Here is a 58,963-nt window from a genome sequence, read left to right on the forward strand (position 1 = left end):
TACGTCATGCGAAACCTGCCAGATGTTTGTGTTGACGGTCGTCCTATATGGACGTCGAGCACAACCCTTATTTGCTGGAACCTGGTTGGGCCACACTTGCCACAGCGAGTGTTGCGATAATTTGAGATTGTCCAACCGTATATCCCGCTTGTCAACCGGTTTCACGGAACTGATTTTGTGAAACAGGATCGTCGTGGCAAATCTGGGCGGAATTGAGTTGAGTACCACACCAATCATATACAGGATTGGGACAATAGGCACAACATGGTTTGGACTGATGTGGAGTACTCAACTGAGCCTATTGCTGTCGATGAGTATATGGATTGGTTTCGCCGGATAACCGTGGTGTACTTAACAAAACCTGGCATGCATGCTCAGGAGGGTTTCCATGAAACAGCATCCTCTCATAGTTACGCGGTAAATTGAAACAACTATTAATTATTTAAATTCATATGATGAAATGTAATTAACTTTGAAAATTGTAGGTGGAGACGCTTCACAAAATACGTCACTTTCTAAGTGGGCAAGACATGACAGGACGACCAGATTTGTTCACAATTTCGAGGATGGTTGAAGATGGCCTACAGATATCTGGGGAAGCTGAGATGATGGACTACTACATAAATCCACAGAAGTAACATATTGAATACTACATAAGTCCACACAATAATCAATACATAAGTCCGCACAGTAATCAATACATAAGTCCAAGTAGTAATTGATACATGAGTCTAAACAATCAAGAAGTCGGGCAGTTGCACCTGTCGTGACCAGCTTGACGGCATTGTGTACAACGTCGTAGAGCTCGTGGCTGGTTAGCTTCACGGACATCAATCTGATTAGGAATCCTAGTTGTACGGTACCGCCCGCGACTTCGAGGCATTAACTGAGTTCGTGAACACTGCAAAGTCCATTCAGGCACGTCCTAATAATCTGGGTGTCTGAGTGGATTGAACACCCCAGAATATTGGTGTATCCAAACACTTGTGTGGTATACAGGATTCACAAGCGATATCATGTTGTCGTTTCTAAACTGCGCAACTGCCGCTGCATGTGAACACAGAAGTCTCCACATCTGCCACTTTTGACATTTGCAGTTCGACTCCAAGTACAACACCTTCCATTTGTTACCCCACTTTCCCTCAATTCGACGCCTTGTTCGAACCACATAAATCCCTCGAATTGAGCTTGGTGCTCTAACATTATGTAACTGACATTTTGCATCATTTTTGCACACCTTTTCATGCGCCCACAGGGTAAGTTGTGTCGCACACTGTCTTGATGCAATTGCTCGCTCATCGAACCATTCTATTGTCCTCCAAAATGTCATATCAATGCAAGCTTTGATTGTGAGTTCTCTTGCGCCTCTCAACACATTGTTGTAAGATTCCACCATATTAGTAGTCATCTCACTCCATCTCTTGTGTTTGTCGTACTCCAAATTCCATTTTTCTTTATCCACGGTATCAAGGTATTATAAAGCCTCGTTGTTGACGTCTCGAAGTAAACGACGTCTTTTCTTAAACTTGCGCTTTTTGGTAGCAATACCAATTTTCCAAACCAATCTTTTAACCATGATACCTTTGTGATTCTGCAGAACATTCTTTCTAACATGTACCAAGCAAAACCTGTGATGACCTTTAGGTTCTTCTTTCCATATGAGAGAATTCATTGCATCTATGATTCCCACGTGCCTATCAGATATTACACATATTTCATGCTTTGCTACATGAAGTCTAATGCGTTCCATAAATCAATTCCAACTTTCTATGGTTTCCTCATCAACAATGGCATATGCAACATGCAAACATTTCTTATTAGCATCAAATCCAACGGCAATAAGAATTTTACCTCGACATCGTCCACGTAGATGAGTTCCATCAACTGTTAAAACTGGTTTGCATAGTTGAAAAGCCTCCACAGCTGGTCCAAAAGCCCAAAATACGTACTTGAATACATTGTTCATACCGTGGCTTAATCTGTCATCATGGAGCCATTCGATAATTGTACCAGGATTTTGTCTTTGCATTTCATTCAAATAAGCGGGTAAAACTTTGAATGACCACCCTCATCCACCATATACAAGTTCAATACATGTCCTCCGAGCATACCATGCTTTCTTGTAACTAATTTTCACATGAAATCTATTTTCAATATCCGCCACAATAGATTTTACCTTGTACGTAGGATCGTTTTCTATCTGATGTCGAACACTCAATGATATCATGGACAACGAAAGATTAGCGTGCCCATTATAATTACGATCCCCCATATAAGTATGAGCAGTGCTAAACACTCTAATTTGCCAGTGTTCATCATGCTTTCTCAATGTTGCTCGACACTCCCACAAATATTTCGGTAATGATTTATCTTTCCGATTTCCTTGTGGCCACTTACAAACTGCATGCCATCTCTTTCCTTTACTTTCTGCAACTGTATAATGTCGGATCTTTTCCAAATGCCAAAAAGTTAGATGTCTTCAATTCCAACTTCGTTCTAAATTTAGTATGCAAACCGACATTGCTAGGATCTTTTTCACTCCAATAATGCACACTCGGATCAGCAGGCTCAAAGTTCTTTGGATCGAAACTATCATACGTACCTGGTAAGGTGCGAAAATAGTTCATTCCACGTTGTGGGAACAGTGGAACTACTCTTCCTCCAACTGCTGTTTCTCCAACTACTGTTTCTTTAGCTGCTGTTTCTCCAACTGGAATGGATGGTCTTGAATCAACAAATTGTTCATCATCAAACGGATCACCATCTGAGCCTGTACTAACACTGTTTACATCGTCAGAATCATATGGTGATTGTGGCTCAAGAAAGTCGGCTTTATCAGGACCTGTAATGTCATCAACCACATGCCAATTGTCACTGTCTCCTAAACGCACGCCTCCAACATCAAAATCTTATGTTGCAGCGAAACTTGGTTCTTGGGCTCTCGTAGACGTACCAACATCATAACATATGACATGATGACTTATTTGTTGAGTAATTGCCGAATACTCAACAAATAATTGAATTTGACATCATGTAGTTTTGCCAAATATTCTTGTCTAATATTCTTGCCAAATATTCAATTTGACCTCCTGTAGTAATTGCCAAATACTCAACATCATAATTCAATTGCCGAATGCTCAACATGACTTATACCAAGTACGTATGATAGTTTTGATCCAAAGAACTTTAAATCAAAACTGTCATACGTACCTGGTAAGGTGCGAAAACAGTTCATTCTACGCTGTGGGAACAGTGGAACTACTCTTCCTCCAACTGCTCTTTCTCAAACTGCTGTTTCTTCAGCTGCTGTTTCTCCAACTGGAATGGACGGTCTTGAATCAACAAATTGTTCATCATCAGACGGATCACCATCTGAGTCTGTACTAACACTGTTTACATCTTCAGAATCATATGGTGATTGTGGCTCAAGAAAGTCGGCTTTAATAGGACCTGTAATGTCATCAACCACATGACAATTGTCACTGTCCCCTAAACGCACGCCTCCAACATCAAAATTTTATGTTGTAGCGAAAATTGGTTCTTGGGCTCTCGTAGACGTACCAACATCATAACTTATGACATGATGACTTATTTGTTGAGTAATTGCCGAATACTCAACAAATAATTCAATTTGACCTCCTGTAGTTTTGCCGAATATTCTTGTCGAATATTCTTGCCGAATATTCAATTTGACCTCCTGTAGTAATTGCCAAATACTCAACATCATAATTCAATTGCCGAATACTCAACATGACTTATACCAAGTACGTATGATAGTTTTGATCCAAAGAACTTTAAATCAAAACTGTCATACGTACCTGGTAAGGTGCGAAAATAGTTCATTCCACGCTGTGGGAACAGTGGAACTACTCTTTCTCCAACTGCTCTTTCTTCAACTACTGTTTCTTCAGCTGTTGTTTCTCCAACTGGAATGGATGGTCTTGAATCAACAAATTGTTCATCATCAGACGGATCACCATCTGAGTCTGTATTAACACTGTTTACATCTTCAGAATCATATGGCGATTGTGGCTCAAGAAAGTCGGCTTTATTAGGACCTATAATGTCATCAACCACATGACAATTGTCACTGTCCCCTAAACGTACGCCTCCAACATCAAAATCTTATGTTGCAGCGAAACTTGGTTCTTGGGCTCTCGTAGACGTACCAACATCATAACTTATGACATGGTGACTTATTTGTTGAGTAATTGTCGAATACTCAACAAATAATTCAATTTGACCTCCTGTAGCCATACCATCACTGAACATTAGTGGCATGCAAACTTCTTCTAGTAGAGTACCTATAAACGTGACTCCAGATCCAACGCATATAGTACGTTTCCATATTGTTTGAACTTTGTTTTCAAATATGCTTATCCACATCCTTTCACAAATTGTTTCCACAAGCTTATCATAGGAAACACTCTCATCCAACATAATGAATCCTTTTGAAAAATGGGGATCATATGAAATAACTGCTCCGGGAATTATCTTCCCCCCAATATAAATTGACACAACACGTCATACTATCTGCAATAATGTAAAACACAAATAAATATGTATTATTTTTACATTTATCATTATGTAGAGTAAGCCAAAATTGGTCAAAAATTAGATATCAATTACATCAAATATATACTATCATAACAATCCATCAAATATTGATAAAAAATTAGATATACTAGAATGTATAATATCATAACAATCTAGCAAATATTTATATTAATTACACTACAATATATATTATCATAAAAATCAATCAAATATTGGTCAAGATTTAGATATATTAACCGAATAGGAAGACTAATGTTTGGAAGAATGAACCAAAATCGAAATCTTCACCCTCAAATGGCCGATTGTGTCGACTCGAGCAAGAGTTTCCTTAAGGTTTTTCACATTTGGGGAGAGTTTTCGCAATTGGGGAGGGAAAGTGATTAGGGTTCACGTTTTTGGGAGAAATCTGGCTGATATCTGGTTCAACGCTAACACACCAACCTGGATGGCGTTTTTAACATAAAAACGCCAACGCTGATGGCGTTTTTAAACAAAACACGCCCACGTGAATGGCGTTTTAAACAACAACAAAACGGCATCAACATTAGCGTTTTTATACAAAACACGCCAACCTAGTTGACGAGTTTAAATAAGTACCGTATTTTTTTAAATTTACAAATTCACTGTAAAACGCCATCACGATTGGCTTCACTTAATAAAATGCCAACGAAGTTGGCGTTTTTCCCATGTATGGAACAATTATCAAAGTGGGTACAATTTTGTTATTCTAGTGGTAGAGTGCCCCCAAACCCGATTTTCTCCCACCCTTCGAGTATGCCCTTCTCTCTCCGCTCTTAACTAAGTTAATTGGTTTTTTATATACATTAGCTGTAGTATATTTCTTTTTTATCCCTGACACTTCTCAAATCTTTTTTTTTTATCGATGAACCTCTAAATCAGTTTTGAGGATTTTTCTTCAACTCATAAGCAAAATCCAAGGTAAAATTTGGAATCACTTTGTTTGGTGTGTTTCGTTTAATGTAATGCGCTGATACGGCGCTATATGCTCCGAGGATTAATGAGTTTAGTGCGATGCGATAAAAATACAGGCGGATTAACTGTTTGATAAAATGTCCATATGACAATACCCATTAGAATGGAATGGTATGGAAGCTGAACGCAACTTATTAATTTATTTTTTGAGTTAGGCTACGAAGTGCTAGATAGTTTATTGCATTTTTCTTATACAGTATTTGAGTAGAAGGGAAGTCCGAGAGCTAGAGGGATTTCTTGCTAGAATGTCAATCATCTAGTTACTAGATCTATTTATGTGGAAGCAGTAGTACCTCGCAGTTGAGTCACTGCAGTTAGGAAATAATAACATGAACATGCTTATGCTTAATAAAATAAATTAGAATCTATTTAACCTTGCCAATGCTTAGTAATTAGTATTGCTGCAGAGTCTTTCCTTTGGTAAGTATTCGGGTCTTGGTCGTAAGTTTTATTGTATTCTCAAGGCACATTAGGTACTGTAGAAAGCATAAATCTGGTCAGTGCAATATCACAATTTTAAAAATAGGAAACAGTCTGAAATGATATCAAATGGATGAAGGACATAATTGTACAGAAGTAATCTATCCTCCTTTGGCATTAAACTACCAATATAGAGTTTTTAATCAACATAAAGAATACTTATCTGAAAGTTTCTCTAAGAAACTTCATTTCATTGCAGCTGTCTTTGAGCACTTGAGGCATTTTTTGCAACCAAGACCATGTCTTTACAACTTGTAAGAAAAAGAAAATCTGCAACTTCATCTCTTCATGACTAGTAAGCCTATATGCTTGTAAACCATCTCACCATGTTATAGAAGATAATTCTCTACAGTAACAATGAGCACTTTGACCCCCCTACATAGTTCAGACTTGTAAATCTTTTTACTGGCCTGAGAATACAAACTTCTCCGATGTCTTGAATTTATTTGTGATTCTAGTTTGATTGTTGTTAATGCTGAATTACGCGACATATCTTTGCATTATGTTTTTTCAGCAGTTGGTGACTTTGTTGACTTTCTCAGACTCGACTAACCTTTTGAAGGGGTCATGGAATTTCTAGTTCCAATGATGTTTGTTCTGTTTGTTGTTTATTTGGCATCAAAGACACTCGGAATTTTATCTTTGATGAGAGACACCATTTCACTTTATGAAACACTATTTTAAAGTTTTTTATAGATTTGATTTCTTATTGGTTGGGTTGTTGGCTAAAGGAACTAATACCATGTTTGTGTACTAATACCATGTTTGTGTAGGTAATATATGTATTAGGCTTTACAAATCATCTCTTTAATGTTTAATCTAATCGACATCCCCAGAGTAATAGTTTGAGTTTTCTTTCATTTTCTTAGGGATCGATCGAGTGAGCTAAAATTGTTCTTCTATGACAGTCACATGTAATTTTCATTGTGGAAAACTTATTCCCATTTCATACTGATGGACTGTGTGATCTGTATCTGTCTCTGCATGTTAGGATTGAGAGGAATCTAGATGAATATTAGGACCAAATCTTAGAAAATAATTTCTTGACGTACCTTAGATCAGGGGAGATTTTCATGAAGAGGCATATCACTTGTGCTTCGTTTCAGCTTTCTCCCAAACAGACATCAGCAGTAACAACATGTGAAATTTTATCTATTATATACATTGTTGTTCATGTTTATTCTTGACTTGCTAGGTGAAATTTTTCCCGATGGAGGCTAAGTTCTTCCGTTTTCTTAAGTTCTTCCGTTTTCAAAGCTTTCTTGGAGTTGATTCTTGAGGTCATAACAAGCCGTCTTGTTTTGCGTCTTCAGGCGGATCCTGACTTTGTATACTTTGCTTCTTATTATTTGGTTTAGCAGTTCTTGCGACTTCTTTTTATATATTACTTCACCTAAGGACGAAAACATCCTTAATATCTTGGTTCGATGGAAAGTATTCTCACCAGACCCGGATTAATATTTATGACCCGTTAAATTTCAGGTTTGTAACGTGGATAACCATAACCCACAACTCTTGCGCGATTCTGGACTATCCTGAAGGCAATGAACCTGTCATGCAGTCTTACAAGCGCGTGCACGTACACTATATAGGTATAAATTGAATAGATATATGTTGGCCTAACTTTCTACTCATGCGAAAAACACCTATATCAACTTCTTTACCAAGTCAAGATAACAACCCACTTTCTTACAGAGCAAGTCGATCTATCATCTTGTATTCTACTAATATCTCACCAATCTATCATATCTCTCTCACAACTCACCTATTCCTTTCCTGCAAGTAAACAATAACCTAAATACTCCACCTGTTATGGTATTTATTAGTTTCTTGTTTTCACTTACTTTCTGATCTTGTTTAAATCTATAGGAAATATATACAAATACGCAATGGCAACTGATATGAGCCGGAACGACGCTGCTTCCTTGAAGAAGCCATGTGAGGAAGGTGGAAGCTCTTGGGACAACTTCAAGAATCAAATGAAAGACCACACGCGCTCCTTCAAACTAGCCTTTCACTCGGTATTATATTCGTTGTACCTTAATTACCGTTATCTTCATTATAAGTATGTTTTTCGTATATATGTTACATTAATTGTTGTAATATATATGCAGGTGAAGAATAAAATCAGTATTCCTGCAAAATGGAGTGTAGATCAAAATCCATCTCATGAATCAATGGAATTGCCATGGGAACGTGACTTCACCTCAGTTTGTTGAGATGTCATCTCTATATTTATTACTATTTCTGTTATTTTTCTTTTCCCAATAAATTAGCTCGATTTCATATTTCATGTTTGCTACCTAGCATATTATTCTATCTATATATATAGGGGGTGTTCGGTTGACATTACTAATATCAAGAGACTATTCATCTAGGATTAAGTTGTGGGATTATGTTAGTTGGAGAGGGAGGCTATGACAAATTATCAAGAGACTATTCATCTAGGATTAAGTTGTGGAGTTCAATCTTATAAACCAAACATGATAATATAGTATTAGTAAGTATTTCAAAAGATTAATCAAGAATTGGACAAATAGATTTCCAATTTTCACTTACAATTTTCGATTCTATTATTTGTGGATAGATTTCTCCTACCAGAAATTGGATTTTTCATCAGTCGATTTTCATCATTGGTGGTGTGATTTGGAAATTTTATAGCACTAAATGATTAAAATTTCGTCAATATATTGGTTGATGATCGAGATCCGAAGTAAAAGCAAAAAGAACGGAATCAGCCTGAAAGAAATTTAAATATTGACAGTCACAACTTTTTTTTTCAAAATCGAAAATAAGATTACAATTATGTCTTATAATGACAAACCTAAACTGATAAACATTAGGTTGGCGGTGCATATTTAGAAACCTACAAATAAATTTTCTTTTTTTGCAATTCTCTTCGAATTGTATAGAATTTTGGGGGCTATTCTAATTTGTTGCAAAGGTAGATTTGTAGGGTTATGATACTATTTAATTTGGATTTCTATGGACAGAATTATGCTTAGAATCTTACTCCCCCGTCCCCGATTAATTGTCACTCTTTGACCGGGCACGAGTTTTGAGAAATGTAAAGAAAAGTTGATTGAAAAAGTTAGTAGAATGTGAGATCCACTTTTCTATATTGGTTTTTATAATAAAATGTGAGTGAAGTGCGTTATTGAAATATGAGACCTACTTACCATTTATGGTAAAAATGAAGTGTGACAATTATTGAGGGACGGACTGAAATGGAAAAAGAGTGACAATTAATCGGGGACGGAGGGAGTATTATTTAATAATTTGAGAGATATAGTGAGTAAAAAGGAAATTAACATCAGTACAAAAGAAAATATGTGTGTGTCTGTATGAATCATTCCGTGCTCATATATAGCTCATGTTTGCGTGGAAAGTTTCCTTATTATGATTTTGATGCAAATATGAGTTATTTATACAAGGGAGACTTTCTTTATGTAACTAAAGAATGCTTTATTGATTGTGTAAGTTTTGAATTTTAAAGAAATTTCGTGTTTTTGAGATTAGAGATATTTCGTGTTTTTGAGATTAGAGATAGATGTAGAATTGAGAAAATGGAGAATCTCTATTATTATCGAGTCAACTATTTTGTTCCATGGTTGACATGCAATCTAACGAATTCGAATCAATATTTTGTTGAAGTCACTAACTTATTTTTATGCATGACCTGTTTCGATCTTAAAGATATATTTCCTGTGTTTTGATTTCAATTTGAATATAAAAGAATTTCACAAACTAGAGATTGAAGGTCTTGCTTAGATGATGATTCTACAAGCTAAGGAAAAATGAAATTTTCTGTTTTAATTTATTTGTTAATTAAGTTGTCTGTTGCGCAGAAAGAGTTCTTTCAGAAGTTTATAAAAAATTCTCCATGAAACAATAGTATTGCAAATCAACTATTATGATGTGACTGTATTTAATGGAGTATACTCCTATTAAAAAATTATAATGCAATGATTTCGGAAGATGAAAAATAGAAAAAATATTATGATGTGACTGTATTTAATGGAGTATATATATAATATTTGGTAATGCAAAAATTGATGCAGTAGTTATCTCATACAAAAATTGCTATCACTGCAAATCAAATGGTTTTGCATTTTTGCTACTCCCCTATTTCAGTTTTATATGGAGGGAGATTCAGTTAATTCGTTGAGATACAGATTCGGCAAAATGAAAAACGATAAACCCCAAATTGCAGTTTCCAAAATCAACCTGCATTTTTTCTTCTCTCCTGATTCGATACAACTCTCCAAGATTCTCGCAATCGCAGTATGGATCCATTTAATGCTGCGCTAACCCAAATTGAAGGTCCCGACACTGATGGCTCGCCCTCCGTGCTCACTGATGCGCCGCCCAAGAAGGGGTAGAACCATTCCCCAAGCCCTCTCCCCGACGGCTGGTGGCATCCCTCTTCCTCAATCTCCTGAAATTATCGGTTTGTACTCTTATTCTTCATTCCTTTCGCGCTACTTTTTTGAATTTTTAGTAATGTTTCACTTTTGGTGGCCAGCAATTCAAGGAACCAACTTAACACCCTATGTCCTTAAGGTTGAAATCAGAGAGGTACATTTCTTGTTCATGACCTTCTTTTTCTTTATTGTTTTGGACTTGTTATGCAACTGGATTTTGAAGTACTCATGCTTCTATGGTTAATGACTTTTGTTGCTAAGCATTTGTCGAAAGAGACTAGCATGTGCCTTCTCGTAGAGAATGTGAGCAGTTTATGTTATTAAACTTGGCGAATTAAGTGCGTTCTTGGTGAATAATTGGTTTTCATTTAAGAAGTTTGGCTTCACGCTTTTATGGTTAATGGCTGTTGTCGCTAAACAATCATGCAAAGAAAATAGCATGTGCCTTCTCGTAGACAATGTTAGTATTGAACTTAGCGAATGAAGTCCATTCTTGGTGAATTATTGCTTTTGATTTAAGAAGTCCACCATTTAGTTTGAATTATGTATGCTTGAATGCAATCCGTGTAATGTACATATCACGAACAGCAGTTTTTTTCACTAGGAAAAGTTTTTTAAAGTGCTATAATTGATTGCCTTGCTTCATAGAATCTGTATTACCTTACCGCATGGCAGTGTAATAGCAACCAAATATGGTGTATGCATGAGGGTTTTAAATGGTCTGCATAAGGAATTTCTCAATTATTATATACTACTACTACATAAGATTTATTTACTAGTCCACATTCAACCATTTGCTAATGAGGGTTCAAAGATTTTGCTGTGATAATTGCATAATTTTAGGGTACCTATATTTTTTTATTTTACATGTTATACAGTGTGTAGGTAGAGTAGAGTGAATGCATATGGCAGAACTTCATATAATAAGTGATGTGAATTGGCTAAGTTGATGATGTAGTTACTAGTTTAATTCTTCTGCATTCCTTTCTGCTTATTGCACTTAGGCGCTATGTTTATTTCTTTCAGTAATCTTCTCTCTGCACTATTTTCATGGACATGGAACCATTAAGCATAGTTACATATCTTCTCTCTGATAACCCATGAATGTCATTGACATTTAATTAAGGATACGTAAATTTGTTAAAAGAAATATCAAAGTCTAACAGAGTAGAATGTTATTTATCATTCATGTCATCTGTTGGTGATTGTGGTTTAAAAGGAGTAGTCGAATGTTCGAGGATAGAGGAGGATCCTTAGATTATTTGTGGAATTAAGTTACATTTGGAGTTTCTTTGATAAAAAAAGACTTGAATGTCTTTTTGGTTTGCGAGTTGTATTTGCAGTTGAGATTGAAGTTTAGAGCCCTTAATCTTTTGTTTTAGTATGGGTTAGTACTTTTAGACATTTCTTGGTTTTTCCTGTAAAATCATTGTCGACCAACCCTCTTATGCTTGTAGGACATAATTTCAAAGATAAAAGCTTTTGCAAAAGAAGAATCATGGAAAGAAGAGCCATTGGTCATTTTGTCTGCTACTGGTTCTATCTCTAGTGTTAGCCGTATCGTTCCTAAGGTTGTAAATGTAATTGTAATGTATTGCTATTGCTCTTGTGCCTGGAAATGCTATACACTCCCCTGAAAATGAACTGGTTTGTTGATGACTTGACAGGGACGGTATGACATACTACGTCTTTAAAAGGTATCCTCACAGTATCGAAGAGCAGGGTTTGTCAAACTGAGGGGCTGATGGTGTCATTGGCAGAGGCGGAGGGCAGCGGAGGTGGAGGATCCTCATCTGATCCACCTCCTTCTGAATTAAGAGCTCCCTCTAAAGGGGGCAGTGGAAGCAGAGGCGGAGGCTCCTCGGCTAATATACCTCCTTCTGATTTTGGAGGGGGAAGCGGAAGTGGAGGCATAGGCGTAGGCAGAGGCTCCCTCTCTAATCCCACCTTCAAGAGATTCTGGTGATTTTCACCCTTCACAGTTCATGATTCAACCCTCCTCAACTAATCCACCTCCCAATATTGGAGCTACCTCTGCAGGGGTGAAGGCTCCTCATCTAAACAACCTTTCAGTGAAGCTCCCTCTTCAGATGGTTCAAGTGATTGTGGTGATGAATGATGATACCCCTGTGCCATTGACTCCATCAAATGTAAGCAAAACTCTAACATACACATCTTTTCTGTACTTGTTTTCCAATGTAAGCAAATCATCCATCACCATATACTTATTAGCTTTTTCTTTTTAGTTGTTTTGATTGTACCAAAATGCTTTACTTTTCTCATTGGGATATATCATGATGTCCCAATACTTACCAATTTGTATTCTTTCTCTCGGTCATCACTATTTCTTTATATTTCCTATTTCGTTTTTGTTTGTAGATATTAGTATTGTTTTCATTATCTGTCTGATCTTTTTTAAGGAATTAGGCAATTTGTATATTTTTATTGCACTGGGTTCGTATGATTTGATTTTCTTTCTATTTTGTTTAGCAATTTGTTATTTATCTTAATTATATTTTCAGTGCTTTGATATGAATTTGAAAATTTATCTCTAGTAGTTATTTAACATAATATGAATGGTTAGTTTAATTATGTTATACAAATGTGTGACTTTAAAATTAAATAATACTACTATCTATAGTGTTTTAAGGTGTAGTATTTTTAATAATTAATGGTATGCTATGGAGTAAAATTTTAGATATGCCACTAGCTAGAGGGGTTGGAGAGAGATCAGTTATAGTATGCTAGTAGGAGAGTGAGTGACTCTTCAATACAGCAATTACTTGCGGTTAAAGGTTGGAGTCTTGGAGATATCAACTACTAATACATGCTAGTGGAAGGGTATATCCGTATTAGTCGAGACCTTAAATATATACACAAGGAATTTTAAAAATTATTATCTTATTAATTAATGGAATGGTGTCCAAAATTTAAAATGGTACTAAAGAAATTATTTGTTTTATCCAAATTAATAATTTATTAGTGTATGGACATATAAAAAATCAACATATATTTCCTTACGTATTATATCAGCGGCGGTTCCGAACTTGGCGGTTCCGAACTTGTCATCGTTCCCGATGTTATATCAGCAAGAAGCCAAATTGGAATGGTGTAAGTCTAGTGTTGCCCACGGTTCTAAAACCGGCAGTTCCGGTTCGGAACCGCCGGTTCCGGTTTGGTCGAAGTCGGAACCGGAACCGGACCGTGAGGCAGCGGCGGATGCAGGTGGGGTCGCACGGGGTCGGCCGACCCCACCGCCATCCCCGGAGACCATCCTGAAGACTCCTCCCAACAGCCCCCGACCCCACGGCATCTGGAACTCCGCCCCACGATTCATCCTCAGACCTCAAGCAGCGCAGCTTTTCCGATGACCTCAAGCAGCACAGCTTTTCCCTTCTTCTTTTTATGTATTTGGCTTAGGTTTGGGCTTTTTATTAATTAAAAAAATACAATCAATACTTTTCTTTTTAACAATTTTATCTTTATATAAGTGTTTAAACTTTATTTATAAATAAGAATTCTCGGTTTCTAGTTTCTTGATCATCTTTTAATCATGATTTATTACTTTTTAGTTTTATTTTTTAGTAGTTTATTGATTATCTTCTAATCTTGTTTTATTATACTTTACTTTTATTTTAAACTAGTAGGAGTAGTAACTAATAAAATTTATATCTAATTTTAATAAATATAATAATTACTTTTGATCATTGATTTTAATTACTTTTCATTTAGATTAATGGATACATTTCTTTTATAAGGATCTAGCGCTTTCATCTGTTCTTCTAGTACTAATGTTGAACACGAACAACGACTAAAAGATATATTCATAGCTATTTCCAATGAAATAACTTTAAGTTAGCTTCAAAACATGAATACTTGTAGAAGTCAATTATCGCGTTTAATATAAAATAGAGATATTTCGTTTGCAATGTATTTTTATTACTATTTTATATATTTAAATATTGCTCCTTATATTAATTTTCTCGTCCGACCCCACCATTTTTAATTCCTGGATCCGCCATTGCCGTGAGGCTATTTCACGGTTCCGGTTCAAAAACCGGCGGTTTACACGGTTCCGGTTCGAAAATCGGCAGTTTCGCGGTTCGAGATTTTTTTTAAAATAATTGAAATTTGGACTTATACAATAAATTGGAACAAGACAATGGATAATTTAAATTGAAATAAGACGAATAAGGTGAAAATGATATCAATTTTATTGAATTTGAGTTGTAACGGACAACGATACATTACAATTTACAATACATATACAAGTATACAACATACAATAATGTAATATAAATTTGAAATTTGGACTTATACAATAAATTGGAACAAGACAATGGATAATTTAAATTGAAATAAGACGAATAAGGTGAAAATGATATCAATTTTATTGAATTTGAGTTGTAACGGACAACGATACATTACAATTTACAATACATATATAAGTATACAACATACAATATTGTAATCGCCTCGTGTCCCGCGCCGCCACCGAAATCCACTGAACCGGCGGTTAACCACCGGTTTTCACGGTTAACCGACGGTTAACCGCCGGTTTCCGGTATAATAACCGCCGGAACCGGCCGGTTTTCACGCATGAAAAGCTGCTCCTCGGCCCCCTCCCTGACGCCTTGGTTTCCGTGCCCGAACCGGCGGTTCGGTGACGGTTCCAGTTCGAGGAAATCGCCACGGTTCCAGTTCGGAACAGGAACCTTCGCCGGTTAACCGCCGGAACCGGAACCGGTGGGCATCTCTAGTGTAAGATAGCAATAATCCCCACGGAAATTTACGTTCAGACATACCGTAATAAATATAATCATGTATGTATGCTCAGAATTCAATGTCAGAAAATGACATTGCACTGCAACCTTTATCAATTGCCAATCCAACCCTAGCAGTATATAAATTTTTATCTCTCTAATAACTTCTTTTTTCACTCATGCCCTAACCCTTCCTCCAAACTTTCCAAATCATCATTCCTCACTTTACCAAACTAAAATTCTACTATTAATCAATCAATTCAATGAAACAGTGCTCACTCGTAAAAACTCGAGGTGTTCTATAAAATTTAATCTTGAGAAAAAAAAAATAAAGTAAAAAATGGAAAATTGAATACAAGTAAAAGCTCAGTTCCGTCATGGCGGCGGGGGAGGCCTCCGCCCCAGTCGGAGTTCTAGGTCTAGCTCTTCCTCTCCGCCCGAGTGTTTTGTGTTTTCATCCAAACCTCGAATATTGTTGTTGTTGTGGTTGTCGTTGATGTTGTTTGATTCAGATGCTTCCGTGTTTGTGGAGTGGCAGAGGGAGGAAACGACACTACTGGGCGCCGTTTCAGTGGGTTTAAATGTATTGGTGGCGAAATGTTGGAGAGGAGATGAGAAATTGGGGAAAATGATGGAATTAGGGTTTGGTAAAGGGTAAACAAGGCACAATCCGTCGGCGCCGAATTCATGGCCTGTTTGGATAAGTATCCGCGGCGGTTGAGAGGGGACGAGGGGCGGCGGAACCTCGTGCAGCCTGGCACGATCACGGCGGTGGACGTTCATGTGGCCGCCGAGGGCTTGGGCGGAGCGGAACTCCCTCCGGCAGAATGTGCACGTGTAGGAGCGCGGCGGCCACGTGCAGCCCAGCAGGTTGCCCGTCGTGTCCTCCTCGAACGCCCGGACTTCCCACGAATCGTCGCCGTCGTCTGGAGATTCCTGAATGTTGCTATTGTTGCTCCGCATCGCGAAATGTGCTTGGGGTTGGTTTGAATTTGGGAAGGAGGAGGTTAGGGACGTGAGTCCGAGGTAGGGAGCCATGAGAAAAGTAACATTTAAAGGTGAAAATAAATGCAAAGCTGAAAAATAAAAGGGAAGAAAGATGATATGGTATAGTAATGGCGAGATGAAGGATGGTTAAAATAAGGGGATGGGCGTAGTGGGGAAATGGCATGGGGACACAAAATTCTCAACAAAGTTTTTTGGGTATGCAGTTGGATTGTAGCTGTGAACACACAGATAGCTACATGAATATACATATAAAATGTGTGTGTGTGTGTGTGTAAAAGATGTATCTTGCACCTCTATTTGAGTACAAAAAGCAACAAACTGTGCATTGGCTTCAACGTATGTCCATGTCGAACAATCTTTTTCTTTCATCTCCTAGAGACAAAGAGAGAGAGAGAGGGTAAATAATAGAGTACTCCATATAGTCCTACCTAGCATAGATTGGCTGGATTTTATATATATTTGACTTGTCACTTTAATCGTTGCTTGTAACGACAATCAGTCTTAATCACCTAATATGGATGTATACACTTCGTTCTCCACATTATATTAGTGTTTTGATTTTTTAACAGTTATCTACTCGGAAATTACCTTTTTAAAATAATTATTATATTTAAATAATTAAGGAAATGATGATGTGAAAGTTGTCACATCATATGTTTAACCGACAGTTCATTCTCGTCATTTTGCAATATCTAACATCTAAAAACTCATCTTTACCTATAAACAAGCCAGATTTATATATGACTTAATTCTTTCTAACTTAAGGATAAATATTAAACAAAGAGGCTGCTTGTTTATGCAGTAAATTGTAATGTTCAAATTATAACTAAGTTGTCAAAATTTATTTTATGGAGAGCTTGTAAATTGTGATATAGAGCATAAGTTTACAAAGTCTAGAAATCTATTTTTTCAAACACTTCATTGCAAGAGCCTATAAATTCTTTTGAACTAACTTATGAAATTTATAAGCTCAACCAAACATACTCCAAAAGAATTCTAATTAAGAATGAAATTAAGTCAATTAATTATGACTTTCGTTTTCGTTTAATTAATTTTGTTTCGACATGGCTTGGTTTAGGCCACATTGCTTTCAAACGCAGATCACTAATTGCCATTGGTGGCCAGGAGGATTTAGCTAAGAGGAGGTCGATAATTTTTAAGTTTTAACGGAGTACTAATTAATACATCTTGTCCACAATCTAGCTATCAGCCACTATATTTAATTGTCACGAATTTTAATAATGTTATTGACTTTGTTATTAGAAAAGTTAAAAAAGTAAAATCTATGGTACTACAAAGGGCTGTGACAATTTTTTTCGAAACCAAAAGACTTATGACAAATATATTTTACATCATTACATGAGAAGGGAATAGAAAGTCAGTGTAAATTGAAGATTAATTAATTCGAATTGAGTAATGTATCATTTTGCAGTTGATTCATATTGTGTTAACTCCAAACTAATCCAGTACTACATCGATTATGATTAATCAGTGGATGACGAGGGTTCATATCCAAATATAACTACTTAATATAGTACATTTTTTTATTCATATATATACATTTTGAAGTTAATAATAGTTATATGATGATAATGTTTCTGTAAATTAATGAGGACTGGAGAAGATAATAACTTAACTACTTAAGTGAGAACAAATGTAATTAGGAATGAGCTGCAGCTATAGAGACTAAATCAAGACAGTTAAATGCGTCTTCAGGAATAGAGATAAGTCTTCATTCTATACTAGAAAAGATGCATATAAATATAATTACAATACTCTATCTTGAATAACGTTCCTAAAGAGATTGCATCGTTAAAAACTTGCCGAAATTCCAATATTGGGACAAAACTTTGCTAAAGGATATATAACGAGTCAATTGCTTTTGTTGAAAATAAAATGCGGAAAATAAAACTCAAGAACTCTTGAAGACTACATTTTTATTGATTTGGATTGTTATTGTTGATACATAGTAGATAGGTATTTATAGGACTCTCCATATAAATATACCTAGGAACTATACTTATTGGAACTCCACATTATAAATGTTATTCTCTTCCCAACAAGTTGGAACTCCACACATTCTCTTCCCAATATACTTGGGACACTTCAAGTTATCTTTCCAACACTCCCCTTCAAGTTAAGTATCGAGTTTTTCGACACTTAACTTGCACGATCTTCACTTTTGATAAATAGTTTATACTCGTATTCAGGAGTCCTTCACTTTTCATTGACAGTTTAAGCTTGTATCATAGAGCTTCTTCAATTTTTTGATTGGCAGTTTTAACTCGTGTCAAGGAGCTAATCTAGACAGTTTTTACTCATGTCCGGGAGCCATCTTAGATAGTTTTAGCTCATATCAAGGAGCCATCTTAGACCTTTTTTTGCTCGTATCTAGGAGCCACTTAGATAGTTTTAGCTCGTATCTAGGAGCCTCTTCATTTTTTTTGACCAACAGTTTTTACTCGTGTCGAGGAGCTCATTCAGACAGTTTTGACTCTTGTCGAGGAGCTAATTCTGACAGTTTTGATTCTTGTCGAGGAGCTTATCTAGACAGTTTTTGCTCGTATCTAGGAGCCATTCATCTTTGGACTGAATTTAAATTGCAGCCCAAAGCTTAATTTTGGAAGGCCATTCTTGGCCGATTTCGCTCATATACAATGAGCCCATATTCTTTTCATTGTTTCCCTTCTTGAGCCCAATAATGCTAGGCCCAATTTTTTCTTTTTCTTGAAACATAATTGAGAAGACGTCAACACCAGCCTCCTTTCTCCTTCTCTTCTCCAATTGACGATGGCCATGCCTTTTCTGAATCTTCTCTTCTTTGAGACAATCTGTTCAGCGGAAACACTTATCGAATACCCAAGTTTACAGCCTAGTTGAAGGCGTAAACTTCAGTCATCTCTCCTCCTTCCGACGAGGCCGCCTCCTTCTGGTTTCTCCAGCTGTGGTAGTCCTCTCCCCCTCGGCCGGACAAACCGAGGACTACTCCTCTGTTTTCTTCTCTTGATTGTGGCAATGCGATGCTGCACCATCAGCAACCACCAGCGACCTATTCACTGCTGCCTCCTTCTCCATCAATGCTAGAATAGCCCGGCAGTCTAATTCTTCCCCTCAGCCGGACAGTGTCGTTGCTCACTTTTCAGCCTCTTCTCGGCATTCTTCTAGCAGCTATTATGGCCTTACTTCCCGATGCCATCAATAATTTCCTTTCTTCGAAGACTCTCTTCGGTCGAAGCAACTTGATGCTATAGAGTATTCACCGCCATTCCTGCGGTCATCATATCGATCTTCTCCGGCACCATGACCTTCACAGCGGCTGTGTGGTGACACAATCTCTCTCCCCCTCGCCGCACAGACGTTGGCTGCTCCGCCTCTATGTTTTCTTCTCTTTCGGAGGTGGAGACTCGATTTCTTCCATGGCTGCTCCTCTGCAGCCTTCTTCTCCGTCTGTGGCGGCTCCTGCGCCAACTCATAGGTGTGTGTAAACTTCGGCCAGCTACTTCTTCATCGGTCGGAGCGACGCCTGGCTCTCTCGACAACATCTGCTCGATCGCTGCTTCGCTCTTCCACTGGCCTTCTTCGGCAATGGGTGAAATCATCCGACAATTGTATTGTTCGGTCGCTGGCTCGCTCTTCCACTGGTCACATCCTTTTGGTTTTTTCCGTGGAGGCTTTCGAGTTCTTCTTCCACAGTTATTCCTTCTCCGGCTGTGGGTGGAACTATCCTGCAGTGGAAGTCCTCCCCCCTCGGCCGGATGGTTCTTGAACAGGGTTGCTCCAGTTGCTGTTGCAACACATCCAGTTGCTTCTTCTCTCCTCGATTTTGCGGTGACACAACATCGTCGTGCGTGGTTCGCTTTGGGCCTCTAGTGCCGCTGCTTTTTTACTCAGCGGGCAAACGATTCACCGCCGCTGCCAGTGATGTTTAGCTGCCAACCTTGCTTCTCGCCGCTGCCATCTCCACCGTGGTTCGGTCGTTCGTAAAGTAGCAGTCGTTATCGCCGACGTTCATCGCTGTCGGGGTTCTGTAGCCGTTGCCATCGCCTTGCGCTACCTCTCGCCGTCTCTATTCCTACCGCGGCGCTGCTGTTGCTTAATCTCGATGTTGCCTCGCCGTGATCGGGCTTCGCCTTGTGATGCCCATTCGAAATTCTACCACCGAGAACTCACTGTCGTCATCTCGGTCCAGCCAAGCATCACCGTCGTTTACAGCGCCGCCGCCAGCCTCTGACGCGGTCCCTGCCTTTGCCGTCGTGACGCTGTTTCCGTCGGATCTTGCTATGCTATCATGATAAGTCGTATTCTAGGCCTTGGTTACGGGTCAGTATGATGTGCTTAATTGATTATATTTGCAAAACAGTTGTTTAAAGTTTGCAGGTTAAGCATTCTAGCCAGTAGGGAAGTTTCGGAATGTTCAGGTGAAGAAGGCGCCAGCATGATCTCATACTGATCAGTATTCGTGCTAAAACGGCTTGAGATGGAGAAGACGGATAGCTGGGACGGATTACCCACAATTAAGGGCAAAGAAGTCAAATTGCAACGAGGATTTACCCTAAAATCAAGGGTAGCCTCCCTATAAAAGGAAGCCAAATTGGAGAGAAAGGGAAAGACGATACAACATTCACTCATTCACCACCATCTTTAGGTAGAAAGTTCTCTCGGTAGTTTCAGTCTTTCAGCCGTGTCCCGCTTCTTGCCTCGCCGTAGCCATGATCACTTGACGTTCAGATGTTCCCAGAATTCCAGTCATCGTCCATTCCAGCCAGCAAGATCGTAGTTTAGAGTCTCATCGTCCGGAGTGGCAAAACACTTTTACATTGCTTTCGTAGTTTTAAATTTCTCGCTTTCCTTACGTCGGATCTTGTTTACCTTTGGATATTTTCTGCTTTTGAAATACTTTGTTGAAGATCCGAACGTGTTTATGCTATGAAGTTGATTTCCGTTTCGTTTATTGTGGTGTTTCTTTATTCCCTTGCCTAGTTAGCTTAGATCTAAAGTTTCTCGGTGTTTAAAGTGCTGATTCTCTCAATTCCGTTTACGTAACAAATTTCTTTAGGATAGACAAACAAGTACTGTTTGATCGGAAAGTAGGTCGTTGCATGCAAAGCTTAGTTTTAATTTCTGAATCGTTCTTTCATGTTGACCAGTATGCAGAAGTCCAGTTTCAGTGTTTGATTTCGGATTTGAATTCTTAGTTTTGGATCTGTGTTTGTAAGTTGTTAATCTGAGTTTTTTCCGTGTTGAATCTGGAATTGTTATCTGAATTTTGGAAGTGTTTGTTGAAGAAGATGATGTCTATTTCAATTGGAGGGGACCACTTACTTTTCAAGATGCTTTTGCTTTTGTCCTTCACTTTTAGTTAAGCCCTGTCAGCCCAGTCACAAAACTTCCACTACACTCTGAATATTCTGTTTAGCCCGAAATAGAAACCCGTACCTTCCAAATATTTTCTGTTACAAAATTGTCCTCCCATTCCACGTACACAGTTACATTCCAAATGTTTTCCTTACCGTCTGACCAGTAGAACACCTCCTTTAAGTTCCAGCCTAGGTAGAAACTCAACCCAGCGTGGTAGCTAACCAAATCTTCCGATTGTCACCGCGGTAGTTTAAGAACGCACCATCTCTGTGGGATTCGACCCTTACCACCACTATACTGATCAGTAGAAGTGGGTTGAGGAATCTTTGAAACCAAGGTCTAGGTTAGTTAGGATTTCTATCCTGATCAGTAGGATATATCCTTGCTTGAACGACACCTACGCACCTTAGGTCCTTTCAAATGGCGCCGTTGCCGGGGATGGATAGCGTTATTTGCAATTACTGTGAGTGATACTTCGGTGTATATATTGTGCATAACCTTTCTTTTTTTTCTTTTCTTTTCAGTTTATGAGAAGCAGTTCGGCTCCTGACCAGTGGAGGCCGAAGATACTTCAGCGAGGATCGATACTCGTAACCACTCGATCCGGGTTGTCGACGGCTTTATCTGACTTAGGTTCGAGTAGCGACGAAGAGCAATACAACATAGAAGGACCAATACCAGAGGAGATACCACTGTTGGAAGGCATCCCAGTTCTGATGGCCGCCAACGGAGATGAGGATCCAGAGATCGGTACCCTTAATGCGCATACCGAGGGAGAACCATCGCAAGCCATAGTCGTCACTCCAGGGCAAACCGCCTGCGATGTGAAGCCTCATGTGATCGCGATTCTGCCTACATACTGTGGGAAGAGCTATGAAGGGCCGTATGAGTTTCTGCATGAGTTTTGTAAAATTTGTAGGGCGCAGAGGAGACCAGCAGGAGCGAATGAGGATGATTATAGGTTGAAGGCCTTGCCATTTGTGCTCAAGGGAGAAGCCAACACCTGGTTCATGCGCCTGCCCCCCAACTCCATTGAGACTTGGGCCGATTTCAAGTCAGCATTCCTAGGCGAGTTTTTCCCGTCATCAAAGACAAGCGCGCTGAAAAGGGAAATAACTAATGTGAAGCAAGGATATGATGAACCCTTGAGCGATTATTGGGCAAGATACATGGGTCTTTTGGAATCATGTCCCAACCATCGCATGGCGGACATTGAAGTGCATCATACTTTCTACGAAGGTATGAACGCGGTAACCAAGGATCTAGCAAATTCATCGTCAGGAGGAAGCTTCACACAATTACGGGTCAGCGAAGCGAAGAGAGTCCTAAGGAAGCTACTGAATGCAAAGAAAGAGTATGACCATTCAAGGGAAGGATACAACCGAGAGCGGGCTGCTGTTGTCTTGTCTACTGATCAGGAAAATAAACTGGAGCAGAAAATGGACTTGAAGATGGATGAGCTGAAGAAGTCACTTCTGAGTGCGATCGAGAAGAGCACCCCACCACCTCCCCCAGCTGGGAATTACAAAGGTGCAGAACAGGGAAATCAAGGACCGAACTATGAACAGCCTAGTGACTACGTGAATATGGAACAGGTCAATGCTGCGGGGTACTTCAATTCCAGTGGGCATTGGATTCAGGGTAGACAACGGGATGCACCATGGAGGGATCATCCAAACTTTCGATGGGGAGACGGGGGCCAAAATCAGAACCAAGGACAGAACCAGTATAACCCAATCCAAACCAAAACCCTAACCGTGGACTAGCAAACCCAGACTACCAGCCCAACTGGTCAGGAAGAAACCAACAAACCCAAAATCAAAGCCCACAAAGCCAAAACCCGAATCCTGTTTATGTACCACCCCACCAGAGAAACTTCCACAGTTTCCAAAATCAGCCAAATCATGCACCCCAACACCATCAGAACCAAAATCAGTTTCAAGCCCAGCACCAGAATCAATATCCTCAAGATCAGCACGTCCCTCCTGCCCAGTATAACCAATACCCGCCTAATCAAGGCCAGCAAAACTTCCAGAACTACCAACACCAAGGGCCGAATCATTTCCAAAATCCGAACAGGCCAAGGAGGTCCGTTGAGGACATGATGGGTGAAATGCTAGCGTCACAACAGAGCATCAAAGGAGAATTGCAATCCCATAACGAGGTCGTGCAGGGGATGCAAAATGCCCAGAAAGAACATAAGGCGAACATGGATATGATGAATAGGCAGTTAGCCCAACTGGCCAGTTCGGTGGGTGATTTGAAGGGAAATGCAGGGAAACTACCATCTACAGTCCAAATACCCGAAAAGGCAAATGTGAGTAAGGTTACGTTGAGGTCAGGATCTACTTATGACGCGCCTCAACCCAAACGACCTAGTGGAGGATCTAACGGAACGAAGATAGGAGGCGATACCGTTTCAGCGGAAGAACTAGGGAGGCCTATGCCTCAGATGCAGGATCCATTCTTCTTGGATGCTACACCAATTGCAGGAGATGAACCCGAAACCCTACTGACCAGAAAGGAACCTCATCGAGAGGAAGAGCCCAGAATGGAAGCCCAGACTCAGGAACTACCCCGGAAAGACTCCAAGAAGGTTGCTAAGGGACAAGTAGATGAGAAAAAAGGGGAGAAACCATTCCCATTCCGATTTGTTACAAAGAGGAAGAAAGAGAACCCGGTTGACTATTTGTCGATTTTTGGGAAGTTGGATGTCACCATACCATTTCTCCAAGCCGTGAAACTACCCCCCCTTGGGAAATTCATAAAGGATTTCATAGCCGGGAGAGCCCAGAAAGATGGCAAGATTATGGTGGAAGGAATAGCGTCAGCAATAGTGCAAGAGACGTTACCACCCAAGAGAGCCGACCCAGGTATGTTTACCTTACCAATAACTGTTGGAGATGTGAAGGTCGAACATGCAATGTGTGATTTGGGGGCATCTATAAATGTCATGCCATTGTCTATCTATAACCGGTTGAAGGGAGTGAGGCTGTCAAGTACTAGAGTATTGATCCAACTGGCTGATAGGTCATGCATAAGTCCGGAGGGAGTTTTAGAGGATGTATTAGTTAGAGTGCATGATTTTACATACCCTGCTGATTTTTATGTGATCAAAATGAGTGAGCATGAAGCGAGGGAGTCTAGTGGAGTCTTGTTAGGAAGACCATTTTTGAGAACGGCCAAGACGATCGTGGATATGGCTGAGGGGACAATTTGCATTGATTTCCATGGAGAGAAATTTACTTTTGATATCAATGATGCCATGAAGAAACCTATTGATTCTGAAAATCTATGCTATGTTGATGTGATTGACCCTTTAGTCCAAGATTTTCTTGAGACCGAACTATTGCAGGAGAGACTCCAGGCTTTAGATGTATATGAACAGGCTGACGTAGAAGCTGCTGCATGGTGTGATCTGATCAGTAGCCAGGGGTTGACCGATGAAGAAATTGAAGGAGCAATCAAGGATTTTTGTCAAAAGTCGGAGTTCATAGGAGCCGCAGGGGCTCAGCTACCAGTCAGTATAGAAGAACCATCAGAAGGAGATTTAGAAAAAGGGAAAGAGTCCGAGAAAAACCCCCTAACTGAAGACACACTTCCACCCCAAGTTGAGCTGAAGAAGTTACCCTCGAATTTGAAGTATGCCTTCCTCGGAGGTGAGGACTCCTATCCAGTGATCATCAGCAGCAGCCTTACGAAGGAACAAGAAGCTAGGCTACTGACCGTGCTGAGCAAGAACAAGAAGGCGATTGGATGTAGTCTTACAGATTTAGTTGGAATTAGCCCCGACGTCTGCATGCACCATATTAGGCTGGAAGATGGAGCAAGGGCACATCGAGATGCCCAAAGGAAAGTAAACCCTAACATGCGAGAGGAAATATTGAAGGAAATCTTGAAGTTGTTGTCGCTAGGGATTATCTATTCAGTGCCAGACAGTGAGTGGGTCAGCCCAATCCACATGGTTCCAAAGAAGTCGGGAATCCAAGTCGTCCAAAATGAGAGGAATGAGCTGATTCCAACGAGGCTAGTCACGGGTTGGCGAATGTGCATCGATTACCGCAAGCTGAACAATGCAACAAGGAAGGATCACTTCCCTCTGCCTTTTATCGACCAGATGTTGGAGCGACTCGCTGGGAAGAAGTACTTTTGCTTCTTGGATGGGTACAGCGGATATTTCCAAATCTACGTGGATCCTGAAGACCAGGATAAGACCACCTTCACTTGCCCATTTGGAACTTATGCATACCGGCGCATGCCTTTCGGCCTATGCAACGCTCCAGGTACGTTTCAACGCTGCATGATGAGCATATTTTCTGATTTGATTGAGGATTGCATAGAGATATTCATGGATGACTTTACGGTCTACGGAGACTCGTTCGATTCTTGCCTTCATCATTTGGATATAGTTCTTGAGAGATGTCAAGCGAAGAGTTTGGTTTTGAACTTTGAGAAGTGCCATTTTATGGTCACCGAAGGGATTGTTCTGGGACACGAGGTCTCGGAAAGGGGAATCCAGGTAGATCGAGCAAAGGTGGACGTTATATCTAAATTACCATTTCCTACTGATCAGAAGGGGATTAGGGGTTTTCTGGGGCATGCCGGATTTTATCGACGATTTATTAAGGATTTCTCCAAAATCGCCCAACCCCTTACCAGGCTACTTCAAAATGACGTGGAGTTCGTTTTTGATGAGCAATGCAAGGCTGCTTTCAATCTTCTCAAGGAAAAGCTGATATCCGCACCTATCATACGGGCTCCTGACTGGGACCATCCTTTCGAAGTAATGTGCGACGCCAGCGACTTTGCGGTAGGGGCCGTGCTGGGTCAGAAGATCGATGGGAAGAGGTACGTAATTTTTTATGCGTCCAAGACTTTGAATCAAGCCCAGCGGAATTACGATACCACTGAAAAAGAGATGCTGGCAGTGGTGTATTCTTTCGAGAAGTTCCGGCCGTATTTGTTGGGATCCAAGGTCATAGTATATACTGACCATGCAGCCATTAAGTATCTGATTGCCAAGAAGGAATCCAAACCACGCTTGATCCGATGGATACTCTTGTTACAAGAATTTGATTGGGAGGTGGAAGATAAGAGAGGAGTCGAGAACAAGGTGGCAGACCATTTGAGCAGAATAATGCAAGATGGAAACAGTGACGGAGTGCATGATAAGTTTCCAGAGGAACATTTATTTGAGGTGATTTTTGTGCCCAGGAAAATTGATTGGGAAGTAGTGTACAAACTTACTGGTCAGAATGATACAGCAAAAGGAAAGGAGAAGGTAGGGCAGGAGCCATGGTATGCGGACCTGGCTAACTACCTAGTAACTGGAGAACTTCCAGAAGCACCAAGTGTTACCAAGGCACAAAGAATGAAGATCAAGAGTGAAGCAAAATACTACTTTTGGGACGACCCCTACCTATGGAGGGTAGGATCCGATCAAGTGATAAGAAGGTGCATTCCTGACTGGGAGCAACGGGATGTTCTAACCCACTGCCATTCGTTAGCATGCGGAGGACATTTCGGATCCAAGAAGACGGCAAGGAAGATTATGGATAGCGGCTTTTATTGGCCAACACTCAACAAAGATGCGTACGAGTTCTGCAGAAGTTGCGAGCGTTGCCAACTGACCGGTGGAATATCTGCCCGGGACGAAATGCCGCAGGTTCCTATAATAGTTTGCGAGCTATTCGACATATGGGGAATGGATTTCATGGGGCCTTTTCCTTCGTCCTATGGCAATCTGTATATCCTAGTCGCGGTAGATTACGTCTCCAAATGGGTAGAAGCCAAGGCCACAAGTACGTGTGAAGCAAAGGAGGTGGCCAAGTTCTTAAAGAGTCATATCTTCAGCCGGTTCGGAGTTCCAAGGGCGATCATATCAGATCAAGGTACACACTTCTGTAATCGCACAATTGAAGCCTTAATGAAGAAATACGGTGTGCACCATAGACTTTCCAGCCCGTACCATCCGCAAGCCAATGGTCAAGCAGAGATCTCTAACCGTGAGATAAAGAAGATTTTGGAGAAGACTGTGAACACTTCGAGGAAAGACTGGAGTGTGAGGTTAGAGGATGCTCTCTGGGCGTATCGAACAGCCTACAAGACTCCCATAGGCATGTCCCCTTACCGGATTGTCTTTGGTAAGATGTGCCATTTACCAGTTGGAATCGAGCATCGAGCATACTGGGCAGTACAGAAAGTGAATATGGATGCTACAGCCTGTGAAGAGGAAAGGAAGCTGCAACTGCAGGAGCTTGAGGAACTTAGATTGGAGTCATTCGACTCCGCCATGTGGTACAAAGAACGAACTAAATTTTGGCATGACCGAAATCTGAGGACGAAGGAGCTCCATGTTGGCCAGAAAGTACTACTCTTCCAGTCAAGATTGAAGCTTATGCCAGGGAAACTCAAGTCCAAATGGACAGGACCTTACATCATAACTGCACTCCGATCCAACGGGGCAGTAGAAATTTCAGGGAGTTTTCCTAACTCGGAACCTTTCATAGTAAATGGACATAGGTTGAAAATATTCAGGGAGAATAGCGAAGTGGGTGTAGTGGATGAAATTCCACTGCAAACACTTACATCGGTTTCATACTGATCAGTAAGATGGGAATTTGGAATTCCACATGGCTAGTTCCTTTTTGATAATTTTCTGCGTATACTGGCCAAGTAGGATTCCAAATTACCCAAGAAAGGTGTAAATATTGTAAATACGTAATTAGTCTTTGCATGTCAGATAATTCCTAAGAAAATCCAAAAAAATATTTTCGGGCCTTAAATTTAATTTGGAGTACACATTGACCAAGAGACTACCTATTTGGTGCTATTTCAATTCTAATTTAAGAGCCCATTTGAATTATTTCCCTTATTAGGTAGGTATCGAGAAAAGACGAAATTTTGAATTAAGACTTATGCAGCTTTTGCAGGGTGGCAGCGGCTGGAGTGGCGTGGAGCAGAGAGAGTAGACGCGATAGCCAATCAGGGGCCAGCATTCCTAACCGCCTTCTATCCAAGCGTCGCGACCGGCAACTCCCTATAGCCGGTTGCAACCACCTGCAACTGCTATCTCTCGCCTAAATTAAACGACCGTCCCAAACTTTATCCCTCACAAACCCTCATTTTCAAATTCCCTTTCTCAAGAGATATTATCCCATACTCTCTCAAGAAAGCGTAAATCACAAACCCTCAATTTCTTCCATTTTCTCCCAGATAGCAAGACCAAATTCCACTGTTTACAAGCCCTAATTTTCAGCCATGGGGAAGAAAGCATTTGCTACCAAAATCAAACCGCCCTCAAAGAAGGTCAGTGAGGAAAGAAACCTCGAAATACCACCACCACTAAACCCACAACGTCCCGCGCCAACACAACAAGCCCCGCCGATGGTCTCTCTGGATGCAATGACGGAGTTTCTCCGATTGCAGGATCCGAATAGGAATTGGGCAGCGGAGTTAGAGTATTTTAACCAAGGTAGAGGGCAAGGGAGCGGAGCCGGAGCAACTCATGCGGCAACCATGCCAGTAACCACTACGCAACCCTTGACCCCTATTTCATCTACATTGCCGATTCCGTCGATGATTCCCCAGGAAAGCAACCCCTCAACTGAAGCCGAAATGACAGAGACGGAAGAATTTTTTCCGACGACCCAGGAAGCCGAACTTGAGGATCTCGAGGCCATTGCGGCTTATTATGCCTCTGATGAGGAAGAAAGAGCGGAAAGGCTGAGAAGGGAGCAACAAGACCAGGAAGGGGGAGAAGGAATTGAGGAGACGCCAGAAGTGGAAGCGGTTCACCAAGAAGTAATTAGGGAGGAGATCGACCTGAATAAGTCGGCCCAAAAGCGCGGCCTCATGACGGAAACGGAGTTTGAATCAATAGTGGAGGAGGTGAATCGCAGGGAAGATGCTGCTCTAATGGCTGAGGGTCTAGACCTCGCATCAAGGGCAGTAGGAGAGGATGAACAAGCTTTTACAGAACCCATACCGAAGGATAAGGCATCGCAGTCAGTAGGGGAAGAGGAGAGGGAAGAACAGAGTGAAGAAAAAGGGGCAGAGCCAGTTGATACCCAAGTGGAAGCAGGGGATGATCGAATGCAAGTAGAGGAGGGGAGACCAACCGTAGACACTCAAGTGCCGGAAACTGTGGCGCCTCCCGTCTTAAAACCCCACCCAGTGAAGCGGCAATTGGTCCTGAAGACGCGGGTATCTCAGCGATGCCTGGGCAAAAGAGCAGCCAGCAAGGCCAAGACAAACACGGCTGAGAACCCAGTAGAGATCGAGAGCGAGGAAGAACAAGCCACTCCAACGAAGGCAGGGGGTGAACCTGCACAGCCTACTGCTCAGGAGGAAGAAGCACAATATCAGCGAGAAAGAAAAAGGAAAGGAAAAGCCGTTGTGAAGAACAAGCCGAGTACCAAAAAACCGCGTACCGTGAACACAAGCATCGTGATCACTGAGGCTGACCAGAGGACCCCATCAAACCGGCAAACACAGAGTGACAGTGAATATGAGATCAGTGAAGAATCTGAATCCGATAGCGATACGACCATGGAAGATGAGGAGTACAAGGAGCAGCAACTCCCTAACGATCATCGGGAACTATTGCATCCACCTGCAGAACCACTCCGATATAAGCGTTGGACGGTGGAGCTCACAGATGACGTGGTGGAGGGGATGCAATTTTTTGACTCCAAGGAGCTCCAATCCATCTATCGCACCAAGAACGCAAAAGGCAAGAAGGTTAAGTGTGGAAAGGTAATTCATCTCCCCTCGTTAGATGAATTGAAGGTTCGGGAATCGTTTCTCGCCCTTTTCCACGAATTGGGTTTTGAATGGCTGTTAAGGAATGAGAATTTGAATGTTCCGGTCGATTTGGCCAAGGAATTTTTCGCGACCTTTCGATTCAAGGTCACAACGGATTTGGATGTAGAGTGCATCAGTTTCAGAGTATTTGGAGGAGAGATTAGGATGAATTTGATTGAATGGACTGTTCGGCTAGGGATATGCAGTTTGGAGGAGGCCATAGGGCCCGAGTGGAGAGATAGGGAGCGGGGGATTCCCCGCAGGCATGTGGACTTTGAGCCCCAGGTAGCTTGGGAAGAGCTTACTCACCCCGGGGCAGGACAGTTTCAGTCCACTATCTCCCGATCTATCCATCTCAACGATCCTAATCTACGCCTGGTTCAACTCTTCTTGGGTTACAACCTTTTAGGACAGTCGAATTCGGCAGTCCGGACATCGATGACGGAATTGTATCTTATGTGGTGTGCCAAGAGAGGCAAGAAGTTGCACTTAGGGTTCTGGACTGCATACACATGTCACCTCATCGCTACCCACCCAGCACGGAATATTTCCCTCTGCCATATATTGGGAATCTTTGTGAGAAACAATGTCACCGTTTCAGAGGACGAAGACTTAACCCCCTTGGCGATGGTGGACGCCCCAGGATTTTTGATACCCCCCTATTCGTCCGGACGAATGCGGTATACATGAGGCAAGGCGTGCCACACTTCTACGCGATGGGAGAGGAAGCTACACCCACTGCTCGGTTGGCAGCAGCTCATGAAGCACCGGCACACGACCAGAGACAAGAGGGGATGGAAAAAGCTATGGAGAAGATAGCGGAGGGAAGCAGGCAGATAAGGGCAGACATGATCGGATTGGCATCGGACCAGGAACAGCGTCAAGCCAGAATGGAGAAGGAAATGGATGAAGTTAGAGAGGAGAATAAGCAATTGAAAGCAGAGATGGTCAAGCTAGCGGCAGTGATGGAAAGGATGTTGGAGAGATCTGCAGAGCAGGAGACATTGGCTCAAAAGCAAGACGCTATGGAGACGTTAGTGACTACTTTGGGAGAGGAAAATCATCGATTGATCACGGAGATGGGCCGGATGGCATCCGTGATAGATGTGTTGTTGGAAGAAGTGACCAGCCGGAAGAAAGAACAAGCTACAGGAACAAGCGGCCATGCTGGCCAGGATGTTGAACCACAAGTCCCAGAGACCGTAGTGAAGGAGCAAGAGGAAGAGAAAGCCGAGGTGCTGGCAACTGCCGAGGAGCCGGCAAAGGATGATGAGCACCAAGCTGGAATGGAGACAGACCAACCGGAGGACCAACCGATAGAACGACCTGCACCACCTGCCCCACGAAGGAGCAGGAGACTCCGATAGACCCCCTACTGACCAAGTTAGTTTTTCTTTTTAAGTTTCAGTTTTTCTTTTAACTTTTCGTATTGTTGTTATAAGTTGGTTTTGTTTAGGTAGTATAATTTGTGTTTGTGCGCAAACCCCACTTCAAAACACTTAGCCTATTCCATAGTCTAAGTGTGAGAAGTTAAGGGTTAGTTTCTTTGGAGCATGTTTTCTTTGTTTTGTTTGTTTTGTTTTCTATGTCGCATGCATGTTAGCTCACACTTAGCCCATTGCATGGTCTAAGTGTGAGGAGTTTGTATATATGTGTTTGTGGTTATGTTTTGTTGATCTCTGTATAGGTGATAAAACCTCTCTCACTTAGCCTATTCCATAGTCTAAGTGTGAGAAGTTTTTGTTTTAGTTTTGCTGTTTGTTGTCTGTGTGCAATCGTACTGGCCATTACCTTTTCCACTTCACAGCCTTATCTGAGGGCAGACACTTGTGAAGTGAGAGGGGGGACGCAATGGCCAGTAAGATGTATGTATATATGTGTAGTCTTTGTGTTTGTGCTTTTGTTTTGTTTTGTTAGGTCTAGTTTTATGTTGTTTGTGATTGGGCTTAAAACTCAACCGTCTTGAGCTGAAGGTGAGGGGAATTGAGGGAGATAGGACATGCTGGAAAACCTAAACCATCCCCGTTAGTACCTCCTAGTCAGGATAGATGAGGTGAGTATGAGAGAAAAGCCCATACTTAGAGCCAAACACGAAAGCCCTCTAAAAATGCGAGTTATAAGCCTTAAAGTGGAACCACTTTCCACATATATTGAAAAAAAAAAAGAGAGAGAGGCTGCCACAATTCGCCTAGGGTGAAGTGATCACGGGTAGCAAATACTGAAGGCAGTAGGAACCCCCCCCTTGTTGAAAAAAAAAAAAAAAAAAAAAAACCACCTTTAGAACCCTTTATTCTTAACCTTTTATATACCCAGATAAACACCCCAGCCGACTGGGACTGTGTAAGGCATGAAACAATGGAGCTTACTGGCCAGGAAGAAGTGCGGAAAAGCAGAAGCCAGCTGGGCGAAAAAGTTAGAAGAAAATCGACCAGGGAGTCATTCCCAGTCCAAAAAAAGAGAAGAAGGAATAAGGGTGGCGAAGCCACGAAGGAATGAAAAAAAGAAAAAAAAAAGGGAACCGAGAAAGTGAAGAAAATGGTCAGAAAGATTTGACCACAAAAAAAGAGATGAATGAAGGAATAAGGGTGGCGAAGCCACAAGATACTACTGACCAGTGGAGATCAAAGCCAGAAGCGCCAACTAAAGAAAGCAACTGATCAGAAGCCTAACATACACAGTTCCCCCGCATAAATAAAAATAGAAATTTTTGAACCTTAGAGCCTTAGGAACATCCACCGAAAACATTACAAGCCAACAGCCCCGTTACAAGCCTATAAGTCCTTCAGTAGCCGCTCGTGGAATCTAAGTCCGAAGCAATTGTGGTGAGCATAATGAGAGAATGCAGTCCTGACATTCCTGGTGAGGTATGAGCGACTGAGCGAACCTAGTGTTGGGCCAAGAGTGTGGGCGATCTTGACAAACAGATATACTGACTGGAAGAGAAAAGGGGGGCGGCAGAAGTTCAAGGCTGTCTAAGGCCGGATTGTTATTGTTGATACATAGTAGATAGGTATTTATAGGACTCTCCATATAAATATACCTAGGAACTATACTTATTGGAACTCCACATTATAAATGTTATTCTCTTCCCAACAAGTTGGAACTCCACACATTCTCTTCCCAATATACTTGGGACACTTCAAGTTATCTTTCCAACACTCCCCTTCAAGTTAAGTATCGAGTTTTTCGACACTTAACTTGCACGATCTTCACTTTTGATAAATAGTTTATACTCGTATTCAGGAGTCCTTCACTTTTCATTGACAGTTTAAGCTTGTATCATAGAGCTTCTTCAATTTTTTGATTGGCAGTTTTAACTCGTGTCAAGGAGCTAATCTAGACAGTTTTTACTCATGTCCGGGAGCCATCTTAGATAGTTTTAGCTCATATCAAGGAGCCATCTTAGACCTTTTTTTGCTCGTATCTAGGAGCCACTTAGATAGTTTTAGCTCGTATCTAGGAGCCTCTTCATTTTTTTTGACCAACAGTTTTTACTCGTGTCGAGGAGCTCATTCAGACAGTTTTGACTCTTGTCGAGGAGCTCATTCAGACAGTTTTGACTCTTGTCGAGGAGCTAATTCTGACAGTTTTGACTCTTGTCGAGGAGCTTATCTAGACAGTTTTTGCTCGTATCTAGGAGCCATTCATCTTTGGACTGAATTTAAATTGCAGCCCAAAGCTTAATTTTGGAAGGCCATTCTTGGCCGATTTCGCTCATATACAATGAGCCCATATTCTTTTCATTGTTTCCCTTCTTGAGCCCAATAATGCTAGGCCCAATTTTTTCTTTTTCTTGAAACATAATTGAGAAGACGTCAACACCCGCCTCCTTTCTCCTTCTCTTCTCCAATTGACGATGGCCATGCCTTTTCTGAATCTTCTCTTCTTTGAGACAATCTGTTAAGCGGAAACACTTATCGAATACCCAAGTTTACAGCCTAGTTGAAGGCGTAAACTTCAGTCATCTCTCCTCCTTCCGACGAGGCCGCCTCCTTCTGGTTTCTCCAGCTGTGGTAGTCCTCTCCCCCTCGGCCGGACAAACCGAGGACTACTCCTCTGTTTTCTTCTCTTGATTGTGGCAATGCGATGCTACACCATCAGCAACCACCAGCGACCTATTCACTGCTGCCTCCTTCTCCATCAATGCTAGAATAGCCCGGCAGTCTAATTCTTCCCCTCAGCCGGACAGTGTCGTTGCTCACTTTTCAGCCTCTTCTCGGCATTCTTCTAGCAGCTATTATGGCCTTACTTCCCGATGCCATCAATAATTTCCTTTCTTCGAAGACTCTCTTCGGTCGAAGCAACTTGATGCTATAGAGTATTCACCGCCATTCCTGCGGTCATCATATCGATCTTCTCCGGCACCATGACCTTCACAGCGGCTGTGTGGTGACACAATCTCTCTCCCCCTCGCCGCACAGACGTTGGCTGCTCCGCCTCTATGTTTTCTTCTCTTTCGGAGGTGGAGACTCGATTTCTTCCATGGCTGCTCCTCTGCAGCCTTCTTCTCCGTCTGTGGCGGCTCCTGCGCCAACTCATAGGTGTGTGTAAACTTCGGCCAGCTACTTCTTCATCGGTCGGAGCGACGCCTGGCTCTCTCGACAACATCTGCTCGATCGCTGCTTCGCTCTTCCACTGGCCTTCTTCGGCAATGGGTGAAATCATCCGACAATTGTATTGTTCGGTCGCTGGCTCGCTCTTCCACTGGTCACATCCTTTTGGTTTTTCCGTGGAGGCTTTCGAGTTCTTCTTCCACAGTTATTCCTTCTCCGGCTGTGGGTGGAACTATCCTGCAGTGGAAGTCCTCCCCCCTCGGCCGGATGGTTCTTGAACAGGGTTGCTCCAGTTGCTGTTGCAACACATCCAGTTGCTTCTTCTCTCCTCGATTTTGCGGTGACACAACATCGTCGTGCGTGGTTCGCTTTGGGCCTCTAGTGCCGCTGCTTTTTTACTCAGCGGGCAAACGATTCACCGCCGCTGCCAGTGATGTTTAGCTGCCAACCTTGCTTCTCGCCGCTGCCATCTCCACCGTGGTTCGGTCGTTCGTAAAGTAGCAGTCGTTATCGCCGACGTTCATCGCTGTCGGGGTTCTGTAGCCGTTGCCATCGCCTTGCGCTACCTCTCGCCGTCTCTATTCCTACCGCGGCGCTGCTGTTGCTTAATCTCGATGTTGCCTCGCCGTGATCGGGCTTCGCCTTGTGATGCCCATTCGAAATTCTACCACCGAGAACTCACTGTCGTCATCTCGGTCCAGCCAAGCATCATCGTCGTTTACAGCGCCGCCGCCAGCCTCTGACGCGGTCCCTGCCTTTGCCGTCGTGACGCTGTTTCCGTCGGATCTTGCTATGCTATCATGATAAGTCGTATTCTAGGCCTTGGTTACGGGTCAGTATGATGTGCTTAATTGATTATATTTGCAAAACAGTTGTTTAAAGTGTGCAGGTTAAGCATTCTAGCCAGTAGGGAAGTTTCGGAATGTTCAGGTGAAGAAGGCGCCAGCATGATCTCATACTGATCAGTATTCGTGCTAAAACGGCTTGAGATGGAGAAGACGGATAGCTGGGACGGATTACCCACAATTAAGGGCAAAGAAGTCAAATTGCAACGAGGATTTACCCTAAAATCAAGGGTAGCCTCCCTATAAAAGGAAGCCAAATTGGAGAGAAAGGGAGAGACGATACAACATTCACTCATTCACCACCATTTTTAGGTAGAAAGTTCTCTCGGTAGTTTCAGTCTTTCAGCCGTGTCCCGCTTCTTGCCTCGCCGTAGCCATGATCACTTGACGTTCAGATGTTCCCAGAATTCCAGTCATCGTCCATTCCAGCCAGCAAGATCGTAGTTTAGAGTCTCATCGTCCGGAGTGGCAAAACACTTTTACATTGCTTTCGTAGTTTTAAATTTCTCGCTTTCCTTACGTCGGATCTTGTTTACCTTTGGATATTTTCTGCTTTTGAAATACTTTGTTGAAGATCCGAACGTGTTTATGCTATGAAGTTGATTTCCGTTTCGTTTATTGTGGTGTTTCTTTATTCCCTTGCCTAGTTAGCTTAGATCTAAAGTTTCTCGGTGTTTAAAGTGCTGATTCTCTCAATTCCGTTTACGTAACAAATTTCTTTAGGATAGATAAACAAGTACTGTTTGATCGGAAAGTAGGTCGTTGCATGCAAAGCTTAGTTTTAATTTCTGAATCGTTCTTTCATGTTGACCAGTATGCAGAAGTCCAGTTTCAGTGTTTGATTTCGGATTTGAATTCTTAGTTTTGGGTCTGTGTTTGTAAGTTGTTAATCTGAGTTTTTTCCGTGTTGAATCTGGAATTGTTATCTGAATTTTGGAAGTGTTTGTTGAAGAAGATGATGTCTATTTCAATTGGAGGGGACCACTTACTTTTCAAGATGCTTTTGCTTTTGTCCTTCACTTTTAGTTAAGCCCTGTCAGCCCAGTCACAAAACTTCCACTACACTCTGAATATTCTGTTTAGCCCGAAATAGAAACCCGTACCTTCCAAATATTTTCTGTTACAAAATTGTCCTCCCATTCCACGTACACAGTTACATTCCAAATGTTTTCCTTACCGTCTGACCAGTAGAACACCTCCTTTAAGTTCCAGCCTAGGTAGAAACTCAACCCAGCGTGGTAGCTAACCAAATCTTCCGATTGTCACCGCGGTAGTTTAAGAACGCACCATCTCTGTGGGATTCGACCCTTACCACCACTATACTGATCAGTAGAAGTGGGTTGAGGAATCTTTGAAACCAAGGTCTAGGTTAGTTAGGATTTCTATCCTGATCAGTAGGATATATCCTTGCTTGAACGACACCTACGCACCTTAGGTCCTTTCATATCACTTTGTTGGTGATGAGCTACCTGTTGGGCAGAGTTTCAGCCTCATGCTAACTGCAGAGCCTCCCCTTCCTTGATGTTTATTCCGATAGGATTTTTGGTTTTTTTTTCTTTTTTTTGGATATAGAGACAGAGATCGATCCATGCAAGGAATCGAACCTGCTTTGATACCATGTTGAAAAGTAAAATGCGGAAAATAAAACTCAAGAACTCTTGAAGACTACATTTTTATTGATTTGGATTGTTGTTGTTGATACATAGTAGATAGGTATTTATAGGACTCTCCATATAAATATACCTAGGAACTATACTTATTGGAACTCCACATTATAAATGTTATTCTCTTCCCAATAAGTTGGAACTCCACACATTCTCTTCCCAACATACTTGGGACACTTCAAGTTATCTTTCCAACCGCTTTCTCTTAAAGACATTGATTGTAGTTATTTTAGTTGATCTTGTATACCTACTTTCTGAAAGTTGGCATTAAGTTATCTATAGGGAACAAATCCTATTAGGTAGGTTAAAATAATTTTTGAGAGGGAAAAAACCTGTTTAATCATCAGTTAATTTTTGAGAGGGCAAATCTCCAATTTAAGGCTAATCTAATAAACAAATTTCAGGTTTGATATGTCGAGTTCCGGCGAACCGAGCAGAAAACGGCCGTTTATAGAGACAGATAAGCCGAGTACAGTATTGTGCACAGTGGTGGCAATGGATTACAAGAATCTCTTTTACAGAGTGTGTAGTGTGTGCGAAAGGACAATCCCGGTAGCTCTTGCAGCTACTGCAACTTCACCAACAGTTTCAATCCTTCTACTTCCAGTTCCAAACGCCTCTTTCGTATTCTTGTAAGTTGCAAATTATGAAATTTGAATGCTGGAAGGAACATTGGGTGAAAAAATTTCAATTGCTTTTATGAATTTGGATGTAAATTGTAATAGGTGATTTCGATTTGCAGGTGTCAATAGCTACGGATACGAAGATTTTGGTGGTGATAATGTTCGATAGGGCCGCGAGAGTGTTGTTTGGTTGCTCTACTGATGAGTTTTTTCACTTTGCCAAGACTCATCCCTATGCCTGTATGCTTTTGAGCTCATGCATTTGCGCATTTCTTCCAATGAAACAAAAAGTTTAGTAGATTTTGATGTGGAACTGTGCAGCTACAACGGCGAGCAAGGCTCTGGAGGGAGAGATGTTGACTGTAACATTATCAAAGCCGAAGAATGGCAATGCTCAGCACCTGCGTGTGGTGTCAGTTATACCTATGCGAAGTGAGTTTCAGCCAGCCATCCACACTTTGAGGGAATTGTATCCACCCTAACCAGCATTTGCTTTGTCTATGAACTTGGGGATGGAAAATCATTAAATTCTGCTATTGAGTTATTGCAGAAAAACAATGTTTAGCATGGTCTAGTGTTTTCATGGCTTCTCTTTGTAGTTTGATGCTCTGCAAGATTCTTGGCCTCATTTACAAACACGAGGACATGTGTATTCTTCTAAATCTCAATCAAAATCCTCTGTTTATTGTTGATTATGATCATTAGGGATATTTTTTTATGCATTTTGCAGATCAAAATCGAGTCTTGCTCTAGGCTGTGCCAAATATTAGTGAAAATTGCTCTGTTTCACAGAATTCCAATGATGAGAGGTCTGTTTCATCTGAGAGCGGTTAGTTTGTAAAAGTGGTAAATGCCAAATTTTGTCTGGTAACAATGTGAGTGGATACCTGGAAGAGACCAGGCCAGTGGGATTTTTGTTCCAGGAATTGTTTGTCGGATCTCATAACGTTTTTGTGAGCAGTGATCAGATGATCATTGGGATTTTGATCAAGAATCAAACTTATCCTCACCGTTTTAATCCAAACTGATGAATCCTCTTTACCAATCTAAGAAAATTCATCAGAAATGAAGAATAATGTTTTTTTTTTATTATAGGCGTTTATAGTGAAGAAGAAGGAGCGGATTTTGGGCTGAAGGGGAGAAGAAGATGAACACTGAGGAAGTCAGAAGATGAAAATTTTGGTGATGAAATTTGGTAGTCAGTCTTCAACCCTTGCACGCAAGGCAAGGGAGGCGAAGGCGTGACATACGAGTGTGCATCTCAAAAATGACGACGAAATGCAACTTTATTCACTGTTTTTTTGTTTATAAAAAACAATAGGTTGGGAATTCGAGTTATCTTGAATGCGTGTAAATCTAGAAAAAATGACACTAACCCACTATCAAATTTAGGAGTGTTTGCGATTTAGTTTAGTAGGGTTTATTTATACTTACTAGTTTATGGTGGTTTTTTGGGTCAAATTAAAAAAATGTAGTGGTTAAATATCGTAAATGGCGTCATTTCTATCCGAAACCTTTTATTCGTTTTGATGATTTTCAAGTGGAAATTTTATTTCATGTAGTAATTGACAAAATAGATCATAATATCCACATGGTGCTCAAGATTTTTGCATGAAAACAACCCCGCCAAATACGAGTAGTGTTAATTTATAATATTTCAAAATTTATGCTATTTTTGTCACATGTCATAGAGTAATTGTAAAATTGAAAGAAAGAATGTGTATATTTTAGAATTTTGATAATGAAATAGGAAGCATGCAAAGGTGATCATGCCGCCCCAAAATACCCGCTCTCCTAACTGCAGAGTAAACTACGGATCTTTCCATCATGCCCCAAACCTTCCACAATTATCAATCACTCACGGATGCGCAGTTTCCCGCCGCCGTTTGATTTTACTTTTATGCGAAATGTTGAGCTCATGTTTGGTGTGAAATTTCAGCTCTCAGCTTGAATCAGAGCTGGAAAATGGACATCCTGTTTTCTCAGATTCAAGCGGACCTCCGCTCCAACGACTCCCTCCGCCAGTCCAGCGCCTTGCTCCAAGCGCTGCAGCAATCCGCCGCGGGGCGTGACATCTCCGTCATCGCCAAATCCGCCGTCGAAGAGATCGTCGCCTCCCCTGCCTCCGCCGTCTCCAAAAAGCTCGCTTTCGACCTCATCCGGAACACTCGCCTCACCGCCGATCTCTGGGACACCGTCTGCACCGGTATCCGCAACGACATCGATTTCCCCGATCCCGACGTCACCGCCGCCGCGATCTCGATCCTCGCCGCAATCCCGTCCTACCGCCTCAGCAAACTCATCCACGACTGCAACAAGGAGATCTCCGACTGCTTCGACTCCCCCAGCGAGAATCTCCGCTTCTCCGTCACCGAAACCCTAGGCTGCATCCTCGCGCGCGACGATCTCGTTACGCTGTGCGAGAACAACATGAAGCTGCTCGATCGCGTCTCCAATTGGTGGAATCGCATCGCCCGGAACACGCTTGACAAGTCCGATAACGTCTCCAAGGTTGCGTTCGAGTCCATCGGCAAACTGTTCCAGGAATTCGAGACGAAGAGGATGAGCCGGCTCGCGGGAGACAAATTGGTCGATACTGAAAATTCGGTCGCGATTAGGTCGAAATGGGTTGCTTCGATGATCGATTTCTTGTGGAAGATGAGAAGCACGTTGATGTGCCGATCGCTACTTCTACCTATAGAGAGCTTTAGAGCTACGATTTATCCTCTGGTTTATGCAGTAAAGGCCGTCGCATCAGATTCCGTTCAGGCGATCAAGAAGCTCTCGAGCAGGAACGTCGTGGCTTCGGATTCAAGAGAAGCAGAGAGGTTTATAGGAGTGTCGGATGTGGTGTCGCATTTGGCTCCTTATTTGGAGTCATCATTGGATCCTGCTTTGATATTTGAGGTGGGGATTAATATGTTGTATTTGGCTGATGTTCCTGGTGGGAGGCCTGAGTTGGCATCTGCCTCCATTACTGCAATCCTCACACTCTGGGACAGACAGGAGTATTCTTCTGGACGCGAGACCATAGTTAGAGCCGTCGTCAATAATTTGCATCTCCTTGACCTTAGCAGGCAGGTATGTCAATGTCATCATCTGCACATCTCATTTCTTACTGTAGTTGATGATCTTGTGTTTTGAGCAACGCTTATTTATGCAAAAGTCGTCTTGCCTAACATTCTTTTATCGATAATATAGATTTATAGCAAATTGAAGAAGGATTAAAGTTGTCTTTAAATTCATAAATTAGGCCATCTATCATGTTGCATGAAACAAAGCCACTTTATGAGAGACTTGAGTATTTGGAGCTAATTGCTTTCATGCTATCACAGGTGTCATTGTTTAAAAAGCTGCTTCACATGGTGAGGAACTTGAGGGCAGAGTCAGATAGAATGCATGCTTTGGCATGCATTTGTCGAACTGCTCTTTGCGTTGATCTTTTTGCAAAAGAGAGCATTCGCCGAGGGCAAAAACCTGTTGCAGGGACAGATATTGTGTCACTGTTTGAAGATGCGGCTGTTAAAGCTGATCTGAATAATGTGACTACCAAGAGCTTGTTTAGAGAAGAATTAGTTGCGATGCTGGTGGAGAGCTGCTTCCAATTGTCGTTGCCTTTGCCCGAGCAAAAGAACTCTGGTATGGAGAGCAGGGTGATTGGAGCGTTAGCCTATGGAACCGGTTATGGTGCATTGAATTGGACAGAACCAGCTTTGGAAGTGGTTGAAGTCTGCAGGCCTTGCGTTAGATGGGATTGCGAGGGTCGTACGTATGCCATTGATTGCTATCTCAAGTTGCTTGTTAGACTCTGTCACATTTATGACACCCGTGGCGGAGTTAAAAGAGTAAAAGATGGGGCTTCTCAAGATCAGATACTGAACGAAACACGGCTGCAAAATTTGCAGCGAGAGCTTGTTAGGGATCTCCCGGAGGTTAGTAATGCAGCATCAACTGAAATCTTGTCATTGCATTACACTGGTTGTCTATAGCTTTTAAATACTGAAACGTCGCTTTTTTGCTTATCTCTATTAGAAACCATGGATAGATTAAGATGTCACATACTCTGCTTGTTCTGATTGTGTTGTGCTATAAATGTAACTGGCCTTACTGGCAGATAAACACTCCTAGAATTGGTGCCCGTCTTCTGTGGGCAATTGCAGAGCACGTTAATTTGGACGGATTGGACCCCCTTCTGGCTGATGACCCTAATGACCTGTTAAACATCATTGTGACAAATATCCACAATATCCTACACAACACAGACTCATCTCCTAGCACATTGAATCGACCTCAAGATGTTCAAGTAGCACTTCTATGTGCACAACGCGTGGGATCACGTCATCCTAGGGCTGGCCAATTACTGCTTCAGGAACTTGAAGAATTCAAGAGCAGTCCCTCTTCCGATTCAGTTACCAAGCATCAATGCCGTTTAATACTTCAGAGGATTAAATATGCATTAAGCCATTCAGGTGATAAGTAAGCATTTTGCTCCTACTTTGCATACTTATGAGAAAAATTCTAGAACTTGAACCTTGTTTATTGACTTCAAGAGCAGTCCCTCTAATTGTCTGATCTTGTTTTTTTTTTAATTTCTAGGTGGATTGGGGTTGGTGACACCAGAGGAGACTACCCTTTTAGCCACCACAAGCTAACTGTTCAGTTCTATGAAGCTTCTGCGGCTCAGGACCGGAAACTAGAGGGATTGATTCATAAAGCTATTTTAGAACTTTGGAGACCAGATCCCAACGACTTAACTCGATTACTGGCAAAAGATATTGACTCGAGTTTGGTCAAGGTTCCTCCACGTGCATTTACTTTGTCTGCTAGTAGTGATCCTTGCTATGTTGAAGGATATCATTTGACAGATCCGAATGATGGAAGGATTACTCTGCATTTAAAGGTAATGAACTCTACTGAATAGGTCGCATGTTAAACAACAGTTATTTACCTTATAAGTAGTACACAGTTATAAGAGTAAAATTTCAGCTGTTTTCATTTGAACCTACAGTTACATATTGCAGGTTCTTAATCTTACAGAGATTGAAATAAATCGCGTGGACATACGATTTGGTCTATCCGGTGGGCTATACTTCATGGACAAATCTCCTCAAGCAGTGCGACAGTTGAATTATCTTAATTCACAGGTAACTACAGTATAATTCGGTTAATTCTGTTGAAAACTATTATTTCTTCCAAGTATTTTTTGAAATTTCTAACAGATAAGCTATATATTTACTGTGATAAGATTACATTCAAAAATTTAAATGTAGTACCACATGGAGAAGACAAAAAACGGTGCATGAGGCGAACGAACTAATCATTCAACGAAACACCACATGTGTTTCATTTATGTACCTTTAACTCTTATAACGATGATATCCTATGGAACTAAAACTTGACATTTGTTGTAATAAGTTAATAATAGTAAAATTTATATCCAGGAACCGGTGCACTGCAGTGTGACAGTGGGTGTTTCGCACTTTGAGCGATGTGCATTCTGGGTTGAAGTCATGTACTACCCTTTTCAAGGTAGGCATGCTCAAGCAGAGTATGGAGGAGGTTACGCTGAAGAAGATCCAGAAATGGCGAGATACAGGAGAAGTCTAAGGCCGGCAATTGGAGAGCCTGTGATATTAAGATGCCAGCCATACAAAATTCCTCTGACTGAACTTCTTTTGCCACATAAGATATCACCAGTTGAGTTTTTCAGATTATGGCCTAGTTTGCCTGCTATAGTGGAGTGCACAGGCACATATACGTACAAAGGAAGTGGTTTCAAGGCGACTGCTGCACAACAGTATGGGGAGTCTCCTTTCCTCAGTGGCTTAAAATCTCTGTTGTCGAAGCCTTTCCATAAAGTTTGCTCGCATATTATCCGGACAGTTGCTGGATTCCAGGTACTCAAACCTATATAGATAGATAGATAGATAGATGGCTCTTATTTATAGTGAATGTGATGTTGATTGGTTAAACAACAGATGTGCTATGCTGCTAAAACATGGATTGGGGGTTTTGTGGGGATGATGATATTTGGTTCAAGTGAAGTGAGCAGAAATGTGGACCTTGGTGATGAAACGGCAACGATGGTGTGCAAGTTTGTGGTTAGAGCTTCGGATGCAAACATAGCAAAGGAGATGGGGTCGGACGTGCAGGAGTGGATGGACGACCTGACTGATGGTAGCATTGAGTACATGCCAGAGGAAGAAGTGAAGGAGGCTGCTGCGGAGAGGCTGAAAATGTCGATGGAGCATATAGCGCTGTTGAAGGCAGCACGGCCGCATAAAATGAGTGATCACGAGCAACAACAGGAGCAAGTGGATGAGGATGGGAAGGAGACCACCTTATGTAAGTTGAGTGCAGAAGAGGTCGAACATCGAGCTCTTCAAGCCGCCGTCTTGCAAGAGTGGCATCACCTATGTAAAGACAGGAGTACCAAACTTTAGCCTCCAAGCTTCTAATATAATTTTAGCTTTGGAAAAAGTGTTTCAAAATTAGCAAGGGAAATTAGAAAACTTAGTTGTAGTTCTGGGAATTCTAGCATATTTTATCAAATGAAATGGAAATTATAATTTCCAACTCACAAAAACATTGTTATTTGAAAGAGGCTAAAATATATATCAACCCAAATTTTTAACATTTTTTTAAAAGTAACTAACTATATTTCTCTTTAAAAGCACCTAATTATGTGAAAAGTTTTATTTATATATCTCATTTGACACATTTTTTTCTATGAATCAATAAATAGAATAAATGAAATAAAAGTACAAACAATACTCACAAATAGCCGAGGGATAACATGCCAACTAGCCGAGGCGATGAGGAAGGAGTACACTACAAAAAGGACTTGGGTTTTATTTTTAGACTTCTCCCAAATTGGCAGCCAAAGTCAGCTGTATATTCAACTTGAGAGGTCCAAAATATAAAAAAACGAAAATAAATAATAAAAAAAATACGAAAAGCAGTTCGCTGACTGAAGAACCCTTTTGAATCAACCAAAAATTTCTTCCAGGAGAGCAGATCTCGTTTCTCATCTCAGTCGATCGGAGCTCCGGCGAGATCTCAGTCATGCCGCTGGCGGCTTCCGCGATTTACTTCCTTAATCTTCGCGGCGATGTTCTCATCAATCGCCTCTACCGCGACGACGTCGGGTCAGTTCCCCCCCCCCCCCCCTTCAATTTCCTCACTTCCTCTCTATATATTTCTAATTGAGATTGGTTCTGTTCTGTTGCTATGATATTATCTCGAGATTTGTCTAGAAATATGTTGTTGAATTTGCGGGCTTCTTGCCTTTCTTTTGCTACCGAGAAGTAAAGTTGAAGGTGTGAGGTGAGATGGGGAAGGGTATGGGTGAAAAGCAGTAACTGAGCTTTGTTGCGCCTCATTGTGTGGTTAACGTTGCGTGTTGAAGAAATGGGATTTGAATCTGATTCTGAGTTAGAAATGGTAAAAACATATGGAACTTGGTGCTTTAAGGGTTTTTTCAGCTCTTGGATTATTGGAGATGCATTGGGAATTAGATGATAGACCTGTGTAAAGATTAAAGCTCTGGCGAATTATAAAACCAACAGTTGTATGTATCCCTTATTATAGGTCACGAATGATTAAAATTTTGATTGCTTTTTTTGAACTCTTTACGTTGCAGAAGCGATAACACTATTCTGCCCTTAAGGTAGCCATCAGCATCTGAATCCGCCCTCAATTCTGTTGAAAGAGCTAATATGAAATAATGATGGTTTTGCATCGGGCTATATTTATGATGTTGTGCCTGTCAATGAAAGATTAAGTAGTTTCCTCTGCCTGTGAGCTTTAAAGACCTGTCTTTTGTGTATTTGAAGTGTTCAAGAAGACTGAGGCTATTCAAATCTTGAGTTCTTGACATTTGTTTGATTTTTAAAGTCTAAATAGCACTTGTTAAATTGCTTCTGCAGATATACCAATCACAAAATGGTGTATAATCTGGTATGGTTTGTTAGCAGGTGTATACACTATAGAGATTCTTAGGTAGTGATCAAGGTAGCACGAGCTTGTACAACCAAAGGCTAATTTCACAGACAATAGAAGAGTCCTGGACATGATTAGACAACAGAATATTAGAATGCAGTGGAAGTAAACAATATCAACCAAAAAAAGAAGGATGTCTGTAATACCAAGTTGTGTATAACCCTTAGTCATGTACAAATCCACTCTGTCCAGCTCCAGCTCAATACTTCCATTATCTTTTGTTGAATTAACAGTTTCTTGTATATCATGTGCTGCTGTTGTATCCAGTACAAGCTATCTTACATGCATAAAGATATCTTTATGCATTTTCTTGTTAAAGTGGGTCAGTTGTCAGAAATATATGTTTACAATTAATTGGTTTTTTTATTAAAAATGTGCTTTTTTATCCTGAAGCTACCCATAGAAAAATTAAGTGAGAAAGACCATCCAACTATCCATGACCACTGGAAATTCTCGGGATATCATACGTACCTGACTTAATAATCTATCCAGCTTCTGCAGTTTATGAAGGTTGAATTAAAGTCGGTTTCTGAATACTAAGTTGTATTGATTTGCCACTGGCAAGTAATTTTCTTTCATCACCTTCCTTGATAACTGCTTTGATATCAGTATTGCGATTTTGGTTCTGGGTTCCTGCTCAAACATAGAGCTGTGAATCTTATATGAAACTTAATTGTGCTGTTTATTTGGAAAATCACAGCTTTCATTTCTTAAAAGTTAAAACTGTCTCATTTGTTTTCTGGTGTCTGTTAATTGATCTGAGCAATGTTATCAAATAGCGGATATGGCGGCGCCATGGCGCTATGGCATGGCGTTCTATGGTGGAAATGCCATAGCAACATGGCGCTGCCATTGCACCGCCATATCCGCCATTTGACAACATTGCGTGTGTACTGCATTTAGGAATGGGGCATTATGCAAGAAACATGGATGTTAGAGCTGTATTTTATGCTTTATTAATTGTTTTAAGAGTTTTAGATGTTATATTTTTGTTATTTTCCAATTTTTGAATTATGTATAAATAATAAGTATTATTTTATTTATTTAATTCTTGACCGCCATATCCGCCATACTAATACGCCATATCCCTGTGGCGGTTTTTAGGCGAACCACCATAAGCCGCCATACGAGATTGATAACACTGGATCTGAGATGTTATAATTGCATTTACCTAAAAAAGTATACATATATACTCTATTAACTTAAACTGAATATGAATAACAATTTTTCTGCTTGAACTTATCAGAGGCAACATGGTGGATGCTTTTCGAGTGCATATCATGCAAACAAAAGAACTTGGCACTTGTCCTGTTCGGCAGATTGGGGGATGCTCATTCTTTTACATGAGAATTAGCAATGTCTATATTGTGATTGTTGTAAGCAGCAATGCAAATGTCGCGTGTGCATTCAAGTTTGTCGTTGAGGTATCTTATGTTTAAGACCATGTTTTTATTTTTGCATAATTTTCTTTTAGTTTGCTTGACGCTGTTATCTTCTTCCTGTGCAGGCTGTCACTTTATTTAAATCATATTTTGGAGGATCTTTTGATGAGGATGCCATTCGCAACAACTTCGTTCTGATATATGAATTGTTAGATGGTATGTCTACTGAATATTTTCTTATTTACCCTCTTCTGGAGAAGACCTTTCTTACTATAAAACTAATTCCTTTACTGAAATCATAATTAAGGAAAGGATATGTTTGGCGTAGGAGAATCTGTGACAGTTCTTTTTTTTTTTTCTTTTCTGGAACTCTTTGATGTGGCTTACGTTAGCTCATTTTTTGTTTTTCCATGAGAAATTTTAATTCCTAGAGAGCCTTTATGTGCATTTTCTCTTTATTTATGATCGTTTTGCATAAAAACGTTGATGCCTATCAAATCACTGAATTCTCTTTATTAGCCAAAGTTACGGTACAAGATGAGCAATACATGTCTTGGACAAACATGCTCTATCCTTCCATAACTTCTTAGTGAATAAAACAGTGATGAAGAGTATATAACATCTTTGTGGATTCAAACTGGCTATATGGATGGATTAAATTCTGATATTTCAATTGCAGAAATTATGGATTTTGGGTATCCTCAAAACCTTTCTCCTGAAATCTTGAAGCTTTATATAACTCAGGAAGGCGTGCGCTCTCCTTTTTCTTCCAAGGTCAGGTTATTCACGAATCACGATTGTTTTAGGGATGTGTTTGAATTTTCTAAGTTGTAGCATTGAAGAGTTATCGAACGGATAATGTTTGTTTGATATTCTTATAAATGTTTGATCCTGACCTTTACCATGTGTGCATACCTAGCAGACTGCTGATAAACCAGTTCCAAATGCAACTTTACAAGTTACTGGTGCTGTTGGGTGGCGCAGGGAGGGCCTTGTATATAAGAAAAATGAGGTGGGGTGTTCAGATTACTGTTGCAGTTACTGCTTTTGCTATTCAAGTGGTTCAACCGCTCAAATAAACTTTCTTTGCAGGTGTTTCTTGATATTGTGGAAAGTGTCAATCTTCTCATGTCTTCAAAAGGTAAATTTTCTGTTTATTGCTAAATAGTTGCCTTATGCATTTTTATTCTTGTTTGCTTGCAACCATTTGCATAGTGGTGTACTTATTTTTTTGACGCATCTTTTTTATTATACCCATTTGCCGTATGGCCTTTGTAGGTAGTGTTCTACGCTGTGATGTAACAGGGAAGATTCTTATGAAATGCTTCCTTTCTGGGATGCCTGATTTGAAGTTGGGATTAAATGATAAAATTGGACTTGAGAAAGAATCACAGCTCAAATCCCGTCCTGCTAAGAGGTAGGTCACATTATCTGTTAGTTCTACCAAATTACAACTGTTAAGCTGGAAGCAGACAAATGCAAATTGTAGAGTGACATGTTAATGGGAGCATGTGGATTTATCTTTTATTTTTATTTACTTATATATGAACAAGGACTTGTACACCAGCTTCTATAGGTGCTGCAATTTTCTTAGAGCTCTTTACTATTAATTTTATCTACTTTATCATTATTATCCTGTGCAGTGATAGTATGTTTCGCTTGGTAACCTCATTTTTTTTGTCTGCAGTGGAAAAACTATTGAGCTTGATGATGTCACTTTCCATCAATGTGTGAACCTTACAAGATTCAATTCTGAGAAGACTGTTAGTTTTGTTCCTCCTGATGGTGAATTCGAATTAATGAAGTATGCCTATCTATAAATTTAAAATTTCCTTCAAAGATATCTGGAGTTCATATTAGTTCAAGATAAGCATGAGTTTTATTCATGGTACAGTTGATATTATTGTATGCACATATTTATATCTAACCACTTGTGCACAATCAGCTTTATGAAATATCTTATGTAGATCAGATAGATCATTAGGGTAAGCTTAGATCTACATCATTCCTTTCTTATTGGTAATACTGGCCCTAAGTAGGAAATATCCTGACAAATAAAATTCCCCGTGTATCTCCAAAAGTCATCTAGGAGCATCAGTTTTAAAAATGCGTCTTGAGTGTTCAGAATCTCTTCATTGCTGGCTATGGTTGCCTTAAACTTTATTTTGTTTATCTTTGAGAGTGATATTCAATGGGAGATGTAGGGCTGATTCCCTCTAGAACAGTTTATACCAGTTACCGCCAATTATTTATTTTTGTTTTCATGGTTCAATATTTTAATCCAGCCTTTAACAAGTGGAGTTTCCCTTGATTATTCTAGCTTTCTTATATGTATAAATGCCTTTTCCACAGGTATCGTATTACTGAGGGAGTTAATCTTCCATTTCGGGTTTTACCTACCATCAAGGAACTGGGTCGAACACGTATGGAAGTTAATGTAAAGGTTGGTGATACAAAATTGATTTCAAATCACTGTTAATATTAACCACAATTTTGAAAACACCTATTTTTTTTAGGTGAAGAGTGTCTTTGGGGCGAAAATGTTTGCTCTTGGAGTGGTTATTAAGATTCCAGTTCCCAAACAAACAGCAAAAACAAGTTTTCAGGTGACATCAGGGAAGGCAAAGTACAGTCCTTCTATTGATTGTTTGGTCTGGAAGTAAGTTGTTTCTTGTCTTTGTGTCATCTTGAGAGCACCTGAGTTTTATATTTGCTCAGGAATCACGTTTCTCCCCACAACCCATCCACCCCCCCCCCCTCTCTCCTCATTCCATTCCATCATACCTTCTCATGTTCTGATGTTCTCCCCTTAGAAAAAACTTTCTGCTGAGTTATGAGTTACTATAGTAATACTATTCAGCACATAAAGTTTTGTAAAATGCTTTTCTCTTGTTACTTTGTTAATTTTGATCATGGACGAACTGTGCTCTTTTCAGGATAAGAAAATTTCCAGGGCAAACTGAGCCAACATTGAGTGCTGAAGTAGAGCTGATATCCACAATAACTGAAAAGAAGTCCTGGACACGGCCTCCCATTCAGATGGAATTTCAGGTGCAAATCTCCTAGTTGCTTAATTCTTAGCTATGCAAGCTTATCAATGATCAGGTCATCAGATCAAAAGAAGCTTGCATGATATCATGCAGTTGTCTGCAGAACTCATTTAACTGTTCATACTTTTGATAAATAATTGGAAGTAGGTTATGTAACCAATTTGGTTTATGAAGAAACCTATAAATCGACAACCGGTCCAATTTGAGATTACTATCTTGCCTTTGCCCGTTTTCCTATTAGACCTGAGGAAATACTCACTTAGACTAGAAAACCACAGGGGATTAAGAACATAAATCCAGTAGCCGAAACAAGTTGTCCAAATAAGAGAATATGCACGCCCATACCGATAAACTATTCATATCAAAAGGGTTCACCTTATCAATATCTCAAAATGGTGCCCGTTTGGTACCTAAAAAGGCACTGAAATAGAACCGAACCTAATTCCATTCATTTCTGCAAAGTAGGGACGGGATCCTATTGCCAACTTTAAACTATAGTTTTATTTGCTCAAATCTTCATAGTTGGTTTGGTGGTTTATGAAGAAAGTGAGAGTTCAGAATCATGCTAAAGTACAGTTATGAGTTTTACCCGGCCTGTACAAGAAAAGGGAAAGAAGACGCATTATTGATGTTTCTATCCTACACTTCTCAGGAGCCATGTTCTTAAATCATGGAGGCTTTCTGTTTCTATTCCACCTAGATGATTTTTATATAATGTAGATTTTTAGTAGTTATTACATGTCTTACAAATCAACCATATACGTACGTGGCAGGTTCCTATGTTCACAGCATCTGGATTGCGTGTTCGTTTCCTGAAGGTATGGGAGAAGAGTGGCTACAACACCGTGGAATGGGTTCGTTACATTACAAAAGCTGGTTCATATGAAGTTAGGTGCTAAAGCGATTAGAAGAGGACACAGAAGGAATCATCTTCGATGAACCATGGTCCAACGAAGTTCTGTATCTGCACTATGTATTCGCGAAGGGGTTATTCAGTGAAACAAGAAAATACAAAGGTAGTTCGAGTTGAGTCTATGTTTGTATACAGCGGCTGACTGTACAGATACAGACACGCTTGTTCATTTGAATTTTGTTTGCAAAACTTTCTTGTATAGTGTAGGCCACATAAATTAGTTGCGATTGCATTGGTGTGATGATTGAAACTCTAGAAGCTGTGTTTTTATTATCTCTGGTTTTCATTGTGCTTTCTGTATTGTGGATTTACATTTTTTTACTAATATAATCGTCTCTGTTGTTTTTCGTAATGATTTAATCCATGCAAATTTATCACTTGTGTATATAATGGACTCGTAGATAGATAAAGTTTTTTTTTATGATAATGATTTTCTTGATTTCTTTTGTAGCAGTCATAAATTGATAACATAGAAAGGGGTTCTCCATACTTCCTAATTAATTAGGAAATTTTTTCAATTATTTAAGCATCTCTGGCGATTATTATAGAAAGGATAGATGAATATAAAATTGAAAATTTGCATAAAACGTGTAATACCAAAGGCACTGAGTGCTTGGAAATATCTCAATTCGACATCAAACAAATCTAGTGCGTTGATTAAAAAGTGTTGGCCAACATCAGATTGATACCTATTGGATTTTGAATACTAATCTGAATTTTGGTTTATCAATAGTATTTTTAGATTCGAACTTACATTTCAGGCTGGAATTTTTTACATGTATGACCACGGATCCAATGTAAATATATTGATTTATTTTGTAAATTACGTGAAACTATAATTTCCATTTAGGCATCAGAACAATATACTCTCTTCTTTCTAAGTTATTTGAATTGTATTTTATTTTAGATTGTCACACATTATTTGAGGCAATAAACTACTCCATAATTAGTTAATTACCGAGTCTAACAATGGGTTCTTAATACTATCTAAAGTGAAGCAAATTTAATTGTTGATGGCCGACAAAAACTCAAAACTTTGAATAAATGAATTGGAGTAGTAAGGATATTTGACGAAATGTAACGTAACATCATATGAATTTGGAGGTCCACCAGTTAGAGATTATATATCTCACTGAATCCAATGTATAGTGCTCCAATTATCATCTTACTCCACATGGCTTCAATGATTTAAATATATGCACCACTTCACCATATCTTACCTCTTAATTGATTTAAATATATGCACCACTTCACCATATCTTACCTCTTAATTATCTGCAGATATTCTGAAATCCTAAAAGACACAATTCAAGGAAAGAATCAAGGAAAGAAATAAATCTATTTTAGGAAAATACCAATTAGTGATTATACCTAGAATAGATTGATATGTTTCCAAATATACTTGTATTTCTCTCATATAAAAAGAGATCATTGTATACAATGTAAAACACACAGAAATACAGAAATAAGAGAATCATAAACTTTGTTCTCTGCAATTCACCATGCCTAGCCTTTTATCCCTTATCCCTCTCGGTTACCATCTTCAAGATGGTATCAGAGCAGGTTATTAAGGTGGGGACTCAGAGAGAGTTCATCACCGTCCCAAGGCTACCTTTCCCGACCGTCTGTCCTTAACCCTGTGAGCAAACAAAATGTCAGAAACCACCGAGAGTTCAAACACAGATCCACATAACACAAACACTTCAAACCAAACCAATTTTCCACCAGATTTCGCGGCACAATTTGCCGAATTCCTGAAATTTAAGGAATTTTCATCAGGGCAGAGCCCGAAAAACCCCTCAACCTAGCCAGAATCGCTGGGGAAGTAACCATCAAACAAAGCTCAACGGGAACAACTATCCCCTATGGGCCAACCTGATGAAGAGGGCTATTGAAGGTAAACGGCTGACCTCTCACATAATAGGAGTTTCAGACCCCGAACCGTCGATAACCGACCCAAATTACCCGAGGTGGCAGCAGAGAGATCACTGCACCTTCAATTGGATTATCAACAACATCGAATCCGACCTTGTAAACGAAGTTTCTCAATACGCGACCGCCAAGGACCTTTGGGAGGGCCTGGCAATCACGTATGGCAGCGGGAGAGATCCGTTTCAGGTGTACGACCTACACAGACAATGTATGACGATCAAACAAGGAGGAATGACCTTGGAAGCATTGTGGCAAAAATTACAGGATCTGTGGATATCCATAGACGCCCGAGATCCAAGCACGATTGACCATCCTCCGTCAATCGAGAAAGACAATCAAAGGACCCAAAGGATGAGGGTGTATCAGTTTCTTACCGCACTCGATGAACGGTATGAATCAGTCAAGAAGGAGATCATCAACAAAGAGCCATTACCGACTCCTCGAGAGGCATACGCGATGGTGAGGCGCAATGCCGACAATGCGCGAATATTGAAACCTACCGAACAACCAGACTCCGGAATTGGAGCGGGACTGATCTTATTCGACCGCAACAGGGCCAGTCAGCCTCCACCGCCACCACCGGCGCCATCTCGGTATCCAGCCAATTACCGCAAAGGCGACGAAGATAAAAGCAAATTGTTTTGTAGCCATTGCAGAGGAAAGAGGCATACAAAAGATACCTGCTTCCTCATTCATGGGTATCCCGAATGGTGGGATGAAATGAAGAAATCCAAGCTCCAGAGGGCGGCGAATCGCGGCGGACCGAGGGCATCGGCATCAGCAGCAGCGGCGGTCGGAGGCCAAGCCGCCTACGCCGAGCACGCGGCGGGTGGCTTCGGTACTCCAACCACCACCGGAAATTATGGTGGACGCGGGGAGAAGAAGGCCGTGGCCACTATCACGGCGGCGAGAGTGCAGATTGGAGGAGAAGCAAACGCGGAGGACCCGTCTAGGGTTTGGAGTGAAGGTAAAGAGGGGTTCTCTCATTTGAACCCTCCAAGTTCTGCCAAATCACGTTTTTTCCCCATCCCCATAGACCTATTGTTTCCAGCCCCAAAACTCCTCACATATTGCACCCCGTACCCCACTTCGAAAATAACTCCTCTAAACTCCCCAAATTTCGTCATAAACACATTCCAGCCCCTAAACCTTGTGAAAATCTTGTGATACATCCCACAATAAAATGCCAAAATTCCTTTGAAGCCTTGGCCATGTCATCTACCTCAGAAATAGGAGAAAAGAATAAAAATTGGATTTTTGATTGTGGTGCAACTAACACAATGTCTTTTGATATGTCTGATTTTGAAAGTATTTCCAAGTCAAATAAAACCCATGTTCAAACTGCGAGTGGAGATCTGGCACCTGTTCAGGGGGCGGAAACCATCACTATCTCCCAAACCTTTCGACTCTCGAATTGCTTATTTGTTCCGTCACTATCTCACAAATTATTGTCAGTTAATCATGCGACTAAAGAATTGAACTGCAAGTTACTAATGCAGCCTCAGTTCTGTTTACTACAGGATACCCAAACGGGGACGATAGTTGGGCGTGACACTGAACGACACGGACTGTACTATGTGGATGAGGTGGCCCATCAGAGTACTGCGTTGCTGTCTCACGGACTGACCGATAAGCAGGCTTGGCTTTGGCATCGCCGGTTAGGGCACCCATCTATAGGATATTTCCGTATGCTTTTTCCTAAGTTGAATTCTTCTTTTGCCTTTAATTGTGAAACATGTTTTTTGGCCAAAAGCCATAGACATTCGTTTAAGATAAATAATACTAGAGTGAAAACTCCCTTTTCATTAATTCATTCATATGTGTGGGGTGTCCTGCACCTGTTACTGGGGGATCGGGCTTTCGCTATTTTTTGTTGTTTGTTGATGATTATACACGCATGACTTGGGTTTATTTCTTAAAAACAAAATCTGAAGTTTTTGACAAGTTCACCCAATTCTATACCTTCGTCCAAACTCAATACAAACACAATATCCAAATCCTTCGATCCGATAATGAGGGGAGTTTGTCAATTCTAAAATGCAGTCTTTCTTCACTGAAAAGGGATTAGTCCACCAAACCACCTGTCCACATACTCCTGAACAGAATGGGGTAGCAGAAAGGAAAAACCGATATATTCTAGAAGTCACACGAGCCTTCCTAATCGAATCCCGAATCCCAAAATCTTTTTGGCCAGAAGCCGTAGCCACTGCTGTCTACCTTCTAAACCGTCTCCCTACCAAAATCCTGGACTTCAAAACACCTTTGGACATCCTATCTGCCCAAGCCACTATCCCATCATCTCTTCGTCTAGAACCTAGGATATTTGGGTGCTCCGTCTTTGTCCATTTTCCCAAACACGAGTGAAGTGGTGATCATCTCACTCGACTCTAATGTCGAATGACTAGGCTCAGGAGTAAGCAAGTGTGCACATATGAGAATTAATGCAAAGCTCGGTCCAGACACAATGCTCCTTAAATCCACTGGATCACTGGGTCCAGGAACTCAAGAGAACTACAGTGTTTTTGTCGTTGGACACACTCGACTCCCCTTCAAAAATAAATCCCTCAACCCGAATACTATGAATTAGTATAGGGAAGTGGGGTCGATCCCACAGAGATGGATTCGCAAAGTAGTGCTAAGAGACTATGGAAACAAACGGCTGCTGCCACGCAAAGGGGTTGAGATTTTAACTATCACTAGATCTAGGCAAGAAATGTAAACGCTAGACCTAGGACACAGAAAACTTACTGGAATCAGACATCAAATCCGAAAGACACAATTACTCCCTAGACTAAGTAAACAATTACCTAATCCAGCTAAACAGAAAGCAACTAACAGTGGGGACCATGTTTCCAGAAATAGCAAGTACGGTAAAAGCTGCAGACAACCAACCCATGCAATTTCCTAACCAACTCAGACGCGTAAATGCAGAAAACAGAGCATACTCCTGGATTCGAACAGAATTTAGAAATTTGGACGCCGGAAACTTGCTACGAATCGGAAATACACCAGATCTACGTAAACTAGGCGAAATGAAATGAAAACACGTAAGCGCGGCATAAAATTAAACACTCCTGCTCAGAATCACGTCGGACGCTTAATCCACTCCGGATCCAAGCAATCCAAACTCAACAATCAACAAAATCAACTCCATAACTCCGATTCTAACAGATCTGCTCCGATCACCGCCAAATTCCAACAATCACGAACAACTCCACAACATTAACCAGACAAAACCCCGATTCATTCACAAACCAGCTCCATTCTCCCAGATTCAACCATTAACCTGCAATAATCCAGAAATCAACCAACTCCAACAATCCAACTCCAGAATTTAAGTAAACACAATCAAACAATAGGAACCATCACGATCGACGTAAACGAAAATGAAACTTGCATAAAAGTAAGAAATATCCAGAAACAAAAGAGGTCTGAGCTTCGAACAGCGAAGCTCGGCGAATTCAGCAGAAACGAAAGCGGAAAATAAATTGTTTCTTCGCCCTAAAGAAGGACGGTGTTACAACCAGATCGAAAATGTATGAAAGCTAGAGGTGAACCCCCTAGTGTGCCCTGAATTTCCCACCGAAAGAACCCAAGAGTGTGAAGAGAATGGACTAAGCTACAGGCTGTTAGCAAGGTCTCCACCGAGAAGATCCCTCCAGCTTGCATGCTTCTTCCTTTTATAGATGCGGACATAGCCTTCTAGAGTCTTCGTAGAAATCCCTATTCTACCCTTCAACTCCGAGGCTTCCTCCGTCAAGCAATTTCCTTCATAATGTCCACTTTTTCGCCAGTTTCCTAGGACCATGCAAGCGTCCTCTTCTTTTCCTGGATCTAGCGAAAATCTTCACACACCTGGCTTAAATTGTGCGTTAGACCCAGTAATTTCACGAAATAAAACCCCTAGACCGATGCATGAAATTAGCCTTATCAAACTGCTCACACTTAAACCATGCTTGTCCTCAAGTATGAAAGACAAGAAAATAGGAATAAGGCGAATTTCAATGCATGGTTACCAAGTAAAATCCTAAAAAAATGAAAACAAACTCCTAGACCTAAGCAACTACGGAATTGGAAAAGAAAACAACACAAAGAACAGAAACACAACAAAACAAACAAGCATGAACTAGTTTCGAATTTTAAGCTACTATCCCCACAAGTTTAAGTTCAATCTGATCGATTACAGTCTTCAAATCTTCCCCCTTCCTTCGTCTGCCTAAACGGTCTGTCAGTTTGTCAAGATAGCCTATCGATTTCCCATCTGTTAGGTTCGCTCGATCACTCATTCCTCACCAGGGATGCTAGGATCAAAACGCTCCACAGTTAAGGTTATACCACTGATGCGTCGGGTTATGAGAGTTTTTCCCTTCTTACTTCTCCTTTCCTATGAATTTCCCTGGGTCAGGCTACGATTTTTCTGCCCTTAAGGATTATAATTTTTTTTTTCTCATTTTTCTGTATTATGACCTCTTTTCCCCTGGACTTCGTCCAGCTTATACCTCCGATTTTTTTTTTTTCAAACCTCCCCTGGACTTCGTCCAGCTTATACCTCCTTTTTCTGGACTTCGTCCAGCTTATACCTCCGGTTTTCTGGACTTTGTCCAGCTTATACCTTCTTAACCCATTTTTTTTCTCCTTCATACTCTACTCCCTAAGCATCGAGTGGCAGCCCAATTTACATGTTAGCACAAAAGGTGTTTAGGCTTATAACTCACTTTATAGTAGGGCTGCACAGCTAGGTTATCTAAGGCATTTTCCATCGTCCTAACTTCATTCAGATCGCATTCGGCTTATTAAGGAAGAAGGTGTCAAAGTTGATCTGCTTTCTTTCTTCAATCACTCTTACTAAGGGAAACCTGCCTTATTATCTCACTAGCTCATGCGAAACACACATCCTAAAGACTCTAAAACAGAAAAAAAAAAAAAAAAAAAAAAAAAAAAAAAAAGACACATACTTACTCCCCCCCTCCCACTTCACTCAAGCTTGTCCCCAAGCTATCCTAGTTAAGGGGGGAAAAGGAAGTAAGAACAGCAGACAACAAACAAAACATATGAACAAAACAAACTTCTCACACTTAGACCGAACATCGGGCTAAGTGGGAGAAGGCGCAATATACAAAACCAAGACATGCAAAACAAAAGCCCCTTCTCACACTTAGACCAAAAAATGGGGTAAGTGTGGGAAGGTATAACACATATATACAAACGAAGCATGCTGGCACATAAACACAAACGAAAGAAAAACGAAAAGTAAAAGACAGAAAAAAAAATAAGAATTACTTGGTTTTGGGGGATTTTAATTCGGGGTCTGGCCCCCGCGAGGGCCAGACTTTGGTGGCACTGTCTGCTGAGTCACCTTAGCTTTCTTTCGTGCCGGTGACTCCGGCGTCTCCTTCTGATCTTCTGTGGGTCGGGGTACGGTTTTCTTCAAAATCACGGGCCTGGAGGAAGACGAGGTGGTCTGAGGCCTTTGGGCTTGTGGCGGCTTCTGCACAGCTAGACTCCCTTGACCCGGCGTCTTGGAACCGCCGCTAGGTTCAGGAAGTCCCTTCGGTGTCTCGGGGAACTTCGCTTGAAGCCACTTCATCAACTTCATCATCAGTGCGACGCCC

General features: G+C 40.9%; 5 protein-coding genes, 1 long non-coding RNA gene and 1 pseudogene across 14 annotated transcripts; 5 read left to right on the forward strand and 2 right to left on the reverse strand.

Moving 5' to 3' along the window:
* The first annotated feature begins 5,303 nt into the window (after positions 1–5,303).
* On the forward strand, positions 5,304–8,386 carry LOC121769933. 8 transcript variants are annotated; one of them, XR_006043719.1, is made up of 6 exons: positions 5,304–5,496; positions 6,230–6,284; positions 7,226–7,358; positions 7,513–7,622; positions 7,900–8,051; positions 8,145–8,386. XR_006043719.1 is itself a non-coding variant. In XM_042166718.1 (4 exons), exons 1-4 carry the CDS (start codon positions 5,636–5,638, stop codon positions 8,247–8,249), a joined length of 393 nt encoding a protein of 130 aa, XP_042022652.1. In that variant the 5' UTR covers positions 5,511–5,635; the 3' UTR covers positions 8,250–8,386. The 8 variants fall into 8 exon arrangements, 1 of the variants encoding a protein (XP_042022652.1); XR_006043717.1 differs by lacking the exon at positions 6,230–6,284 and having other exon boundaries at positions 5,307–5,496; XR_006043721.1 differs by lacking the exon at positions 6,230–6,284 and having other exon boundaries at positions 5,308–5,496; positions 7,226–7,310.
* Positions 8,387–10,104: 1,718 nt separating this feature from the next.
* Positions 10,105–12,770, forward strand: LOC121771130. 2 transcript variants are annotated; one of them, XM_042167924.1, is made up of 4 exons: positions 10,105–10,480; positions 10,556–10,608; positions 11,912–12,025; positions 12,122–12,770. In XM_042167924.1, the coding sequence occupies exons 1-4, from the start codon at positions 10,366–10,368 to the stop codon at positions 12,146–12,148; spliced, it is 309 nt and encodes a 102-aa protein (XP_042023858.1). In that variant the 5' UTR covers positions 10,105–10,365; the 3' UTR covers positions 12,149–12,770. The 2 variants fall into 2 exon arrangements, 1 of the variants encoding a protein (XP_042023858.1); XR_006043940.1 differs by lacking the exon at positions 11,912–12,025.
* Positions 12,771–15,294: 2,524 nt separating this feature from the next.
* Positions 15,295–16,378, reverse strand: LOC121771247 (transcriptional regulator SUPERMAN-like). The gene has a single exon (XM_042168029.1). It carries the CDS (start codon positions 16,253–16,255, stop codon positions 15,593–15,595), a length of 663 nt encoding a protein of 220 aa, XP_042023963.1. The 5' UTR covers positions 16,256–16,378; the 3' UTR covers positions 15,295–15,592.
* A 21,483-nt stretch (positions 16,379–37,861) lies between these two features.
* On the forward strand, positions 37,862–38,778 carry LOC121770207 (annotated as a pseudogene).
* Positions 38,779–39,875: 1,097 nt separating this feature from the next.
* LOC121771668 (protein TPLATE-like) lies at positions 39,876–44,668 on the forward strand. Its single transcript, XM_042168502.1, has 7 exons — positions 39,876–41,154; positions 41,409–42,005; positions 42,188–42,549; positions 42,670–42,973; positions 43,095–43,217; positions 43,515–43,970; positions 44,052–44,668. The coding sequence occupies exons 1-7, from the start codon at positions 40,039–40,041 to the stop codon at positions 44,514–44,516; spliced, it is 3,423 nt and encodes a 1,140-aa protein (XP_042024436.1). The 5' UTR covers positions 39,876–40,038; the 3' UTR covers positions 44,517–44,668.
* Positions 43,843–44,981, reverse strand: LOC121771670. The gene is made up of 4 exons (XR_006044191.1): positions 44,852–44,981; positions 44,414–44,486; positions 44,136–44,330; positions 43,843–43,980 (listed from the first exon to the last, which is right to left on the reverse strand). It is a non-coding gene; the product is annotated as an uncharacterized LOC121771670 (long non-coding RNA).
* Positions 44,982–44,991: 10 nt separating this feature from the next.
* On the forward strand, positions 44,992–51,771 carry LOC121771669 (AP-2 complex subunit mu). Its single transcript, XM_042168503.1, has 12 exons — positions 44,992–45,221; positions 47,321–47,498; positions 47,582–47,672; positions 48,136–48,230; positions 48,379–48,468; positions 48,549–48,597; positions 48,735–48,873; positions 49,144–49,260; positions 49,809–49,899; positions 49,973–50,115; positions 50,393–50,507; positions 51,280–51,771. The coding sequence occupies exons 1-12, from the start codon at positions 45,139–45,141 to the stop codon at positions 51,403–51,405; spliced, it is 1,317 nt and encodes a 438-aa protein (XP_042024437.1). The 5' UTR covers positions 44,992–45,138; the 3' UTR covers positions 51,406–51,771.
* The last annotated feature ends 7,192 nt before the right edge of the window (positions 51,772–58,963 follow it).

Source organism: Salvia splendens, chromosome 16, assembly GCF_004379255.2.
Source record: "Salvia splendens isolate huo1 chromosome 16, SspV2, whole genome shotgun sequence".
NCBI classification, from domain to species: domain Eukaryota; kingdom Viridiplantae; phylum Streptophyta; class Magnoliopsida; order Lamiales; family Lamiaceae; genus Salvia; species Salvia splendens.

Coding starts and splice junctions, on each gene's coding strand:
- LOC121769933 (XM_042166718.1), top strand. CDS start 5,636: ATGACAATACCCATTAGAATGGAATG. Junction 5,662..7,512: donor ATACCCATTAGAATGGAATG/GTATGGAAGCTG, acceptor GTTAAATTTCAG/GTTTGTAACGTGGATAACCA. Junction 7,623..7,899: donor CGTGCACGTACACTATATAG/GTATAAATTGAA, acceptor TTAAATCTATAG/GAAATATATACAAATACGCA.
- LOC121771130 (XM_042167924.1), top strand. CDS start 10,366: ATGGCTCGCCCTCCGTGCTCACTGATGCGCCGCCCAAGAAGGGGTAGA. Junction 10,481..10,555: donor TCAATCTCCTGAAATTATCG/GTTTGTACTCTT, acceptor TTTGGTGGCCAG/CAATTCAAGGAACCAACTTA. Junction 12,026..12,121: donor TTAGCCGTATCGTTCCTAAG/GTTGTAAATGTA, acceptor ATGACTTGACAG/GGACGGTATGACATACTACG.
- LOC121771247 (XM_042168029.1), bottom strand. CDS start 16,255: ATGGCTCCCTACCTCGGACTCACGTCCCTAACCTCCTCCTTCCCAAAT.
- LOC121771668 (XM_042168502.1), top strand. CDS start 40,039: ATGGACATCCTGTTTTCTCAGATTCAAGCGGACCTCCGCTCCAACGAC. Junction 42,974..43,094: donor GGATTACTCTGCATTTAAAG/GTAATGAACTCT, acceptor TACATATTGCAG/GTTCTTAATCTTACAGAGAT. Junction 43,218..43,514: donor TGAATTATCTTAATTCACAG/GTAACTACAGTA, acceptor ATTTATATCCAG/GAACCGGTGCACTGCAGTGT.
- LOC121771669 (XM_042168503.1), top strand. CDS start 45,139: ATGCCGCTGGCGGCTTCCGCGATTTACTTCCTTAATCTTCGCGGCGAT. Junction 48,874..49,143: donor AAATCCCGTCCTGCTAAGAG/GTAGGTCACATT, acceptor TTTTGTCTGCAG/TGGAAAAACTATTGAGCTTG. Junction 49,261..49,808: donor GGTGAATTCGAATTAATGAA/GTATGCCTATCT, acceptor CCTTTTCCACAG/GTATCGTATTACTGAGGGAG.